General features: G+C 35.9%; 6 protein-coding genes and 1 pseudogene across 6 annotated transcripts in view; 2 read left to right on the top strand and 5 right to left on the bottom strand.

The window, feature by feature from the left end:
• Positions 1 to 1306: 1306 nt before the first annotated feature.
• Positions 1307 to 4736, top strand: LOC140962392 (coniferyl alcohol acyltransferase-like). Its single transcript, XM_073421258.1, has 2 exons — positions 1307 to 1785; positions 3772 to 4736. Exons 1-2 carry the CDS (start codon positions 1363 to 1365, stop codon positions 4732 to 4734), a joined length of 1386 nt encoding a protein of 461 aa, XP_073277359.1. The 5' UTR covers positions 1307 to 1362; the 3' UTR covers positions 4735 to 4736.
• A 10318-nt stretch (positions 4737 to 15054) lies between these two features.
• Positions 15055 to 15534, bottom strand: LOC140962641 (uncharacterized). Its single transcript, XM_073421590.1, has one exon. The coding sequence runs from the start codon at positions 15532 to 15534 to the stop codon at positions 15055 to 15057; it is 480 nt and encodes a 159-aa protein (XP_073277691.1).
• A 9064-nt stretch (positions 15535 to 24598) lies between these two features.
• LOC140963618 (probable CCR4-associated factor 1 homolog 9) lies at positions 24599 to 25740 on the bottom strand. Its single transcript, XM_073423009.1, has one exon. The coding sequence runs from the start codon at positions 25652 to 25654 to the stop codon at positions 24725 to 24727; it is 930 nt and encodes a 309-aa protein (XP_073279110.1). The 5' UTR covers positions 25655 to 25740; the 3' UTR covers positions 24599 to 24724.
• Positions 25741 to 45281: 19541 nt separating this feature from the next.
• Positions 45282 to 47375, bottom strand: LOC140962642 (large ribosomal subunit protein uL4z-like; annotated as a pseudogene).
• Positions 47376 to 48135: 760 nt separating this feature from the next.
• On the top strand, positions 48136 to 48960 carry LOC140962643 (uncharacterized). Its single transcript, XM_073421591.1, has one exon. The coding sequence runs from the start codon at positions 48136 to 48138 to the stop codon at positions 48958 to 48960; it is 825 nt and encodes a 274-aa protein (XP_073277692.1).
• Positions 48961 to 49919: 959 nt separating this feature from the next.
• Positions 49920 to 59933, bottom strand: LOC140962299 (zinc finger CCCH domain-containing protein 11-like). Its single transcript, XM_073421156.1, has 8 exons — positions 59529 to 59933; positions 59314 to 59398; positions 58962 to 59102; positions 58747 to 58847; positions 51121 to 51309; positions 50841 to 50971; positions 50648 to 50747; positions 49920 to 50428 (listed from the first exon to the last, which is right to left on the bottom strand). The coding sequence occupies exons 1-8, from the start codon at positions 59697 to 59699 to the stop codon at positions 50219 to 50221; spliced, it is 1128 nt and encodes a 375-aa protein (XP_073277257.1). The 5' UTR covers positions 59700 to 59933; the 3' UTR covers positions 49920 to 50218.
• Positions 59934 to 70185: 10252 nt separating this feature from the next.
• LOC140962644 (uncharacterized) overlaps positions 70186 to 72089 on the bottom strand; it is a 2312-nt gene continuing 408 nt past the window's right edge. Inside the window, exons 2-4 of the mRNA XM_073421592.1 lie at positions 71646 to 71784; positions 71217 to 71354; positions 70186 to 70410 (exon numbers count right to left, since the gene is read on the bottom strand). Coding sequence (XP_073277693.1) covers positions 70186 to 70410; positions 71217 to 71354; positions 71646 to 71784 — 502 coding nt within the window. The remainder of the gene's footprint in view (positions 70411 to 71216; positions 71355 to 71645; positions 71785 to 72089) is intronic.

The raw sequence follows: 72089 nt of genomic DNA on the forward strand, positions 1-72089 counted from the left end.
TAAAATCAAAATCAAAATCCGAAAAAACAAACATATCGTAATAAAAAAAATGCAGTTTTCCATTATAGAACACATAAAACTTTTTCTACCAACTATATTGTGGGTTCACTTAATAGAAAACATAACATTTATTTTGTTAAATTTCAATTTATAAAAACCGACGGCGCCTTAGAGGTGGTTCCATCACAAATGGATGAGAAATAATATTAATTTGAGCCTTTTTGAGATTTTATTTTAAAATATATACAAAATTTCACAAAATTATATTTTTAAAAAGTTTCGGTTTTATCTAAATATGTATTTATTTTTTGTCTTTTTTTTTAATTTCATAATTATATTGGACCTTGATTAAACAAACAATCTTGATATATTAGCAAAAACTTGTGTGAGACGGTTTCTCGGGTTGTATTTTATGAGACGGATCTCTTATTTGGGTCATCCATGAAAAAATATTACTTTTTATGCTAAGAGTATTATTTTTTATTGTAAATATCGGTAGGATTACCGTCTCACATATAAAGATTCGTGAGACAATCTCACAAAAGACCTACTCTGGGATATTTTGTGTGCTTATTATAAGGTCCTATATAGTATTTTTTGCTTCATACAAATTAACATATAAATATTTTTAGAATTAAGAACATTTGGGAACAATTTTTTCAAACGATTGTTTCTAATTAGGTAAAATAATATTCTGAGTGGGGAGGGCTATTTTGACCGTTTTAGGGTCTAATTATTTTGTGCATGATTGTTAATCATAACAATTAATATAAGACAAAAATTTGTGTGAGACGGTCTCACGAGTCGTATTTTGTGAGACGAATCTTTTATTTGAGTTATCCATAAAAAAATATTACTTTTTATACTAATAGTATTACTTTTTATTAATATAAATATCGGTATAGTTGACTCGTCTCAGAAGAGACATACTCTTATAGTAGGAGCATGATGTTTATTTTTACATTATTTTAAATTTTTGTTATTTTAATATGTAATTATTTTATGGTTTATTCCTAAGTAAAACAATTATTTTCAAAAAAATTAATTATTTTACAACACTCATTATTTATATAATAACAATAATAATAATGATCAACAAATTTAATATATATATATTCTCGATATGTTGCACTAAGTATCGATGATGTGACATAATTTCGATATGTTGTACACTTACCGTACACACTTATATAAGTATCAATGATGCGACACTTACTTATTGGATATGATAAACATAAAAAATTGGATATCCAATAGATGTGTATCAACTCATTATCCGTGTTTACATAAGTTTACATANCGCTCCAAAAACATGTCACAATTTTCTCGTTTCTAATTAACCTGCAAAAACATCCACTGTTTATGGATTCTGGCGCATTTCCCTTGACCGTGAAGCGGCACGAGGTGGTGACTGCCGCCGCGTTGCCGATGCAAGAGCATTGGCTGCCAATGTCGAACCTGGATTTGCTCCTCCCGCCACTCGACTTCGGAATCTTCCTCTGCTACAAGAGAAACCAAGTTAACCAAAACTTGATATCTTCCAACAACATGGTGAGCGTGATGAAGGCGGCCTTATCCAAAACCCTGGTATCCTTCTACCCGTTAGCCGGAGTCGTCGTGCAGAATCGCCACGACGAGCCGGAGATCCTGTGCAACAATCACGGCGTCGATTTCGTGCACGCTTGTGCGGATGTAGGGTTAATGGATCTGGACCTTCACCACCCGGACGTGTCAGTTCATGGGAGACTTGTTCCTCTCAAGACGCATGGCGTGCTAGCCGTTCAGGTACACTCGCTCAATTTTGATAATATTCAGAAATTAAAAACCATCGTATTAACTCAAAATTTATTTTTGTGAAATAGATTTTTGACTCGACTAATTTATAAAAAAAAATTTATTTATATCAAATTTATTATTTTTGATGACAGATAGATTGACATGTCTCATGGATATAGATATGTAAGACCGTCTCAAAGATATCTATATTTTTAAAGAAAATTGCGAGTTCTAAAAAGTCATTGATTTTATATAAAAGATCATATGATTGTATAATACTTGCCCGAATTTTATCGAACAAAATAAAAAATAAAAAAATACAACACCTCTAATTTAGTTTTTAAATATATATGTTTATTATTCATATGTAGACAAAATCATAAATTAGTTAGATTGCCAAAATATACCAATTCCACCACGTCGAAATTAATGACGTTTAATTCTACCTTTCTTGCCAACTAATTTCTTAAACTACAAGTATGACTTCGTATAATTGCAAAAACATTATATATACTAGTGTACCGACGGACGCATTGAGTTTTTATATAATATTTTTTATAATTCATTTGGTTTATACTTAAACGAGGATCCACGTTTAATTATAACGAATAGTGAAAGACTCCACTGTAATTTTGATATATTAATTTAAAACTAAATAGAAAAAAAAGAAAGGAAAAAAGATCAAAGTAGAAATTTAACCTACAATTTAGAAAACAAAAACTCTATCCGCAAAGCTACTTGCGATTTGTATTAAATTTTTAACACTTTATTAATATATAATTATTAAAACAGACCATAANTTAAATATTTATGAAAATGAGCTAATTTCTTAAACTACTAAATAAGTATGACTTTGTGCCCCGACAACCGACGCCTAACCCACTCTAATTATTATTTACAATCTTTTTTATATATTGAATTAGTATATCATGACGTGCAAATTATCTTATTAAAAAAAGAATGCGCAAGAATATATTTATATATATAACTAATACCCTAAATCTCATAATTTTTTCATTAAAATTATTTTAATTAATAATAAATTCTTTTATCGGAAAAATTATAAAAATAAATTTATAGGCAAGAGTAGTTCTCTTGTGAGACGGTCTCACGAATCTTTATCTGTGAGACGGGTCAATCCTACTGATATTCACAATAAAAAGTAATATTCTTAGCATAAAAAGTAATACTTTTTAATAGATGACTCAAATAAAAGATTCGTCTCATAAAATATGTTCAGTGAGACCGTCTCACATAAGTTTTAGCATATAGGCAAAACATCATATAATTTTGTACTTGATGGTATTTTTGGAACCACACACCATCCACATCATAATCATAAATAAAATATATATATATGATTAAGAATAGTTAAAGCAACACATATTTTATAACTAAAAAATAAAATTATATTGAAGTATTTTTAGAAAATAGTCTGCTAAAATGTCATATCTATTTCATATATAGTGATTTTTTAATTAGAAAAAAATGTAAAACCCGTCTGGTGAGAGTTACTACCTCCGAATATATAGATTACATTTTATTTTTCATTTGTCACAAATATATATATAAAATGTCTATATTTAATAATATTATTTCTATTTTTTTTTTACCAATATACATGTTTCATTAATGAATGAGTTATTTTTAACAAATTTTAATATTTTTAAAGAACACATTAAATAAAGATAAATAAAAAATTTATTTGTGTAATTGATTTATTTGATGATATTCTTAATATGACTATATATATTGTTTACATATCCTATACTATTTTATTATATTAAAAAAATAATCAAATTAAAAATAAAATTAAATTTTGATCAATTTAAATTTTTTAAACACATTTGATAAAATTTTCTTATTTTTAAAATTTTAATAATATTATGTATAGGTCGGATTAAAGCGGACACAACGAGAATAAATATTTATATTTATTTTATATTATGTAGTAACATAGTATGGAGGAACAGATGTTGACTTGAGTTTTTATAGGTGACAGATCTGAAATGCGGTGGTCTAGTGATCGGCTGCACCTTCGACCACCGTGTCGCCGATGCCCACTCCGCCAACATGTTCCTCACGGCATGGGCGGAGGTCGCTCGATCCAAGAAAATCACCCTCCTTCCAACGTTCCGCCGCTCGTTTCTCAATCCGCGCCGCCCTCCGCAACCGCATGAATCGCTCGACCAATTTTATGTGCCGCTATCATCTCTGCCGCTGCCTACGTGCGATGACAATCCTCTCAATCACCTCACCAGCCGAATCTACTACGTGAAATCCGAAGAAATTGATCGGATCCAGTACGAAGCGAGCTGCAGCGACGGATCAAAGAGAAGCAGGATCGAGTCCTTTAGCGCATTTCTCTGGAAATCAATCGCCGACACCAGCGCCGCTCATCGATCGAGAAACGTGAAACTAGGGATTGTAATCGACGGTAGATCAAGACTGATCACCGGCGGGAAAGGCGAATCGAGGCCGTTGGACAGATATTTCGGGAACGTTCTCTCCATCCCGTACGTACAGGCGTCAGTGTCCGATCTCCAAGTGGCGTCTCTTGAGAGTGTCGCTGAGACGGTGCACGGACTCGTGGCGGCGGCGGCCACGGCGGAGCATTTCTCAGCGCTCATCGATTGGGTGGAGCTGCGGAGGCCGAAGCCTGCGGTCGTGAAAGTGTACTGTAAAGATGAAAACGACGACGCAGCCATCGTCGTGTCGTCGGGTCAGAGGTTCCCGGTTTTGGATCTTGATTTCGGGTGGGGTGGGCCTGTATTCGGGTCGTACCATTTTCCGTGGGGTGGAGAGACCGGGTACGTGATGCCGATGCCCAGCGCTGATGGGAATGGGGCTTGGATCGTGTACATGCACCTCATGGGGAGGCATCTGGACCTGCTTGAGGCACGTGCGCCTCACGTGTTCATACCCTTTGACCACACATTCTTAAGTTTTGAAGCATAAAATGTATTTTATTTCTAAAAAAATTATCCGGTTTGTGTTTATATAATATGTATATTGGTAGTGTGTGAAAATACTTAAAAAATTATTATGAAACTTCTTGTTTTACAAATTTTTACAGACTTGTAAAAAAAAAATTCATAATCTTTTTTTAAACATTTGAAAAAACTACCATAATATAATATAATGTGTATATCTTGAAACAAAATTAATAATTCTAAGATTATATATTTTTAAATCTTTCTTGTAAAAATATGTTATGAATTTATTGCATTTCAAGATTTCTACACCTGAATGATAAATATTATCCTAACACATCAATTTTTCTTCAAATCATAAATATTGGTGTTCGCACATAAAATTTGAGAGCGTACAAGCATAGAAGCGTGCCAAAGTTGCGAAATAACATGATTTCAATTATCAAACGACGTGGATCTCGATTAGTTTGTTAGTTTTAATTCTTTCGATAAGTCACAAAGCTAAGAACTTAAATAAAGAATCTTATGAAAATTATAGAAGGAATCTAAGAACAACAAAAATTATGCATTTACGAACTTGAACAATAGTTTTACAAGAAAATCGGATGAACATGTTGAAAAGAAATAAAACTATTAGAAATTGAAATAAGCGAACAAAACATTGAAAGAATTTTCAGAACTTTGTTATAACATTTTGCTGACGAGTTTGTCAGAGGTTTTCTGATAATTTATGTTTGTTTTTTATTCAATTCCTCCGAGTAGTTCCAACCACATTCAACAATCATCCATCGTGAGTCAGTTGACCAACTCCTCTAATCGTGTTTCCTGTTTGTACGGATGTAATTTCCAAATATTTGTTTTTGGAAATACAGTCAATTTTTATATAAAATATAAGAAATTATGTTGAAATTTTTTGTAACTATTTTGTGGTACTAATATTTTAATTAGTTTCTTTATTTCTTGGATAATATGAAATTTCTTCTCCCACCCCCCCACACCCCACCCCACCCACCAAAACAAAAATAAATAATGGTGTAATTATATCAAGCATCTCTATAATTTATATGGATAATATGTGAATTTCTATACAAATAATTTAGCAATTATATTAAATATAACTGGAATTTGTTTGGTCGGATATATGTAGTATCATGATTTAAAAGTTAATTTGTCGTGCTAATATATGGATAATATCAATGTTTTCATAACCCAACCGATATCGAACCGGTTTACCTTAAAATAATGGTTCAATCACTCTGTCAGATCGGAACACTGTTATATTATATAAAATATTAATAAAATATAGTATATATATATATATATATATCAAACTCGACGTTGGTTATATTACGTGTCGACGTGATCAAATACATGCAGGTACGTAACGTCGACACTGATCTTATTACGCGTCAACATGAAATGCTACTAACAGCTACGTTGCACCAACTTCACTCGCATGCACGTACACCTTGTGTCTTGTCATAACGAGCAATTTCGACCACCTAAGTCATGCATGTATGTCGTAAAAGACTACGCCTTCGTCTTTCCTCTGCGCCTATTTAAACGAGTTCGCCAGTTCAATAAAATCCCAGCAAGATTCCATGGAAGAAGATCTCAAGAAAAATCAAAACTATCCCAAGGTGTTAATGGTACTTGAAATCCCATTGTGTAAGGTGGAGGTGAAATATTATTATGGCAAGTGGATCATATTGTTCTCTTCAAGAAATGTCCCTTGAAGGTAATAATCTACGACTTTTTTGAACCATTTTAAGCATCATTGAAGAAATTAATTTTGAACCAACGAAACAAGCTCATATTCATACTTTTAGTCGAGCCAAACTCAGGCACAAATTGAGCCGAGTAACTCAAGCTCGAATAACGAAACCGACAAGTATTCGGCTTAATTTTTTGATAGTTATACTAATGTGATTTCATCTGATGCAGTTGCTCAATCTGTTATTGCAGCGTCATCTGAACAACAATCTACATAATTCCTGGAAGTCCATATATCAACCTCAAAAGAAGTTAAGCAAAGGTGGAGATGTCACTTAAAAATAATAAAATTTGAGTTTTAATATGTAATATTTTTTAAAAAATTAAACCAAGTTTATTTTTCTCGTTCAGAATATTCCTGAGTCCAACTAAGAGCAAGAGGTGTATGTGCTGCATGTATGCATCAATATGTATGTATTTGTCTTCTAGAAGTACTTGTATCAATTACTATTGTTGTAACAAACCAACCTAAATCATGAATATGTTATTGCAGAAATATGTTAAAGTTAGCTTTCTAAAAATTTTAGAATGCGTTTCTGATAATTCTTACTTCGATCTTGGTGCCTGTCCTGCTCCTTCTAAAAATGAAAGGAAATGTCAAAGAGAGGAAGAGAAGGGCTCGTTTGCAACCAGTTGTACCAGTAATTGGCAACGTGTTTGACATATTTAATTAGCTGAGGATCCCTTCTTCTTTACCCGGCAAGTCTTCGTGAAGAAATAACTCTGATTAGAAGAAAAAAGACGGTGTTAAGAGATCCTCTGACCCAACTCTAGACACTCTAAGATCTTTTTTCAAACATGCTCTCATTTCGAGTCAATGAATAGATAAATAAATCGGGAGCGTTTGTAGTGACCGAGAGGGTCGAAAACCAAGAAACATTGTTCTTACGGTTAGATCTAATCTCCTAGTTCCGCAGAATACAGGTAAGTAAGGTCGAAGACCAACCTTTTCTCTAAGCCTGGTAGTTAGAAGGCTGCAAAGAAAAAACAAAGATTGAATAGTTTGGCCTATTCCCTTGAGTGTTGGTTCTTGTACTACTGAATAGTTTGAGTGTTCTAATTCATAATTGTATTATAAATTAACTATTCACTAGTGGATCAATGGTACTTGAGGTTTGAGATACAAATGGAGGGGTAAAACGGTAATTTACCCATATCTAAATCATGAACGGAGTCTTGATCAAAATGCAATGCTTATGTCGATGAACTATTCAAATGGTCCTCTGATTAAGTACTAATGCATGCATACTGAAACTTAATTAAACATAATTCAAAAATCATACATTAAAATTTAATCATTATAAAACTTCATCGAAATGATAATAGTAAATAACTCAATTATTTTACAACTATGTTAAATAACGTAATATAAAATCCAAGAAAAATTCTAAAATAACTAACAAACCTTGTCTTCTCTCAAAGTCTGATCTTGCATGCATAGCCCCTACTCTGTCCATCTGACTCGTCCAACCTGAGACATGCACCATGCAATGGGGTGCTCAAGATAAAAGTAAAGACGTGAGTAACCTAATAGCTCAATACATAAATACGAGCATACAAACATATATGAAAAACACATGAACATGTATTGTGATCAAGAATTAATACTGGAATCTAAAGCTCATTCTAGAGGGGGCTTGAGTGTATAGTATTTGATATGTCATAAGTAGGTGGTCATGACTCTCACACTCATCAGGATCTTGAACTTGAAATGTCATGGGTCACCATAGCATCAGCTGGTTATCCTTGTTACCCGATCGTCCAAGAAAAAAAAGTTGTGTGTATTAAATCAAAGTTATCTCAAAGAATAACATGTTCAACATGATATGCAGTGCTACATCACTACAAGAAAATACACATTCAACAACAAATCAAAGACAACAGTTTTTATTAAAACTATTGTGTTTTTTCATTTAACAACGGTTTCAACAAAAACCGTTGTCGTATCTTATAAAAACACGCTTAATGACAACGGTTTTTAAAAAACCGTTGTCTTTGATGTGTCTACGACAACGATTTTTAAAAACAGTTGTCTATTAGCGTGTTTTTTTTTGCTACGACAACAGTTTTTTAAAAACCGTTGTCTATTAGCGTGTTTTTTTGGGCTACAACAACGGTTTTTAAAAACCGTTGTCTAAGAGCGTTTTTTTTTTGCTACAACAACTGTTTTTAAAAACCGTTGTCTATGAGCGTTTTTTTTTTTGCTACAACAACGGTTTTTAAAAACCGTTGTCTAAAAGTATTTTTTTGGGCTACAACAACGGTTTTAACAACCGTTGTCAATGAGCGTTCGACAACGGTTTTTAAAAACTGTTGTCTATGAATATGTTTTTTTGAGCTACAACAACGGTTTTTAAAAACCGTTGTTTATATGTGTTTCTGTCAAGGGTCAAAGACAACAGTTTGTGTAAACTGTCGTCTTTCATGTGGTTTTTGTAGAACTACGACAACAGTTTTGTAAAACGTTGTCGTTTTTTAATGTTTTTTTTTTAAAAAAACCATTGTGATTGTTCTAATTTTTTTTTAAAATCTGTATTTAGCGACGGTTTTTATTTTAAATTAGCGACAGACGGTTATTACCGTCGCTAAATATTGCGACAGTATGATAAAACCGTCACTAATTCAAATTAGCGACGGTTCTATCAAACTGTCGCTATCGTTTCAATAAATACCGTCGCAAATAAAAATTCACGACGGTATAAAACGTCGCTAACGTAAAAACGGCGACGGTTCTAAACAACCGTCGCTAGTAGCGATTGTTTGATAAAACCGTCGCAAATAGCGACAGTTTAACAAAAACTGTCGCTACTAGCGACAGTTTATGCTAATACTGTCGCAAATGGCGACTGTATAAACACAAACAGTCGCGAATTGTCTATAAATATCGGTGTACTTGTTCATTTTTTTATCACACGGAATTTTTCTTGCTTCCCTCCATTCGAAATTTCTCTCCCTCCACGAAATTTTTCTCTCTTCCCTGCATCGAAATTTTATCTCTTCCACAAAATTTTTCTCTCTTCCACAAATTAATTTCGGAGTTAATATTATAAATATTATTATTATATGACAAAGATTTAAATTTTATATTATTATAATTATTAAATTATAAATTTTTTTTTATTTTCCGTAAAACATTAGCGACGGAATTTATATGCCAAAACCGTCGCTAAGCAGCGACGGAAATTATACCACCGTCGCTAATTAGCGACGGTTTAGAAAACACCTTCGCTAATTAGCGACGATGGTTATGATATAAAAACCGTCGCAACATTTAGTTTAACAACGATTTTTCAATGCTACGACAACGGTTTTTCACCGTCGTCTTTAGACATGTACGACAAGGGTTTTTCACCGTTGTCTTTGAGCGTACCCTTTAACCACATGTCTTTTAACAACGGTTTTACAAGACCTACGACAACGATTTTTCACCGTCGTCTTTAGACGTCTACGACAACGGTTAAAAACCGTTGTCTTTGTCCACACCCTTTAACCACAGGGCCTTTAACAACAGTTTTATTTGACCTATGACAATGGTTAAAAACCGTTGTCTTTTCCCTTTTTTTTGTAGTGCATATCTATCATGATAGAAGGCATAGACATACGAAAATTAAATATGCAACACATAAGAATTTTTACTCAGACAATACTTACATACCTCTAAACTGGTCGGTAACGCCTACTCGCCTGAACCTAGACATTAAAACCAGACCAGATATACCTTTCCAGATATGTAAATATTATTCTAGCCAGCATGCGCATATTTTTAAACATGCTTTACAATTCTAATATCCTATCGCCAAATCACTAAAGGCTTTCGGTCATTCGTCGTTATCTTTTTAGGGACGCTCACTTTGCCGACCCATCTTCGAGTCATCGCTTCTTCCGGAAGTGCTTAGTAACTTTTTTGGCTTATAGAAATGGACTAAAAATGCTTAAGATACCACGAAAATCGAGAAAGAAACATGAAATTGGTGCAAGAGAAATGAATCTTGGATGGTCTATATTATAGGCTGAGTTCGGAAATTCTGAACTTCGGTTCGAAAGTTCCAAACCCGGTCTGTAGCCATGTGTCAATCTTGTGTCGAAACCTCATCGGACGAGTAAGATTGGTGGCTCAATTCTAGGTTCAAAAGCTCCGAACTGCTACGTGTCGATCCTCATTAGATGCATATATTTGTCACTGTCCTGGTGGGTTCGAAAGGTCCGAATTGACCTTCGGATGTTTTGAACTTGTGGATTCACAATGACTCGAATTTGATTATTTAATGACATTTTAGTCATGATAAAACAATACTTTAATCATAATCAAAACTCGGTCACTGCATGTTACATAGTTCTCAAGAGTATAGTTTGGGTTTTTTGTGGAGTAACCTTGGAATTAATTAATTAGATAATCACTTAAAGAGCATCAACTAGTTTTACCTAAATTTATTGGAGCTTGAGAATATGGTACCATGGTCCCCAAATAATCTTCAAGAAATTATGATGGATAGTCTTTCTGGCAACACAAAAACTTATGTGAGACTGTCTTTGAAACGTCCACCACACGTTTTCCTCAAAAAGTACTAGAATTTTTTTAAATATATTCTCGGCCCTATATATATAAATATCCATTTTGCAACTTTTTTTAAAAAAATAAATTGTAACGCCCAGACATTCGTATGCATATGATGTAAGGTAATGATTATGATTAAGCATGTTCATTATTGCTTTTATGGTTTATTATGATGATTGTTTGGGATATGTGACGGAAAGGATGGGACATTTACGGTCAATGTCCAGCGACTGAAGCACTACATGGGTGGCACAATTGAGCCACAACTTGGAATCACCCAGTTTCAAGACAATTCAAACTGAGACTGCCCGACAGTCAAGCTCTCGACTATAAATTGAGAATTACCTTTCTTTCCCTTATCTTGCATTTAATTTGATTTTGGTTATGTTCGTTATGTTTTTATTTATTTTTATTGTTTTGTTTTAATGTTAAAAAAAAAGAACAAAGTTCCAGAGAACTCGGCGCTCAGGCGGTAATTTTCTACCGCTCGAGCACGCACACTGATTTCGGATACAACTTCCAGCGCTTGCCATAAAAAAACGTGAACCCCCTTTCCCCTTTCTCATTATGAAATCCCTCCAATCCCTAACAATCTCTCTCGCCTCTTTTCGGTTTTCTTGTGCAGAAATTTCGATCCCCTATCAGATTTCCGGCAACGGGGCATACTCTTCATTGGGAATCAAGGCTCATCTATCTCCGGTCATCCACCATCCAGCACCCATCACCATGGCTCCCAAGAAACAAAAAGGTAATCCCGGCTCTTCCTCTTCATCTTCGTCATTTGATAGACATCGTTTTGTGAGTGAGGCTGCTAGGGGTCGATTTGATCACGCTAAGATTCATAGAAACCCCATTGCCGAGAGGGGATTCCGTAGGTAGTTTGAAGATAGATATTTAGATCCTCTTGTGGAGTTGGAGAGGCGTGGATGGGAACAATTTGGAAATCAACCTAAGACGGCAGTGGTCTCAGTGGTTCGGGAATTCTACGCCAATGCGGCGGAAGGGAAGGATGGTAAGGTTTTTGTGAGAGGTCGACTTGTGCCGTGTGACTCTGTTAAAATTAACGCACTTTTAGTGACGGCTGAAGTTGATGACTCTCGATTTGGGGCATTGGTAACCGACCCCAACTATGATATGATACTCGCAACGCTGTGCCATCCGGGCGCGATGTGGAAACCGTTGGGCGGACCGCCAAGCAGTTTTGACGAGAAGTATTTGAAAGTGGGAATTGCCCTTTGGTATCTATTTGTGACCCCACTACAAGAAAAAAGGCCTACGACAACGGTTTTTCCCCGTTGTTGTAGGCCTTTTAAAACCGTTTTTAGAAGCACTGTGGGTAAAGGGTGTGCTCAAAGACAACGGTGAAAAACCGTTGTCGTAGACGTCTAAAGATGACGGTGAAAAACCGTTGTCGTAGGTATACAAAACCGTTGTTAAAGGTCATGTGGTTAAAGAATTCGCTAAAAGACAACGGTTCTAGAGTGTTGTTGTAGTTACAATTTGCTACGGTTTTTAAACAACAGTCGCAAATTAATTTGCGACGGAAATCATCGTTACCCGTCGCTAAAATTAGCGACGGTCGTAATTAAAATAGTCGCTAAAGAGCGACGGTTTTATTCACCGTCGCTAAACTTAGCGACGTTATTTATTAAATTTCGTCGCAAATATTAGCGACGGTGTTTTATGCTTTCCGTCGCTATTTTTGTCAGTAAAATAAAAAAAAATTTCAGTCGAAAATATTATATTCTTGATTTTAAAAATTTATTAAACTTTAAAAAAAAANAGACAGTTTGCGACAGTTTTGATTAAATCGTCGCAATTAGCGATAGTTATTTTTTCAACTGTCGCCGATTTAAAATTAGCGACGCTTTTATAAGAACTGTCGCTTTATTTTATAGATCGGCGACGGTTTACCAAAACGGTCGCTAAATGTAGCGACGGTTATACAAAATCGTCGCTAAATTTAGCGACCGTTTTTGGAAAACCATCACTATATCTACATCGGCGACAGTTTTACTTAAAACTGTCGCAAATTTTAGCGACGGGTATACTTAAACCATCGCAATATTTAAATTAGCGACGGAATAGTATAACCATCGCTAATTTTAGCGACAGATTTTACTTCGGCCGTCGCAAAATCTAATATTGACAACAAAATTTATAGAAAAACCAGTTCAATGACAACAGTTTTTTACAAACCGTTTACGTAGCTTGAAGAAAAACGCTAATACGACAACAGTTTAAAAACCGTTGTCGTAGTCCAAAAAAAAACGCTCATAGACAACGGATGTTAAAAAACGTTGTCGTAGGCAAAAAAAAAACGCTCATAGACAACGGTTTTTAAAAACCGTTGTCGTAGATATATCAAAGAGAACGGTTTTAAAGAAACTGTTGTCTTTGAGCGGATTTTTTTAGGCTACGACAACGGTTTTTGTTAAAACCGTTGTTAAAAGTAAAAAGACAACGGTTTTTGTTAAAACCGTTGTCTTTGATGTGTTGTTAAATAGGATTTTTGTTGTAGTGCCCGACGGATGATGCCAGTATCGCATAAGAGCGAAGTGCAAAAAGAGCGGGCGGTGCTACTGTTTGCTTTGACCGAGAGATACGACATCAACGTGGGCAAACTTATAAATTCTCAGATCATATTGAGTGCTCACAATAGTCATGTCTGCCTCTTCTTTCCCACTATCATTTCAGAGCTGTGTGCGAGGGCTGGAGGAGTATTCCGTGATGATGAGGAGTGGTTACAGCCGATGAAGGCTATTTGTGTGGACGACCTCCAACGGAAACGTGCTAAGCGAAGTAGTGATTTCCCCACTCACGAGGGAGATATAGGTGGATCGAGCACAGCCGCCCCACATCGTCTACCGCAACAACCACGCAGGCGAGCCCAAAATGAAAAAAATGGATGAAACGCTTGCCTTCATGGCTCACCAGGAGCAGGTCAACACCAACTTCATGGCACATTTTGCCCATCTCGACTCCATGATGCGCACTATGCTCATCCACGGGGGCGTGGACCCTGGGACCATACCACCACCTCTGCCATTCATTCCCCCTACCAGTTTCAGTATGATTATCTTCAGCAAGAGGATGCGTCAAGAGTGCCACCACTAGAGCACGACGAGGAGGAGCCTTGATCAAGGGAGTTCACTGTTTCCCCTTCTTTACATTTTTATTTTCCACTGCTTTATGTTTTATTTCTCCCTGTTGTTTCAGCATGGCATGTATCTTGCATTATTTTTCTGTGTCTGTATTCGTGTTTGCATTTATGTGTTTTAGTCTTTTGTGCAATGGGGACATTGCACACCCTTAGTATGAGAGGGTCGTTTCGTTGGATCTTGCATGTGTGTCACTTGATAGTGAAACAGGTAAATTGGTAGCCAATGATGAATTTGGGCTAAATGAACTGCATGTTGCTTAGTCTTATCACTCGTTATGAATCCCCCGGTAAATTGAAATTTCTTATATGCACATATAGTGGATTTTGATAGTGGTGTGAATGATAGTTAAGTTCAAAATAATCTGTGAGGGAAACTGGAAAAACGTGAGATGCGAGTGGAACTTAAATGAATTTCTGTTGAAATAAGTGACTGACCAGTAGCATGAACTCGATTAGAAAATCAAAAGTATACATTCAATACCCTTTATCCCAATTGTGCACAGGATCTAAAAAATTTTCTCTAGACCAGATAAAAAAAACATACCTTTTATTCCAATCCTAGGGAGTACGCACGAGAAACTATGCGAAAAAAAAAAAAAAGAAAAAGGATGAAATAAAAAGAGGATGTAAGGTGTGAGGGAGCCAAAAAGGGATGAAATCCTATCCCAAGGCTAAAAAGATGGAGATGTAAGGCGTTGAGGAATGTCAGATAAAGCAGTTGTGGCTGCTAGTGTAGAAGGTTTCCTTTCTCTGGTTTGTAGTTCAAACTCATAGTCCTTTAGATCAGCAAACAAGTCATGAAACTCAACCTTGTTCAGGTCCTTTGACTCCCTCATTGCCATGGTCTTGACATCTCATTCTTTGGGAAGACCTCTGACAAGTTTCATTGCTACTTCTTTATTGGAATACACTTTTCCAAGTGAATTTAGCTCATTGATAATGCCATTGCTTTCATCATATTCATGCATGGATTCACCAACCTTCATTTTGATGTTGTCGAATTTCTGAACAGCAACTGACAGCTTGTTTTCTTTGGTTCGCTCATTTCCTTCCCAAAGCTGGATCAGTTTTTCCCAAATTTCCTTAGCAGTTTTACACATTTTGATTTTGCTGAAGGTGACTTTATCCAGCGTTTTGTATAAGATATCCTTCGCCACATTGTCTAGATTAGCTTTCTTTTTATCTTCAGCTGTCCATTCTTCTCTTGGTTTCTCTACACGATGTAGTGCCCCATCAGATATGGCTACAGCTGTGTTGGCTTTTAAGATCTTCATGGGTCCATCAGTAATGACGTACCACATATCATCGTCCTGTACAGCTAGATGAACCTGCATTCTGATTTTCCCGTCGTCAAAATCTTCTCTGGAAAACATTGGGATTTTATTGAATGAAGCCATGGTTATCGGTTTTGTGGATAAAGTATTCTGAGACAAGATTTAATCGCTCTAATACCACTTGATAGGATCAAGTACTTGGATAAGGAGTGTTTAGAAGGGGGGTTGAATAAACACTCACAACTTTTAAATCTTTTTCGAAAGATGAGTTCAATTTAGTGATAAATTGATACTAGAAATCTTGTCAGTCAATATCAATCAGTTAACAATAAAGTGCGGAATAAAACTAATTGATAGATTGAATAAAAACTGAAATAAGAACACGAGATTTTAAGGATGTTCGGAGATTTCAAACACTTCTACGTCACCTCTTCTATCACGAGGATAGGATATTTACTAAAAGACTTTGATCGATGCAACAGTTTGTAAAGGCATACTTCAGTTTGAACTTAACACTGCCAAAACTGAAACTCTTAGTTTACAAAATGCTTCACAGTATGCAACTGAATTTAGCACAACTGATCTCTTACAAGATCGATTTTCACAAGTATGACACTGTGCTATAAAGCTCGAATGATTAGCCTTGATTGCTACGAATATATGAAATAAGCGTGAGCTTTTATTTCAGCAGAGTAACATCGTATTTTTCAGAGATTTGACGAGTCTAGATATTCAGAACTTTAATATGTTATCATGTCTCAGCTGCTCTTCTTTTCTATTTATAGGCTTCTCTTCAACAGTAACATTTGATAGATTTTGAATCTTTTTATCCGATGTTTTGTCATGTCAACATTTTTCTGACATTCGTACACTGCAGCTGAATTGCGGCGTTCCCACTATCTGTTGCAGTCTACTTTTGTACTATTGTCGGTTGAACGTTCTTTTCTTGATGTGTACAGATGAAGGATCAGCTGATAAGCAATAGGCTCATAACTGAATATAGCAACTGATCAGTCAGTTGCCCACGTTAGTTCAGTTTAGCTGGTTTCAGTTTCCTTTGAAAATTTGCGCTTTAAACTTTAGTTATAGACGATCAGTTGAGTTTCAAGCACTTAGTTTGTCAAACAACCGAAATTTAGTTTCCAACACATGGACTCCTATATGTTTCGACAAAACACTCAACCTCTCCACCTGATGACCCAATATGAGTCGGTAAACAAGTCAAAGTGCAATGCTAGCATATAGAGTCACAATGTTGTCCCCAGTCATAAGGACTAATGGTATATAACCATAAACTAGGACGTTTCCACTCGATAAGTGAGAACCACATGGAAAGTCTTTTATGGAGGGTTGTTCAGTGCACTCTACAAGGAGCACTTATCTGCATGCTCGGACATCACAATGTCCCCTACCAATGAAACATGCTACTCACATCGCAGATACTAGTCTCAAACTCGAGCGGCCTTTATTCTTTTAATGGCGGCTGAATCGACTAGGAACTGTTTAGAATATACAGTATTCCAAATATGAGTTTCATGATACTCATCATATGAGCATCTCATATTATTTCTATTATTTGTATATTCAAGGATTTTATCTATGCAACATATATGAATATACAGATAAAGATGTGCCAAAACAATAATTTCAAATATTATTTAAATAAATAGTGTTTATACATAGAGTTTCAATGTGAACCCTCGGCCAACACTTGGCTCGATGGGCACCTAATTTAACACAAGGTCTCATTAGCGATCCAAACATGTACTGAGGAAGTTCTACATCATCCGGAAGATGGTGGAAAGAGGAGATATATCAGTTGAAAGTGTCCCCTCTGCAGATAATGTAGCTGATTCGCTTACAAAGCCCTTGCCAAGACCATTGTTTGATAAGCATCGCGAAGCAATGACATTAAAGTTTATTGGTAGTTGGCTCTAGGGCAAGTGGGATATTGTTAAAGTAGATGCCCTGTAGGCCAACTGTTGGCTAATGAATTTATTGACTCAGTTGTAATAAACAATCTTTATTTTAATATAATTCATTATTTCATGGTTTATTATTTCTTTATTTGTATACCAATGTGATCAATATAGATAAAAACCTTGATTATATTTTAATACAAATGAATCATAATTCGATGTTGAAACTCATTTGTAGACACTGTATAATCTAAATTCGTTCCTAGTCGATTCATCCGTCTAAAACATGGATAAAGGTCGCTTGAACTCGAGACTAGCATCTGTGATGTTGTGTATCGCGTTTCTTGATAAGGGCATAGAGATGTCTAAACAAACAGATGGGTAGTCATATGATGATTATACCGAACTGTCCTCCCTAGGACTTTCCAAATGGTTATCATTCATCGAGAGGATAAGTCCGTGGTTATGATTGTACACCATTAGTCCTTACGACCCGGGACAACACTGAGGCTCTATATGCTAGAACTGTGCTTTGACTCGTTTACCGACTCCAGGAAGGTCATCAGGTGGCGATATTGGGTACAATTGCGACACATGTAGGAGCCAATGCATTGTAGTCGGGAATTCACCGCTCACCTACGGGTGTGGATATCCTGTGTGATCTGATGAAATATCTGGACAGAGTATGAGACGTACATTAGAGAACAGGTTCTCCAATTGTACATGTGATGCCACTATTTATCCTCAAATATGTGTCACATAGTTATCGAATTCTTATGCAACCCTCGATGAACCAATTGTGGTAGATTCGATCGGGATATATGATATGAAAGGACCGTACTGTACGTATTACATAATCGACTGATTCTTGCTGGCACTATCAGTGATACCTAGGAAATCTTGGGACGATGTTACTTGAAACTCTTACCATGATTCGATTGGTTTAATCAGAAATATGATTTCTGATATTCTCATGAACAATTGTTGATACATAGAATGGGCAAATTAGGGTAAGCCCGAATAAAGGATCATGTCCTGAATCACAAAGAGTTGTGAACTCACGGCTAGCTGTATCCATGAACCATTGAGGGTCACATAAGTACTGGATTATTTTGTCCCCGTTGAGATAATAAATTCAAGGAGTTGAATATATATAATACATTGAGATAATAAATTCAAGGAGTTGAATTTATAGAAAATATTGAGAAATAAATTCAAGAAATTGAATTTATGACCATTAAATTTTGGAGGTGACTAATCTAATTCAAGTAGACTTGTCAAATTGGGTTAGGCCCGCCGGCCGGCCGGCCATAAAAATTGAACGGGTTGGGTTGATAAAATAGCAGCCCGTTTGGAGGCGGGCCAAATGGGCTGAGCCCGTTTGGGCTGCGGGCCAAGACGGGTCGAACCCAAACGGAGCGAGTTGGCCCGCCAAATTAGGATAAAATTTTATATTTTTAAGTTTTAAGTTTTATATAAAAATTGGAAGAAGTTTCATGCGCCTCCATGTCTTAGAACAAATATATTGATAATTTACTCTTAGAACAAATTTATTGATAATTTACTATTACAACAAATATACATAAAGAAAATAAAAAAAGAGAAATTTACATATATACATAAAGAAAACAAAAGGGAAGAAATTCCTGTAAATTTTATTCATGAATCTTAAAATAATTTTTAAGCATAGCAGTTGTTTGTGAACCCAAGAGTGGTTTCGTTTGAAGTCCGACGAGTTGCATTGAAATTTTGTGGACCCGACGGAGGTTTGCTAATATTGTGTATTGTTGAAGACATAATATTTTTTTTAAAATTTACAACCGTCTCTTACTCGACTTTATGTTCTCTTCCATGTCTCAATCTTCATGTTTGATTTAAACACTTTACTTTTTATAAATTATGTTGTATGTTTTCTTAATTTCTTATTTCAAAGTTTTTAATTATTTTATGAAACTATTTGACTGAAATATGTTGAGTATTTTTTTCTTAAAAAAAATAAACGGGTCGGGCTGGGTTGACCATTTAGAGGCCCGCCATCTGGCCCGCCCCGCCTAATGGCGTGTTGCGGCGGGTGGCGGGTGGCGGGCTGGCCCGGCCCGCCAACCCATTTTGACATGTCTAAATTCAAGGAGTTGAATTTATAATTTAAATATTAAATTTAAATGTTAAATTTATAAAAGATTTAAATTAAATGTAATTGGTGTATGTATAATGGGCTTGTAGGAGTACAAGACCAACATACATATTATTAAAGTTTTTAATTGGACTTTAAAAGATTAATTAATTAATTAAACTAGTTGGATTAGAATAATTAATTTATTAAGTCCGTTAAGTATTTAATTTAATTAATGGACCCTAAATTTATTTATATGGGTATTAGGTTTAGGGTTAAAAATAATTTTTGACTCAAAAAAAATTTAACAAACCCTAGCCTCCACCACTTGAGTTTTTCGAAAATCCTCCTCCAAAAGTCCTCTCAATTTCGGCCACCTTGAATAATTTTCATGGTCTTGAGCCGCCTCTCAATTTCTTATCCAACATTAAAATCCTTCTATACTTTCTAGTGTAAGTTGGAAAAGGAACTAGTAATCCAATCGTGGACCGGATTCGAAGATTGAAGAAAGGAGATTTGAAGAACGTACGTAAGATTTACAACAAGAGCTACGTTCGCTTATACCGACGTAGTGACGTAGTTTGAGCCAAGTGAAAATTCACTAAAGTAAAAGTTTTAAGCATCTTATGTATGTTTATTCGTTTAAAACCATATGAGTGCTTAAACAATGTCTTGAATGTCAAGATCTAAAATTTTTTAAAACTTCCGCTGCGTTTAGGCATAAAAAAACACGATTCACAACAAATTATTCCAATCTTCTGTTGGATAAGAGAGCTCATCTTGTCTAACAAAAGTTTAAGAAACGCCTCAGCCATTTTGGAAATGGGATGAATGAATTGTGCTTAGATGGCGGTGAGCGTACTGGAGACCTTCTTCGTCTCCTTGTCCACACCCATAATTAATCCAATCTCCTGTTGGAAAAGAGAGCTCATGTCGTCTAACAAAAGTTTAAGAAACGCCTCGACCATTTTGGAAATTAGATGAATGAATTGGCCGAGGGGGATGGGTTTTTTTTTTTTTTTGGTTAGATTTAAACGGCAACACGACGGGAGAGATGAATTTGAGAAACATTACAAAACATATGGGGACCAATTTGGCCGGTTTATTTCATCCTACCCATGTGGACATTGTTCCCATAATAGGATGGATGGCCAAGATTTGTCAATGCATATATATAACCCACTTTTTTTTTTGGAAATTGTATGTGTGGCAAGATCTTATCCGTTGAAATGAAGTAGGGGTAGTGTCCACGTAGGTAGGATCTCATCTACCAATTTGGACGCTAGAAAAGAACAGAGACCATTTTGGGAAAAGTGCAAACAAGGACAAGAATAGTTGCTATCCCAGGTTTTCCGAATAAGTAAATTCTATGAGCTTAAGTTTATCGGGCTTCAAATAAATGATTGATCTTGGGTTTATCTATATGTATGTAACATAACCCCTTCAATTACCGATAAAAATAAGAGATCGCTGCCAATTTCATGAGGCGACAAAAAGGGCAACGCAATAGCGAGCTCGCCTTTTGCAAGGGGTGCTAGCCTTTTATAACTATGGGGCAAGGTATAGGTATTTTCCGGATAATGAGACAAAGTTGATTATAAAAGTTTGTTAAACATGTAGCTGCTATCCTTTTGGAGTGGCGAACGTAAATACAATAGGCAAAACAAGAAAAAAAAAACATTCGGATCAAATCAGAATAAATCAATCAGCTTGAAAATTTTTGCAGTAGCCTTAAATTTATGAAGAAAAATGGGTAATCGAATGTTGCCTGAATATGTTTTAACAGTTGGTAACAATCCATAAACAATATAAATAATTGAAAGAAACTAAATAATTAACAATGAAAATTCCTTGGTCCATCACACAGTCCCTCCAGTCTATTTAACAACCGAATTGTCTTTCTTAGTATCTTCTTCGCACAGCTAGAAGAAACTATCGCAGAACGTCCACGTCCCTTAGCATGCATGTTCTATGATATGTCTCTTTAACCTATATTCTATTCTTCAATTCCAAATCAGTGCTAGAATCTTGTATTTAGGTTCGGACCATAGATGAGATCCTACCTATGTGGGCACTACCCTCACTTCATTTCAACAGGAAGATCTTGTCACACATATAATTTCAAAAAAAAAAAATGAGGCAAATCTTGGTCATCCATCCTATCATGGGGGCAATGCCCACATGGGTAGGATGAAAAAAACCGGTTCGGACAAACATGCCTGCAACATGTATCAAAGTAAATCCTTGCAGGTCTTCACATTCAGTATGGAAATAACAAATCATCTAATTGTAGCATAGAGTCCCCCGCTCATGTGCACAATTAACACCACCCATGCCATTCAAACTTAGATGTTTCATATTCCTTTACATTCACAAATATCATCTCATTTCCTAATTGTAAACTTATTTTCCAAAGTACGTTGTACTTGAAATCAAATTTGAACCACAAGCTCACGTCAGTCAACATATATGTAAAATCATAAGCTTACCCTGATGGAAATTCACACCTAAAACTTGGTCTCAATTCAAATGACATGCAATAAAAATATATAAGTGCATCCAAACATGGCATTAATAAAGCATTTAATCCAAGGACCAAGCAACACACCACAATCTCTTGTTTTGAAGTCATCTGTGAGTTTTAGCCATTTATGATACTAATATAAGGACCATACTCATGTTTCCCTAATGCGGATAGAACCACCTACCACACAAGAGACTTGATGCATGACAGAAACGAAGTACAAACATATTGTCATTTGTCAAGCAAAACCTATCCGCCGAATAAACAAAATACATAAAGAATGACAAAAAACAAGTAGCCTGATTGCCATCCACACCAAAAGTAACTCACAAAATCCAAGCCATATTTACACTGTGCATTTAATCTAACAACCACCGAGAAAACTGCTATCGCTAACATCCTTTTGAGCATTACAAATATATGTTTAATTACCTCCCCGTAACATAATAAGCACAAAAGCTTTACCCAATTAACATTAACTCCCCAATAACAATATCCCTCAGATCATATTAACAAAGCAATGTGTTTTACTGCCTGCAGCGCAGAATGATTTCCTCAAACCTCAATCATTCAGTTACAATTCATACCAGATAACATGTGAACAGTAGCATGCCATACATAACAACAGCAAACATTAAGAATATAAATAAGACGAAAAGGATAAAGACTAATCAGAACTGGAGCTTGGCTTTTACTCTTATGTGAAAGGATTTTACAAATGAACTGGGAACAAAGCCAATAAAAACCAAATATTCTTAAGAACAGCTTCAACACATCTTGAGGTGCAAAGCAAAGTAAGGATCAACGATTTCTAACCCATACAGAATGCCAGCATACTTGCCTGGCACACCCTCCTTCTCAGGGTTGCCGAAAAAGACAGCCCTGAGCTTCTCAAACGCATGCCAAGTCAGTAGGCTATCAGACCCAGCCTGGTGGCACTTCCCCAACAGCACGCATCACTCCGAGCAACTGTGCCACCGGCCACCTTATCCAGTCCTCCATGCAATCCTTGACGGAATTTCATCTAGTGTTTCACATCATAAACGTGGTTCCCAAAAAGGACCTTTAGCAAATTCAGAAACTCCAGAAGGGTACCCGGCAGGCCTTTCCCAGTTATGGCCTTGACCAGGTAGCCAAAGTCGTACGTCCCTTAGCATGCATGTTCTATGATATGTCTCTTTAACCTATATTCTACTCTTCAATTCCAAATCTGTACTAGAAGCTCGTATTTAGGTTCCGACAAATATGCCTGCAACATGTATCAAAGTAAATCCTTGCAGGTCTTCACATTCAGTATGGAAATAACATATCATCTAATTGTAGCAGAGAGTCCCCGCTCATGTGCACAATTAACACCACCCGTGCCATTCGAACTTAGATTTTTCATATTCCTTTACATTCAAAAATATCATACCATTTCCTAATTGAAAACTTATTTTTCAAAGTACGTTGTACTTGAAATCAAATTTGAACCACAAGCTCACGTCAGTCAACATATATGTAAAATCATAAGCTCACCCTGAAGGAAACTCACATCTAAACACTCACCTAAAACTTGGTCTCAATTCAAATGACATGCAATAAAAAAATATAAGTGCATCCAAACATAGCATTAATAAAGCATTTAGTGCAAGGACCAGGCAACACACCACAATCTCTTGTTTTGAAGTCATATGGGAGTTTTAGCCATTTATGACACTAAAATAAGGACCATACTCATGGTTCCCTAATGCGGATAGAACCACCTACCACACAAGAGACTTGATGCATGACAGAAACGAAGTACAAACATATTGTCATTTGTCAAGCAAAACCTATCCGCCGAATAAACAAAATACATAAAGAATGACAAAAAACAAGTAGCCTGATTGCCATCCACATTCCACACCAAAAGCAACTCACAAAATCCAAGCCATATTTACACTGTGCACTACCCAACAAGCATTAGCTCTCCCTGAAAAGGAGGGCACTGGGCAGGCGTCAGCCCCCATACATGGTCTTAGATATATGTCTGCCACATTGGAATTCACAACCCTGAACTGATCTTACCTGGGATCGCAAATCCCAAGTTCTTTTTTTGTTTTTTATGAGTTTATCCAATTTCTCGTGATTCCAAAAAACAACAAAAAATTGAAGTCTTAGTAATTTCGACTTCATCTCTTCCCGGATATCAACAATTTGCTTGTGTAGGTGGGGATCCGGTATTTTATGAATCCTTATGTAAGGATTTAATCTAACAACCACCGCGAAAACTTCTATCGCTAACATCCTTTTGAGCATTACAAATATATGTTTAATTCTCTCCCCGTAACATGATAAGCACAAAAGCTTTACCCAATTAACATTTAACTCCACAATAACAATATCCTCACATCATATTAACATTCTCGCAGAACATTCAATGTCTCAATTCTTAAGCAATGTGTTTTACTGCCTGCAGCGCAGAATGATTTCCTCAAACCTCAATCATTCAGTTACAATTCATACCAGATAACATGTGAACAGTAGCATGCCATACATGACAACAGCAAGCATTAAGAATAAAAATAAGACGAAAAGGATAAAGACTAATCAGAACTGGAGCTTGGCTTTTACTCTTATGTGAAAGGATTTTACAAATGAACTGGGAACAAAGCCAATAAAAACCAAATATTCTTAAGAACAGCTCCAACACATCTTGAGGTGCAAAGAAAACTAAGGATCAAGGATTTCTAACCCATACAGAATGCCAGCATACTTGCCTGGCACACCCTCCTTCTCAGGGTTGCCGAAAAAGACAGCCCTGAGCTTCTCAAACGCATGCCAAGTCAGTAGGCTATCAGACCCAGCCTGGTGGCACTTCCCAACAGCACGCACCACTCCGAGCGACTGTGCCACCCTATCCAGTCCTCCATGCAATCCTTGACAGAATTTCATCAAGTGTTTCACATCATAAACGCGGTTCCCAAAAAGGACCTTTAGCAAATTCAGAAACTCCAGAAGGGTACCCGGCAGGGCTTTCCCAGTGATGGCCTTGACCAGGTAGCCAAAGTCGTATCCGCCGTGAAAGGTGATGTAAGTGACATTTTCATTACTCACGAGCCCAGAAGACATCATGAGCTCAGCAAAGCGTGAGGCAGAAACTCCAAACTGGCGAGTAGACTCAAAGTTGATACCCTGGTGGCGGAGAAGGTCGATTGAGTTAGGCGCATAATCATCACGCGAGATGTCGAAATCACGGAAATTGAACTCCCAGATGAAGCGGCGGTCAGAATATCCGAGGCTAGGAAGGTTCCCACGCGAGTCAGAGAGCGTGATCCCCACCTGAATAAGCTTGAGCACATCGACATTAGATTTCAGCGTCTGGTAGTGATCGAGCGGGTCTGAGTAGTGGTGGTGGAGGCGGAAAACAACACCAGGGAACTCGGTATCCATCGAAACAAAGGAGTACCGATCGATAAGGTCTCTGATGAGGGAGAACTCATACTCCAGATTGTCCGACCAGACTGAGCGGATCAAGATTGGCCTTTTAAAGCTGCCTAGCTCCACTTCTGCCGGCCAAGGCGGAAGCAGAGGGGAACGATTCGGCGAATACTGGGGCAGGGGTGGGGACGGCGGAAGCGGGTCGTCGTCGTCGGCGGCCATGGTGGGGGATCCAGACTGAAATGAATGTTTGATGGCGATAGGGGAAATTAGGGCTAAAAAGGGCAAAATGAATTATTAATACACAAAAATAAATGAAAAATAACAACGGCCTGGTGTGTGACGTGTGTCTTAATTGTTTTGGCATTGTGAAACCGAAAGGACTTATTCTTTCTTAGAAAGTATAAACAAATATACTAATGGTTGAGAAAAATTAAAAATTTACGATAAAAAGTAAAAATTTTAAACTCTCAAATTTATCACACTACACACTTTATAATATTTTTTTCTCAACTCAATTGTGATTTTCTTCACAAATGAGAGATCTATTTATAGAAAATCTTTACAAATAATCCAAAAATAAATTACATCATTACCTTCATCATCACACACAAATTTCAATATTCAACACCTAATTTTACCTAATTTTCAACATTCAACATTATAATTTTCAACACAAATCTTTCACATTTTCAACACTCCTCCTTGTGATGATGATCATAATACAACGATTGTCTTCATTACGTGTTTTTATACTGCCTCGTTAAAAACCTTACTAGAAAAAACCCATTGGGATAAAAACCATAGTAAGGGAAAAAGAGTGCAGTCACGTAAACTCCCCTCATTATGACATGAACAATTCTTCACAAATTTCATAGATTGCGCATTCCAATATTATATATGTGCTTTCTGAATATTGTCGTAGGAAGTGCTTTTGTGAAGAGATCTGATTAATTTTTACTTGATTGAATGTGAAGAACATCAATATATTTATTCTTCTCAAGCTCCTTGGTGAATGCGAAGAACTTAGGAGGAATATGTTTAGTTCTGTCGCTTTTTATGTATCCTTCTTTCATTTGAGCAACACATGCAGCATTATCTTCATATAGTATTACAGGCTTCTCGTCGAATGATAATCCGCATGAGATTTGGATATGTTGGGTCCTTGATGTTAACCACACACATTCACGGCTTGCTTCATGTAGTGCGATAATCTCGGCATGATTTGATGAAGTTGTTACAAGCGTTTGTTTCTGTGAACGCCAAGAAATTGCAGTGCCTCCACGAGTAAATACATATCCAGTTTGAGAACGTGCTTTGTGTGGATCAGATAAGTATCCAGCATCGGCATAACCAATTATACTTGGATTAGCATCTTTTGAATACAAAAGTCCCAAGTCTGTCGTTCCTCGTAGATAACGGAATATATGTTTAATTCCGTTCCAGTGTCTCTTTGTTGGATATGTGCTAAATCTTGCCAATAAATTTACGGCAAAAGATATATCAGGCCTTGTACAATTTGTAAGATACATAAGGGCACCGATAGCACTTAAATATGGTACTTCTGGACCAAGAATATCTTCATTATCTTCACATGGACGGAATGGATCCTTTTCTATGTTTAATGATCTAACAACCATTGGAGTACTTAAAAGATTTGATTTATCTATATTAAAACGTTTAAGGATCTTTTCTTTATAATTTGTCCGGTGAACAAATATTCCGCATTCTTTTTGTTCAATTTGTAAACCCAGACAATACTTTGTTTTTCCAAGATCCTTCATTTCAAATTCTTTCTTCAAGTATGACACAACTTTTTGAATTTCTTTATTTGTTCCAATGATGTTTAAATCATCAACATATACAGCAATAATTACGCATCCGGATGTTGTTTTCTTAATGAAAACACAAGGGCAAATTGCATTATTTACATATATCTTTTTCATCAAGTGATTACTTAGTCGATTATACCACATTCGGTCGGATTGATTTAACTCCATATAATGATCTTTGTAATTTCACAGAATAAATTCTTTGGGTTTTGAACTTTGTGCTTCAGACATCTTAAATCCTTCAGGGATTTTCATATATATATTACTATCAAGTGATCCATATAAGTAGGCTGTAACAACATCCATAAGACGCATTTCTAAATTTTCAGATACTGCCAAGCTAATCAAATACCGAAACGTAATTGCATCCATCACGGGAGAATACGTTTCTTCATAATCAATTCCAGGCCTTTGAGAAAAACCTTGTGCAACAAGTCGAGCTTTATATCTTACTATTTCATTTTTCTCATTTCGCTTTCGAATAAAAACCCATTTGTATCCAACAGGTTTTACACCTTCAGGTGTAAGGACTATAAGTCCAAAAAAATTACGTTTATTTAGTGAATCCAATTCAACATGGATGGCATCTTTCCAGTTTATCCAATTCTGTCGATTTTTACATTCACCAAAAGATTTTGGTTCATGATCTTCATTATCATTTATGATGTCTATTGCCACATTATAAGAAAATATATCATCAATTTCTTCTATATCTTTTCGGTTCCATATTTTTCCAGTATTAATATAATTGATAGAGATTTCACGATTCTCGTCAGTTTGTGGTTCAGACAGAACAATTTCATCATCGTGTGTTTCTTCAGGAACATCATTCTTTATTTTGTGATCATCGTGTTTCTCTATGAATTTTCTTTTTCAAGTAATTTTATCCTTGGAACCTACTGGCCTTCCACGCTTCAGGCTTTTAGTGACAATATGAGTATCTTCAATTTGTTTTTTCGGAATTTCAATTCGAGCAGGATCATTTGCAGCATGTATATATGATTTAGTTACCCCTTTTGTGTCTGCAAATGCATCTAGTATTTGATTTGCTATTCTTTGCAAGCGCACAATGTGCTGTACATCTTTTTCACATTGTTTTGTTCTTGGATCCAGATGTAACAATGATGATACATACCATGTAATTTTTTTTCGGTATGTTTCTGTTCTCCCCCTAACATTAGGAAGATTTCCTCATTAAAATGACAATCAGTAAAACGTTCTGTGAACACGTCGCCTGTCTGAGGTTCAAGATATCAAATTATTGATGGACTATCAAAACCGATATAAATTCCAATCTTTCTTTGAGATCCCATTTTCTTTCGTTGCGGTGGTGCAATAGGCACATATACCATACATCCAAAAATTCTCATATGAGAAATGTCTGGTTCTTTACCAAATACAAGCTGTAATGGGGAGTATTTATGATATGCACTTGGTTTGATGCGAATTAATGCAGCAGCATGTAAAATTGCATGTCCCCATATAGAAATATGGAGCTTTGTTTTCATAATCATTGGTCTTGCAATCATTTGAAGACATTTAGTCAATGATTCAGCCAATCCATTCTGTGTATGTACATGAGAACCAGGATGCTCAACAATGATTCCCATAGACATACAATAATTATTGAAAGTCTGGGAAGTAAATTCACCAGCATCATCAAGTGTAATTTTCTTGATTGTATAATCGAGAAATTGATTCCTCAATTTTATTATTTAAGCAAGTAATCTTGTAAATGCAACATTTCGAGTTGACAATAAACATACATATGACCATCTGCTGGAGACATCAATCAATACCATAAAGTATCTGAATACGTTCAAGAAACATTGGTGATTCAGTTTAGATTTTGGCTGGTGATGGTCTTATAATAAGTTTTCCAAGAGAACATGCTTTACATTGAAACTTATTATTCTGAAAGATCTTCTGGTCTTTCAGCGGATGACCATGTGTATTTTCTATAATTCTTCGCATCATTGTTGAACCAGGATGTCCTAATCGATAATGCCAATTGGTTAATATTGAAGAATTATCAACTACCATGTTTGATTCAATGGGACTTATATGTGTATAATGCAATCCAGTAGGGAGCATTGGTAGTTTTTCTATTACATATTTCTTTCCTGATTTATATGTGGTAAGACACATATATTTCTCATTCCCTTCATTCATTGTTTGAGTATCATACCCATGGGAATATATATNATTCAGCTTTGTTCATAAGATTTTCCATATTTGAACTTCAAAAAAAAATATGCAATGAAATAAAATTACTAACAATATTTTTATAAAAATAAAATAAAATACAATACATATGTAAAAATATAGCAAATGATAAAACATTATCATATGAGTACATGAAAAAATAAAATATTTTACATATCTATTCCACCAGCAAATTGATCATTGTCCGAGAAATCAATCAGAAAATCTCCAGCATCAAAATGAGTTGAACCACTCAAAGGTTCACTGTGTTCAGTAAAATTGGTCTCCTTTTCTTTCTCTTTTATTGATTCTTTATAAAGTTTACAAAGATGCTCAAGGGCTCGACAAACACGGGACCAATATCCTGGAGTACCACATCTGAAACAAGAACTTTCAAATCTTTTTGAGTGATTTTTATTAACACTCATATTCTCATGATGCCTTTTCAGTGGATGGTTTGGGACGCTCTTTTGAGATGAGTTATATGAGTAACTATCTCCATTATTTTCGAAACCAAAGCCGCGTCCACGACCACGACTACTTCCACGTCCACGACCTCGATTTTGTCCTCGACCAAAATCTTGTCTATAACTTTGATTTTGGTTTCCAGGTTTAAATTCATTTTTGCTTACGACATTTACTTCAGGAAATGCCGTTGAACCAGTGGGTCGTGCCTGATGATTTCTCATTAAAATCTCATTATTCTTTTCCGCCACAAGGAGACAGGCGATTAGTTCAGAGTATCTCGAAAATCCACGCACTCTATATTGTTGTTGTAGAGTTATATTCGATGCGTGAAAAATGGAAAATGTTTTTTCAAGCATTTCCAATTCAGTAATCTCGTGCCCACAAAATTGCAGTTGCGAGATTATTCGATACATCGCCGAGTTGTAACCACTGACTTTCTTAAAATTTTGGAATCTCAACGTATTCCATTCATCCCGGGCGGTCGGAAGTATAACTTCCCTTATATGTTCGAATCTTTCTTTTAATCCCTTCCACAAAGCCATGTGATCTTTTTCAATCAGATATTCACATTTTAATCCCTCGTCGAGATGTCGACGCAAAAATATCATGACTCTTGTCTTTTCTTGTGATGTGCATATGCCATTTTCTTAAACCTAATGACTCAAGATGCATTTTTACATCGAGAATCCATGGCATATAATTTTTCCCCGTAATATCAAGAGCAATGAATTCGAGCTTTGCCAAGTTATACATGGTGGTAATAAAAAATATTACGATGCATTTTATTAGTTAATGAATATTACAATATAAAGTAATTGATAAACAACAAGTACAAGCATTCGTAAAAATAAAGAAAACACGCGAGGAGGATATACTCCGATAAATACAAGACTCGTGAGTATGATAACCAAAATAATTAAAAATAACCTTGAGAAAGTCATCTTTTTTTTCGAAAATTTGATAAAGAATAATTTTTAGAGAAGAAGAGAAAGTTGGAGTGATTAAATGTGTTTGTGAGATCATATTTATAGGGAAAAAACTAGCCGTTTTGTTACCGTTTATGACCGTTGGTGTACAAAAAAATAAATGTATGTATTTGTATAATTTTATGGTAATAATATGGTGTATATAATATTAGTCATGCTTAAATAATTATGTATATCATATTACATTATTATAATGAGGTGTCATATTTTGTTTAAAAATCTTATATGCTTTTATACTTGTCGTATCCCTTACCGGGAGTGTGGGATGTCGTCTTAACATCCTCCCAGGATTTATAACAAGTTTTTTTGAAAAAATTATTTTTATTATTTATAATAACATTATATTATATATTAAATATATACACAATAAAAAATGAACAATAAAATAAATATTATTACTTTTGTTATCTTTTTCTTCTGTTTTGGAGTGTGGAAAAATATGGAGAACTTTTAGAGCTTCGTGCTGATAACATGTTGTGAAAAAATAAAAATTTACGGTAAAAAGTAAAAATCTCAAACTCTCAAAATTATCACACTACACACTTTATAATATTTTTCTCTCAACTCAATTGTGATTTTCTTCACAAATGAGAGATCTATTTATAGAAAATCTTTACAAATAATCCAAAAATAAATTACATCATTACATTTATCATCACACACAAATTTCAATATTCAATACCTAATTTTACCTAATTTTCAACATTCAACATTATCATTTTCAACACAAATATTTCATATTTTCAACACTAATGTCTTTTTCTTTTTTTCTTTTTTCTTTTTTTTTGAAAGGAAATATACTAATGCCCCTTGGTATCATTACGTGTAATTTTTTTAATTTATTTAGAAAAATTTAGCTTTTTTTTTAATTTCTTTGCTCGATATAAGCAAGTTTCGTATCAACGCTCAATTTCCATAAGTAGAATATAATAAACAGTTATATTATATCTTTGTAATTTGGAATAATATCATACTTGTACTCAAAAAAAATTTGTTGGAATTGCAATAATTAAATATTTTTACTTTTATAATAAATTTTACAGTATTATTTGTATTATCCTTCTAAATAATATTTTAAAATATCTTTGTAGTTTATTTGGATTTCTAATTATATTTTTTCCCTTAACAATGTGATAAAAATGTCTCTATACTTTTGAATTATAACTCATGTTGTCCTTAATACCCAATATATGTTTAACTTATTCCTAAAATATCTCTCCTCTTTTAAATAACAATTTGGGCCAATAAAAATATTAAATATATCATAAAATAAAATAAGAATAATCATTAAAGCAATAAAGATAAGTGCTATTAAAATTATCCCTTGATGAAGATTGGTAAATATTTAAAAGGCGAGATATTTCCAATATTGCTATTTTATAAATAAGTAAAGAAGAATAAATGAATAAAAAATAAAAAAATATTTAATTGTAATGCCTTGGGTATTAATTAGTAATTCAATTAGACCCGGTAAAACTGGAGAAGATATCAAATTTTCGGCCAATTTATTAGGGCAAAAATTTGTGTGAGACTGTCTCACGGGTCGTATTTTATGAGACGAATATCTTATTTGGATCATCCATAAAAAAATATTACTTTTTATGCTAATAGTATTACTTTTTATTGTGAATATCAGTAAAGTTAACCCGTCTCACAGATAAAGATTCGTGAGACCGTCTCACAAGAGATATACTCATTTATTAGACACAAGGATTGGTTAAATCTGAATTATAAAACTTTGTAGGTTTTAGATTTTCATAAAAAAATTAAAAATAAAAATAAAACAATTTCAATATGAAAAAGAATATCTTGAATTTTGGCACGAGTATTGATTATAGGAATCAAGATTCGAGACAAGTACGAGAGATGTAATACCAGGATTCTTAGCATGCATAGAATATAATAAAGTCGCGATGATAAATTTGGGGATCCTAGAAATTGTACTAAGTAATCCGAGAATTTCAAAAGGTTTTTCACAAGAAATATATTTCTCACTTAGATGTAGCAATTGAGATCGTCAATAACTTATGTTAGATGATATTTTGGTTGGGCAAAAACTTGTGTGAGACAGTTTCACGAGTCGTATTTGTGAGACAGATCTCTTATTTGGGTCATCCATGAAAAAGTATTACTTTTTATGCTAAGAGTATTAATTTTTATTGTGAATATGGGTAGGATTGACCCGTCTCACAGATTAAGATCCGTGAGACGGTCTCACATGAGACCCACTCGGTTGGTTGACATATTTTTGTAATTATTTTGTCAAGAAAATTAACAAATATTAATTTATGATTTTGAAGATATGAAGATAATTGAATAAAATATTTGTTTGAAAATCTGTTGTAAGATATTTTGTTTGAAGATATTAATTAGCGACGCTCACTTTATCGACAGTTTTATTGTCCGTCGCTAAGACCGATTTTTTTTTTGTAGAGTTTAGGTATCGAAAGATATGGAAATAAATGGATTTGGGAAGATTTATTCTATATTGAAAAATATGATGCTAACATTCGTAAAAAAAAAAGTATCTTGGATGTGATGAAATTCTCTGTATCTTGGACTAATCATTGATTTGAAAGATTTCCGAGCATGACCATGTATTTTGAAAGTGGCAACATGTGGTTGAGAGAGATCAATTAGTTTTTATTTTTAAATTTTCAATACTGAGTTTGTAGCTTTTATGGACTGAATCACTCTAGAAATTCTTTGAAGAAGATGGAAAAAATTTAAAGAAGATGGAAGTTCAGAGGAGATCTGATGAAGATACCTGCGAGATAACGCATATATTAAGTAAACCTAAGAAATTCGAACTACGTAACCTGAATGTATGCAATTTAGGGTTACTATTTAAATTATGTGTTTAATTATATTGATGTATTTAATGCATGTTTATTGCATGATATGTGGGTTACTGCATGTTTATTTAACGTTTCATGCATCAGGGTTTTAAGCTGCATTTCGCACTCGAACGAGGAACAGAGATGAGAGTTATTTAGGAAAATTGTTTTTATTAAATAATTATTTTTAATTATTTAATATATTACACAATTAAGGGTGATTTTCGAAAATGGACCTTGGTTGGGTATTTTTATTCGTTAGGTCATATTTTTAACTAGTACGCAAATTTTAACGAGTCATTATGGGTACCATTGAGGGTCACACAAGTGCTATCTTTCTAGATCCCGTTGAGAAGAAAAATGGTTCAATGTGTTGAACGACTTATAAAGGAGTTTATAAGCGCAAAGAAAAATAGAAGTTTATGAGGAATGTAATTTTAAATTTGTGGAAGTGTTCCTAAATTAAAAGTTGGCCCAAATAAATAATATACTTGGAAATTGTGATTTTCATAAACATTGTTATCGATTTAATTAAATTAATTCAAGAGTTGAATTAATTAAACACTAGTGGACTTAGTAGAGTCCAAATAATTAAATTAATACAAGTATTGAATTAATTAAATAACATTGTATCTTGTAGAGCCAAAATAAAAATAATTATTTAACTAGTGGGATTGAATAAATTCAAGTAAGATTTAATTGATCTCAAATGTGTTTGAGATATTAAAATATTAGTCCATGGGTCTTGTGCATGTTTTTTTACCTTAACACATGCATGAGTACATGGATAAATAGGTGAAGAGTTGAGAGACAACTTTTTCAATAAACAATGCATGTCTCTCACATGCACTTTAACCTTTTCAAGCACCAAGAAAAACTATCCCTCTCTCCTCCAAGCATGATGGCTGAAATTTTTGCTCCATTTTTTTCAAAATTTTGCTTATTCATTTTGATGATGATAGCATAAACTTCTCAAAGCAAAATACTCTACTTTTTCTGGTGCAAGTGTTGAGTGGATCTTTGAAGCTAGTGGTGGACTTAATTTGAAGGAAAAAATCCATTTGAGTAAGGTGTGCTCTTGGAAACTTGTAGATTGGGTCAACCTTCAAGAGTTAAGTTGTTTACAACTTAGTTGGAGCCAATAATCAATCATTGTGATTGATATGTAAAACCCTAAACGCACTATGTATGATTTAGTGTTTGTATTTGCTACACACCTAGTGGGGTGCTCGATTTTTGTACTTGAAAATATGATTTTTGAAACTTTCGTTGCACATCGGGGCACTCGTAACCGATCTCCTTTCAAGTGGTATCAGAGCTTAGGTCACTTTTTGTGTAGCAAAAACATGATATTATATTGAGAACCTATTTCTAACCGCATGAGAAATCGACACAACGAATCGAGGGCCAGGTTGGGGGGGGGGGCGCTGTTCGGCACATGGTTGCTGCCCATTTCGGGTAGCCCTATCTGCCCGAGGGGCTGCCCGAAACGCTCCAACATTTTTAATATATAAAAAAAAATTGTGTTGGTCGGAATCTGGCGACGGAGCTCCGGCAACGACGATGATGGCTAGGGTTTCGAAAAGTGTTTTGAGATATCAAAGTATCATGAGCCCTAAGTTTTTTGAACCATTATGATGGTTGTTATTTTGTGAAATTTAAATGGACCAAAAAATTTTTTGTGAAAAATGTTTATTGGGGCCCTTAAGTTTAAATCTACAAAATGTGTATATTTTCTCATAAAATAAATAATTGAAATTAAACTTTAATTATTTTTAATAAATTGTGATTTACAAGAAATTAGGTTATAAATAAATTAATTAGAAAGTAGAAAAAAGAGTTTGTTTACTTTGTTGATTTAATTTATAATCATAGCGGTTAGTGATTGGATCAAGATATATAATATTGGATCAATTGATTATTGTGATAATTAATTGATGGCATATGATGTGTGATATTATGCATGAAGGATGATCAAAAGATCAAGCTCAATTTGCTAGGTGTATGCTAGAATATTTTATGTTGAATTGTCGTAATAATTATTAATTTATAAGTGAGTTTGATTTATAGCCCGTTCCTACCACATGAGATGTATCCCTATTTGTCATGGATATTTAATTATAAATATTAGTATAGTGAAAGATCAAGATTGGAATATGGTGGGCCTTGATGATTAAGAAGACCGAAGACATCTAAATATTGAAAGTTTATGTAATTATGTATTTGCATCCCATGCATTTCCTAGGATTGGACCTAGGCCCGTGCTTGGCTCACACGGGCCATTAGTATTGGGACGATTGATCATCCTTGTTAGCTTACTATTTTTAATATATGCATGATATATTATAAATAATGAGTATGTGCGTTATTATTATTATTATAATAATTAAATTGCATGAATCCGGCAAACATACGATCAAACATGACGATCTTTTAAATAAAATTAATGATGAGACCTTTTCAAAATTACATAACCCTCATTTTGATTAAGATTCAAAATTAATATCAAGCCCGAAAAGAGGAATTATAAAGGCGTTTATAATTTCCATATCTTCCATCGACAATGGATGCATGATGAACGCTACCCGTGCTCAGTGCTCGGCTCATATTATTGGGGGAGCCCTGGACGCCGGAAATCTATGACATCCATTGACATGGTTATGTGAACTACATGGAACTCTCATGATTTTGGCTCATATTATTGAGGGAACTCATGACGACTGTCCATTAAGGTTCAACATCGATGGGTAAGGCTTGACACGTAAAGATGAACGACGTCATATTATTTGGTCCTATTCAAATGTGAGACAAAAGTTTACGTAGAGGGTTGCATGGAGATAAAATTGGAAACTACCTTTTAGGAATTATGATTGGCTGATATTATTTGGGATCATAATTTGCTAATTGGATCTTACGTACCTACTGAGGAAAAGAGTTTCCCGTTTTTACTAGAGAGTAGTGAAAAATTTCAAAACAGTGGGAGTGAAAATTTATAAAGTAAAAGTCCATACTTTATATCTTACTAAATATTTTAAAATAGTCATTAACATTTATCTGTTCTTTTTCAGTACATATTTGACAATGTCTTCGATACGCAACTCGTTATCTGCTATACTCAACAAATATATTTTAACTGAACCTAATTACCTCAATTGGCTAAGAAACCTAAAAATCATCTTGAATTCGGAAAGGATAGCATATACACTCACTGAGTCGCCCCCTGTTGAGGCTCCGACTAGCTGCACTCCTGAGGAATTGCAGCCTTACAATGATTGGTGTGACCATGACTTGCGAGCCAAGTGTTATATGCAGGCTTCTATGAATGATGAGCTGCAGAGGCGTTTTGAGGATGCAAAGAATGCTACTGACATTCATATACATCTCAAAGAGCTCTTTGGTGAGTAAACACGACCTCTTAAGCATGCGACCGTCAAGGAGCAAATCACTTTACTCATGCGAGATGGGGGCTTCGGTCCATGAGCGTGGCCTAAAGATGATTGGGATTGTGGACAAGCTCATTGGCATGGATCTTGTGTTGCCATCGGAGTTGACCACTGACGTGTTGCTCTTGTCACTGCCTAGCTCATTTGATCCATTTGTTGTGAATTTCAACATGAACAAGCTAGAGCCGACCCTTGAGGAGTTGGTAAATATGCTTGTTACGTTTGAGTCCACCATCAAGAAAGACATGTCGGTTCTTTATGTGGGTTCTTCATCTGGTACGAAGATTGGACCACATGGGAAGGGAAAGAAGCATTCTTTCCAACGTCCCAAGAAGAACGTGCTTTGAAGAGGCAAACTCCGAGTCCCGCTGTGGCAACCATACCAGTTAAGGCTGACAAGACTGTTGATGTCTATCATCACTGCAAAAAGCTTGGACATTGGAGGCGTAACTGCAGAGAATATCTTGCCAAGAAAGGTTCTAGAAATGTTATGTTCTGCATTGAAGTAAATATTTCAATTAACTCTACTTCTTGGGTATTAGATACCGGCTGTGGCTCACATCGCTATAATGATTTACAGGTGATGGGAAGAAGTAGAAAACTTAGGGAAGGTGAGACCTTCTTGAGGATGCGCAATGGAAAAAGAGTTGCTGCCAAAGCCGTAGGAGATGTTTACTTATCGTTGAACAATGATTTAAGTTAATTTTAAGAGATGTTTTGTTTGTACTTGATTTGGTGAAAAACATTGTTTCCATTTCCATTGTAACATCTCGAAAATTTAAAGGTTCACTTAAACCAATTGCATGCAAGTTATTAAAATTATTTTGTACTTTATTAAATTATTTTAATGCATTAAATGCATGTTTATTTCATAAATTTGTGTTTTAATTCATGATTTATTTAATGTTCATGCATAATGGCTTTTAAGTTGCATTTCGTGTTCGAACGGGTAACGGAGACCAGGAGTAATCCGGAAAAATATATTTATTGAATAATTAATTTTAATTATTTAATATGGGGTGTTTTAAGTATGATTTTTGATAATGGGCCTTGGTTGGATATTTTTAATCGCCGGGTTATATTTTTAACATGTACATAATGTTTAACGATTCAGATGACTTTTTGAGGACTCGGACAATATTTTCAAAAACGTACCTAAAAGAAATATTTTTCGGGTTTTTTTGGGCTTGATGGGTTTATTTTAATGACTAATGGGCTCAAAACCCTTTTAATCCATTTAAATCTTTGTTTAAGGCACATTAGTAACTTAATTACCACCTAAACTAAATCCTAAACCTATTTTATAATCATTGGCCGCCCACCTCATCCTCCAGCAACCTCTTTCACGTGAATTACAGTAGCCTCCTCTAATTTTCAGCAGCAAGTCTCAAATTCTCCTTAGGTTTTCAAGAAAGTTCGTTCCCTGATTCTCCGGTGCACGTTCTACGCGAGTATCTTCAAGTTTTCGAGCGTAAAAACCCAAAGGCTCGCCCAAAATCTCGTTTTTCTCATCATTCACATCATAATATGCTAGTTTGTATGTTTATGTATAAGAAACCTTTTGATCTATTATATGGTATTGTTTTTGCATAGTTTTGACATGAAATACACCTACACTTTGATGCAATTCATGTTTTCTTGACTTATTGTGTAAAAGGCTACCTGTTTAAGGTGTTAGCGGCTGTATACGTTGGGAGTTAAGGTGTCAAGGGGCCGGAGTCACGAGTTAGGCATGTTTTGGTGAGGTCCGATCGGTTTTAAACTAGGGAGATATGATTTTTATCGTAAAACCGCACAAGCTGTGAAATTCATATGATTTGCAGAACTCTGTGTTATCTTCGTTCGATAGCAAATTCGTAATTTTTTATTAAGAAACAAGGGAGATATGATTTTTATCGTAAAACAGCACAAGCTGTGAAATTTCTGTGTCACAAAACCCGTCACCCTCTGTTATTTCGAATTTTGCGACTTATAGGTAGCTTTTCTGGAAATGTGTTCAACATACGATTTATATCACTCTGTGTTATCTTCGATTTGATAGCAAATTCGTAATTTTCTAATAAGAAACGAGGGAGATATGATTTTTACCGTAAAATCGCACAAGTTGTGAAATTTTTGTGTCACAAAACCCATCACCCTATGTTATTTCTATTTCTGCGACTTATAGGTTGCTTTTCTTGAAATGTGTTCAACATATTATTTATATCACTCTGTGTTTTCTTCGTTTCGATAGCAAATTCGTAATTTTTTGATAAGAAACGAGGGAGATATGATTTTTTTCGTAAAACAGCACCAGCTGTGAAATATCTGTGTCACAAAACCCGCCACCTTCTGTTATTTCGAATTATACGACTTATAGGTCAGTTTTCTGGAAATGTGTTCAACATATAATTTGTATCACTCTGTGTTATTTTTGATTCGATAGCAAATTCGTAATTTTTTGATAAGAAACGAGGGAGATATGATTTTTATCGTAAACTCGCTCAAGCTATGAGAATTTGTGCATGTTTTTCACGTTTTATCAAGTTGCGAGGTTAGGCTCGGTGAAAGAGGGCTGAACCAGGCCATGGTGTGGTATAGGAGGGTCCAGAGGTGGGCTAGGAAGAGTTGGTTCAGGTCTGATCCCCGTTGGGTTGGTCTAGGGTCGAGAATTCGAGGGTTTAGTGCACTAGGGTTCGGCTTGCTTTGGTGCAGAAAAATCAAGTAAATTTCAGGTGATGTTCGAAGGTCTTAAGTGGGCTGGTCTAGGTGATTTAAGGGCTGGTAGGGTATGGTTGAGGCATGGTTTAAATTTGGAAAGATTTGGTTAAGTTTCGGGTTGATTCGGATTAAAACCGGAACCCCGGTCCAAGTTATAAAAATAATCATTTAAGTTTTGAAACGGGCTCGAGTTTACACCTAAGAAATACTTTTAAATAAGTTTTGGGATGTTTTAAGGAGTTTGGTAAGTTTCGGGTCGAAATTTTGAGGTCTAGGGGTAAGATGGTCGTTTTGGGTTTGCAGGGGCAAAATGGTCATTTTGCACCCGGGGTGAGATTTAGTCTTGACAGCGCCATGAGCACATATTTTTCACATTTTTAAAAGTTTATGCATCATGTCCATGATTTTTATGAATTTATGAAAAATACGTTTCATGCTTGATTTTAAGAAAAATTTACGTATGTGCACGATTTTGATAAGTGATGAAAATGATGATGTTTTGGAGGATGAGAATCTGTTGTGACTAACGATGTATATGTAAATGTTAATGATGAGGCCTAGGCACAATGGATGGGTAATACTGTCGCTGATGTCCGACAGCCGCCGGATACCACAATTTTATGTAGATGGATCCATCGTATAATGATGAAACGATAAAGTTGATATGAAGGTCACAACTAATGAACTGAATTCAATTAAAGTTAAAGTTTAAGAATATGATGATATGCTGAGCTGTTTTGACACGCATGTTTTTACGATATGTTTACATTTACATTTAAGATCATGAAACGTATTTTATTAAAGTACCTTTCACTGTTGCTTGCTACGTATATGTATTTGCTATTATCGGTTCCGGTGTGTTGAGTCTTTAGACTCATTAGGTGTGAATGATGCAGGTGAGCATGTCGTTGAGGAGACGGGAGGTGCCGAATTCTGAGTAGGCAGGACTGGATGTGCGTGCATGACCTGAGGACCACACTTTTCCGCACATTATGATTTTATGAGTTTAGAGAGGACATGAACATTTTTATACGATGGTTTTAATACGCTGATGATTACTATGATATTTACTCGTTTATGTTTACGCATTTTTTGTTGGACGAGTTTGGCCATTTTAAACTACTATATTTTTAATTGTCAAATATTTACGATTATTTTTAGAACATTATATTTTACAGTAGGGTTGCATGCATGCAAAATATGTAAATGTTATTTTGGAAAATGTGAGCAAAAAAAAAATTCAGCATTTTAAATTCATAGACGTTTCATCTATGCTTGATAAAGATGAATATTCTTGTTTATTTAACAAAGGTGTTTGCAATATTTAAAAGAATGAATGTTTGGTTGGTACAGGTGAACTTAAAATCAATCTCTATAACTTAAAGTTGAAAGATATTTAACAAAACAATGTCCAAGCAATAACAACAACAAACAAGAAAAAAACATGATACTCTAAATTCGGCACAATTATGGCATGCTCGGTTAGGACATATTTCCATAAGAAAAATGAACAAGCTAGTGAGAGTAGGCAATGTTTGATATGCCTGATATTAATTCTCTCACAACTTGTGAATCCTGTCTAAAACGAAAGATGAACAAAATTCCCTTTAAGGGCCACGTGGAACGAGCCGAAGGATTATTTGATTTTATCCATACCGATATGTGTGGTCCACTTAGCATCACCACTAAGCATGGACATGCTTACTTCATCACCTTTACCGATGATTTTTTGAGGTATGGGTATGTGTATATGATGAAATACAAATCTGAAGCCTTTGAAAGATTCAAAGAATTCATAAATGAAGTAGAGAAACAGTTAGGACGAAGCATCAAGTAACTTCGATCGGATCGAGGTAGTAAGTACTTGAGTGCCGAGTTCCAAGAATATCTTAGGAAGAATGAGATTCTCTCGCTGTGGACTCCGCCTGCTACACCGCAGTTGAATGGTGTTTCAGAGCGTCGTAACCGGACATCGATAGACATGGTTCGGTCTATAATGGGGTTCACGGAATTGTCGCCATCCTTTTGAGGATATGCGCTTGAGACAGCGGCACTGTTATTGAACAATATCCATTCAAAAGCAGTTGATAAGACACCGTATGAGATATGGATGGGTAAGCCTCCCAAATATTCTTATCTTAGAATATGGGGATGCCCTGCTTATGTGAAGCAGGTAGTAGGAGATAAATTGGATAGTCGATCCATTTTATGTTACTTTATGAGATATCCAAGGAATTCAGTTGGATATTATTTATATCAACCCGAAGAAACAAATGTGTTTGTTTCTAAGAATGCAACTTTTTTGGAAAATGAATTTCTATTGGATAGAAAAAGAGAGATGATAGAACTCGAAGAGGTTCGAGAGACACTCACGATTGTAGAACCCACACCCGAAGAGCTAATAAAAGAGATACAAGCTCCTAGAAGATCCAAGAGAGTCTCGAGACTACCTATGAGGTATGGTTTGCTTCTTGAAGAGGGCCATGATAAACCTAACCATGGATGTGATCCAATGACCTTCAAGGAAGCGTTATCTGATGCGGATTCAACAAAGTGGCTTGAAGCTTTGGAATCTGAGATGAATTTCATGCATTCGAACCAATTGTGGAATCTTGTGGATCCACCTGAGGAAACTGTTCCCATAGGATGTAAATGGATTTACAAGAGGAAGCTTGGGACAGATGGGAAGGTATTGACCTTCAGGGCGCGATTGGTAGCAAAAAGCTATACTCAGAGATAAGGAGTTGACTATGAGGAAACCTTTTCTCCAGTTGCAATGTTCAAGTCTATAAAGATATTGCTAGCCATAGCTGCATGGTATGACTATGAGATATGACAGATGGATGTAAAGACAACATTTCTTAATGAGGATATTAAGGAAGAGATTTATATGTCTCAACCTGAATGGTTTACATATATCAGAAGTGAGCATATGGTATGCAAAATGCAAACTTCAGAGATATATTTATGGTCTAAAGCAGGAATCTAGGAGTTAGAACCTCATATTCGATGGTACAATCAAAGAGTTTGGTTTTACTAAGAATCCTGAGGAACCCTGTGTGTATAAGAAGGTTAGTGGGAGTGCTGTGACATTCCTGGTACTTAATATTTATGACATTCTACTCATTGAAAATGATGTAGGGATGTTGCAATCAACTAAAATATGGTTAACAAGTAAGTGCTCGATGCAGAACTTGGGTGAAGCATATTTTTTTATTAGGAATACAGATTTATAGAGATAGATCATGAAGATTGCTTCGTCTCACCCAGTCCACATACATTGATACCATCTGTAACGCCCCGAAAATTTAAAAGTCCACGCGAACCACATGCTCGAGTTATTAAATTCCTTTGTCTTTTAATTAAATGTTTTATCTGCATAAATTAATTATGTTGTGCATTTTGACATGTATAAAATATATTTTTCTACATGGTTGCATTAAAATGTATTTTTATAGATTATTCGAGTTGCAATCGAGGAATGGGGACCTAGGGCTGAAAAATAGAAAATTTTTATTAAATAATTTTTTTAATTATTTAAATTAAGGGTGATGCTTTTTCTTATTTTTGAAAATATGGGGTTTTGAGGTGAGTTTATACGCCTGGACGTAAATTTTATCGGTGTTGGTTTTTCAACAAAAATACAAACGTTTTGGCAACCCGACTAATAAATTCACAAACTTATTTAAACAAAATAATTTTTAATATTTTAATTAAACACTAATGGGTTTAATGGGCCTAATTAACTTGTTAATGGGCCTAAGTTAGTAGTTAGTGTTTTAATTAACTATTTAAAACCAAAAATCCTACCCCATAACCCACAATATCACACTCCCACCTCGTTTACACAAATCAAAACTCTCCCTTGCACTCAAACATACGACACACACAAGAGAAAATTCAAGGGAAAAGCTTTGTAAGTCCAAGGGAAATTCGGCCAAGGTGTACGTCGCCGTTCTTCGCATCGCCTCTTCGTTTTCGTGTGTTTAATACGCAAAGCACGCCATTAGAAAGGTTAATTAGGCTCATTAGTGCTTAATTAAATTTTAAAAATAATTTTGTTTAATAAAGTTTGTGAATTTATTAGCCGGGTTGCCAAAATATTCGTATTTTTGTTTAAAAATCAACACCGATAAAATTTACGTCCCGCGTATAAAATCACTTCAAAACCCCTTTTTTTCAAAAATATGAAAAAGCATCAACCCTATTTTAAATAATTAAAAACAATTATTTAATAAAAATATTTTATTTTTCACCCATCGGTCTCCGTTCCTCGATCGCCACTCGATTAATTCTTAGAAGTACAGTTTTATGCATAATGACAATAAGATCCTATTTAACATATAATCATGCATGTCACATATAATCTTGTTGTCAAAGTCAATCAGTTAACTAATGAAAGTACAGAAATAAACTGAATGACATATAGAATAAAACTGAGAATAAAGGACACAAGATTTGTGGATGTCCGGAGACTTCAACCGCTCCTACGTCACCCCTTCTATCTTGAAGATAGGATATTTAATAAAAAGCTTTTATCTGTACAATACTTTGTACAAACCCACTTCAGTTGAGACTTAACACGGCCAAAACTGAAACTCTTAATATCACTATAATTTTATCAGTACTCAGCTGATGTAATTTTTTAGCACAACTGATCTCTAAAAGATTGAATATTACAACAATGAATGTTTGTGCTTAAGATCAAAATATAGCCTGAAAGCTATGAATAAATCTAATAAGCGACAGCTTCTTGTAACTGATAATAGTTTTTTGTGTGTTCTCTGATAGCTTGTGGATAACTCGGTAACTGGGTGACTCTTTCTCAGCTGATCTTCACCGTCGTGCCGCCGTCGCTGCACCGTCTCCGGATTTTGGAAATTCAGAGACCATACTCTCAACGTACAAATCGCTTGCAAATTCTAGTGCAATCCAAGTGAGGAGGACAACTTCTGATTGTGGATTTAATTAGACGATCAAGTTTGAAGAGCCGTTTGTAGGGATATACAAGAAAGGCTATATCCGCTTAAAATCCGGTATAGTTTGGAGCCCAGCGTTCTATACGCAAGGTATGATTCTAAACGTCCTATGAAGGGTTAGTTAAACACGCGACGCCCAAGCAACGTCTTGAATGTCGAGATGCAAAAATTTTAAACTTCCGCTCCGTCGTGAGTGCTAGAACTCAATGTCCCAACATGACAAACATCACAATGCAAAAAGTTGTTGCTGAACGAACGAATAACTTCAGTTGTATATTTATAAAATTTAAGAAGTATGCAAATGTATGTATTGGTTAATTACCTAATTTATATTATAATTTTATATAAAGTACGTGTAAATTCTTTAGTAAAGACAACAAGACTTACCACAAAAATTTACTAAGATCCGAATAGATACGGTTTGACAGAAATCACAATCTGCAATATCATCAATAACCAAATAGAAGTAGATACAGGTTACCATTGCAATCGGCTTCATCTTTTTATCAAGCTTTTCAGGCTTGGTCTTTACTCTCTGCCAAGAGCACAATCCTTTTGGCAGCCAATGCGTACGGGTTGAGCTTCAACATCACGTTCAAATTCTTTAATGGGTTTTTCTTCAGTGGAGCCCTCTTGACATCCTTCTTGCTCGGCTTCACCACAGATTTCACCTCATCAGAATTGATGATTCTTCCCAGATCAACATTCACCATCTTGGCCCTCGGCAACACGTAACCATTCTTCTTCTCCGAAGGCTTGTCAAAAGTTCCATAAATCTAGTCCAACTTCTCAAACGCATATTTAGTCCAGATAATAAACCTTCCAAGATGACCTCCAAGAGCGAGCTTCGGTAGATTAATACGCGTAACATGGGCCAATTTAACGCCAGTGATGTTTCGAAAAGCCTTAATCAGCTTCGCCCCCTCAGAACCATACACGATGAGAGGTCCTTTCCGAGAAATGTAGCAACGGTTGCGCATCTTCCCTTTTCCTGGCCGGATAGTCGCTTCTCATTATCAGGCAATGCTCCTACTTGAGTACCTTTAGGGCAAGGCTTGTTTTCTCAACAGCTTCCGTAGTATCAGACACAACGAGAGGCATTTCAGGAACTTCCTCAAGGCTCAATCCTATGTTCAAGAGCCAACACAAGAAATGGAACCGCAGATGCTGCGATCACCGAAACTATAGCATGCCTCTTCTGAGTAAGATTCATTTCCCGAGGTATGTCTTAGTCGATGCGAACATCCTTTACCCACGGCACATGTTCCCAAAGGCATCTTGTCCGGCCCGATGAGTACCACAGCCAAGGACACGAGGAATACGCGACACCGCACGACCGGTACCCCAGGACTCGGCGGAGGTCTGGTGTCCCGCGCGTTTAGACACAGCCAGGGGCGGAGCTACATATGGGGCTGGGTTGGGCTCCAGCCCCACCTAATTTTTTTTTAAAAAAATAAGTATGTTTTATTTTAAAAATTTTGTTGATTAGCCCCAATCTATTTTTTTTCTTTCCTTCATTTGTCTGCTTCATCTCTATTCTTCTCCTTCAAACTATCACCATTTTCATTACTTGACATGGTCCTAATTTCATCTTCGCTCGCCAGTTTTCAAAATCGATTGTAGATTCGGAAAGACCACGGCATAAGTTTTCTTTTAATACCAAAATTTTGAAGTTTCTTTGTGTCTTGAAATCAGCCGTCGCCCACCGATCATCGTTTTCACCGAAAATCAAGAGAAAATCTTAGTGTTAGACTTTCTACAGCTCGTTCTTGTTGTTCTAAGTTAGATTTCGAATTTTAAAGGTAATTTCAGATTTTAGTGTTTCGAAATTTGGGTATTTTGGTTTTTTTGAATTTCAATAATTGATATATATTAAATTTTTGATTATAAGTATTATATTTGAGCCCATTGGTGGTATTGATAATTTTTTGGAATTTATTTGAGCATTATTTTGAATTTCCAGATTTTATATTGGGGGTTGTCAATTTTTAGTGTTGATTATTTATTATTTGGATGTTTAGATGTTATAGAAAATATAAATGCTAATTTATGGAATTTTGTAGGAATTTTCGAAAAATAAAGAATTATGTAAATGAGAACTTATAAGGCTGTAAAAATTTTAAATTTAAATGTATTATGCCTTAAGATTATCGAATGTTAACTTCGGAATTGTTTTGGAATAATTATAATTGTTCGAGGTTTATTGGATTAAAATAACAATTATTTAGTGTTGGTAATGTTGATTTGATTCAGTTAGTCATAATAATTTAAACTAAAGTGATATTTTATGATGTAGACGGCACCAAGGAGAAAAGAAACTCAAAATGAAGAAAAAGAAAACCATCGACTCATTTTTTAAACAAAAAGAGCAGACATCGGCAAATCAGGACCATTCTCCATCCAATATTGATGTCTCAAATCCCAGTGATCAATAGCTTAACAAATCTCCTAGAATTGATGTTGATGTGAGGTCTCTTGAACCTGACCCGGCATTACGTACTCCGATAAGAAAATATCATGTTAATCAAATGGATGAAATTAGACGAGCTTATATCAAGATATGGTCATATCAACCAATTAAAAAAGAGTATCCACGGACCAAATTTGGAAGTCAAAATCGATGATTCCAAAGTCACTAGTTTAAAAACTTTACTTGGTTAGAGTACTCTCCTTTGAAAGATGCTGCATTTTGTTTTCCGTGCTTCTTGTTTGAACATAAGCATCCTCGTAATCCTGCATTTTCAATTGATGGATTCAAATATTGGAAGCAAGTTAATGATGGCAATAGATGCGCATTTTTTATGTATATAGGATGCAATACTTCACCACATAACAATGCTATGGAATATCTTGATAATTTGATGAATATACCTAGTCATATTGACAAAGAGATAAATGCACAATCTTCAGAAGAAAAACAGAAGAGCAGATTGCAGCTTATAGCAACTATTGAAAGCATTTGATGGCTCACTTTGCAAGCATGTGCATTTAGAGGGCATGGTGAATCTTCATCTTCTAATAATCGTGGAAATTTTATCGAGATGATAAATATTATAGGAAAAATGAGTAAGAGTATTGGGGACATCGTCTTAGAGAAAGCTCCTAAGATTGCAAAGTATAATTCACCAGATATTCAGAAAAATGTCTTGAATATCATTTCCAATCAAGTGAGAGCCAAGATTCGTAAAGAAATTGGGATGCAAAATTCTGCATTTTAGTTGATGAAGCGAGAAATGCACCTAACAAGAAGCAGATGGCTGTTGTATTAAGATTTGTGGATACTGAAGGCTTTTTACGAGAGCGGTTCTTTGCCATTGTACACGTGACAGATACAATTGCTGCAACACTTAAGAAAGAAATATCTGATGTAATTGGTCGTTATGACTTGCATATCAACAACATGCGTGGACATGGATATGATGGTGCTACCAATATGCGCGGTTCTTGGAATGGATTGCAGACTCTTTTCTTGAAAGATTGCTCATGTGCATATTATGTACATTGTTCTGCTCATCGGCTTCAACTAGCATTAATTCCAGCTGCTGAAAAAGAGGTATCTATTTGGTTATTCTTTTTAAAATTGAATTCCATTTGTAATCTCATCAATGCATCTCCTAAATGGCACGGTGAGTTACATTCTGTTCAAAGAATTGAAGTTGCGGATATGGTAGCTACTGGTGAACGTGATACAGGTAGAGGATGTAATCAAATTGAAAATTTATTACGACCAGGAAAGACTCGTTGGAGTTCTAATTTCGACTCACTTTGTAGCATGATTGATATGTATAGCTCTGTGATTACCGTGTTAGAAAATATGGTGAATGATGGAGCTTCAAATTCCATTTGGAGTGAAGCTAGTGGTGCGTTGATTATGATGAAGTCATTTGATTTCATATTCATATTACACTTGATGCATAAGATAATGGGGATAACAAATCTGCTTTGTCGAGTATTGCAAGAAAAATCTCTAGATATTTTAAGTGCAATAGATTATGTTTCAACGTCTAAAACTTTGCTTCTTAGTTTGAGAGAAGGACTTGATCTCCTACTTAGTCATGTGAAAGAAGTTAACATGTAAGTTCATTATAAATCTGGTACAAGCCATTCTTGTCAACATAATGATTCAATCACAGTTGAGCACCACCATCGATTTGATGTATTTACAGCTACAATCAGGATGGATCGATGCCTTCATCACATCAGGAAGTGGAACGGAGTTGGCGGCGCCTCCATCTGTAGTCAAATCATTCTCTAGAGATTGCACGGTGACTAGAGGGAGGGCTGCAGCGGCAGTCATTGGAGACTTAGGGGTGGGGGAAAGCGGACATATTGGTTAAATAAGTTCGATCAAATATTTTTTTAAGAAAATAACCTCTTAAAAAACAAAAACAAAAACAAAAACTAAAAAAGTTATATCGAAATTAAAAAAATAAAATTCCTCGCGAAAAGCAGTGGCTTCATGCAAATGAAATGGGCTTAGGGTTTTCGACAGGAAGAGCGACCAAACGCCGGAATAGGGGGTGGTGGTCCTTATTCCTTACTTTTGGTAGGAGATGGCATGCCGGGTTGAAGAAAGAGGCTCCATACGGAAGAACAGTGAATGCCAACTAATAATTTATATACAAATCACAAGCTGCAGCATAATTACTAGAATGCTATTGGACATTATCTTGGTAAGGCTTGAGCCCGGCCCATTAAGGTAACATTGACCACAACGGGTGGGCTCATTTTAAAATTTCGTAATTTATTTCAACCAAGTGAGAATTTTAAGGAAAAAAAATATTTGAAAGTCTTTTTGGCATGTTGCTTGGAGATTAATCTTCAAAATTCACTTTATATATAAAGAGATATAGTTTAGTAATTATATACAAAAAAATAAAAAACAATATTAAGAGGTTTAAAATAATTTTTTTTACTTGAAAATTATCTCCACGACCATCGTTAGATACTTCGCTTTGTGTCTATAACCCCTCTATGAGGACACTGGTAGTACTTGTGCTTTAGTTGGAACTTATCACGCGGGGAATGCAATTAGCCTGAAAGCCAAGGATAGGAATCATAAATTGAACAGCAAAAGGAAAGAGAAAACAATCGAATTCACAATCAGAAAGAGTTTGTAACAAGGAACTCAGCTCAAACCAGGACCAAAACGAGACTACTCACAGTTGGCAAGATAATCGACCTGGCAAAACTTGCTATCGACGCCCCGGTGAAAACAAGACCTCAGTTCTTTAACAGAAGGACCTGAATTCAGCTGCTAGCCGTGATTGAGCACTATTTAGGACTCGAGTCGAGTGAAAAATGTGATTTTAGATGGTGTTCTGCTGAGTTCAGGATCAAGCATTGTCAAATGGTTCCCTGATTTGTAATGATGTTCTCGAAAGACTGGCTTCCAGTTCCATTAGTTCATCCATGTCAAGATCATCATCATCTTCGTCGTTGTTGTCATTATTACCATTATCATTGTCATGTTCAGGATTATCTTTTGAGTCACGTGTAGTTGAAGTAGAAGAACCAGGCCCATCCATGGTTTGATCATTGTTGACCTGAACAATTTGAGTCTGTTGATCAAATTTGTAGGAAAAAGCAGAGATGACCTCATTTATTTACAAATGGTATTCGTCATTCAAGCTTGGATGTTAGTCAATGGTCACAAAAATGACTACATTTATTTAAATAAAAAATCCATGAATTGCAAAAATAAAATCAGGAAATTTGGCCACACTCAAACAAAACGAAACGAGAACAAAGCATAGGAAAGATACGTTTTGCTCCGGATCTGGTTCTGCTTCTCGCTGGTATTTGTCGTAAGCCTCAGCATCATCAACAAACAAGCTAGAATCAGAGAGAAAAAGCTCGCGACCACTGTGACACAAGGCAGAAAATATTGATTAAATACTACACCTACGGGAAAATAAAAGGATCCAAGCATTCAATCAAGAAGACTTCTTGACTTACCTCATGCGGTCATTCTTAGCTCTCTCTGCCCTCTGTGCAGCCAGACCAGCTTCTCTCTCCTCCATCTTTTTCTGCTTCCATTGCATGAATAACTCTGGGGTCATAGGTGTTGTAGTAGACACCTTCGCTCGCTGCCAACCGAGTATCATACCATATAGCATAGAGTTAAACCGAATAGTTTGAGTGAGTGAGGAAGCAAGGAACTGACGGAAGTACAAAATATGTATATAACATAAAATTGCTGATGAAAACAAAACTTGTTACTGCGTTGATAGATTACCTGGTTTTCTATCTCCTCCTCTATTGTTAGTTTATCAGCTTCCTCTTCTAAAAGAGCTTTCATCTGAGACTTTAAAACATATCCAGGAGGAAGTGCATGTCTGTAATGGCATTCTTTACCTCCATTTGGGCAAACCCAAAACCAACCATACTGCTTTTTCTCCACTGCTTCCAAAAAGTGTTTACATACCTACAAGGAATGAGAAGAAAAGGCATGATAGAATTTGTTATTTAAAGTTGTAAACAGAGAAACAAATGAACAAAGCATGGCAAAAAAAGAAAACGAAAACAGATTTCAGAATGAAGCATGTTGTATACTAAACCAAGTACGCATTAGCCTTCTTTCACCAAACTAGTAAACATTTTTTAATTACATTCATGTAATAAAATAAATTGAACAAATCATGAACCCAGACCATTTTTCATAACCAAACATGTCCATTCACAGGATGAGTCGAAAAAATCCACTCTGTTTTCTGCATCTTCAACACAGCCTTCGTTATTTAACTAATTTCTTTATCAGGATGATATTCATCCCAATATACTGCAGTACAATTAGTGTAATGACCCGAATCCTTATTTTCAATGAAGTATTAATTAAGAGATGATTAAAGGGTTGTTAATTAAGTATTATTGAAAAATTGATAATTCGAGATCAAGCTGTTGGTATCCACCGAATTTTAAATGGATAACCCGATCTGCTTCAGATTTCTTTATCCCGAGAAATCCAACTAGACAAATGGGATTCTGACACGTGGCACATAAGATTGATTCGAATTTTCTGAAATAGTCCGAATGCAGCCTATAAATGGAAGTTGATTTCTTTTGTTTCCTACACTGCATCCTTCAGAGAGAGTTTTAGCCATATACCTTAGGTTTTTTAGCCAGTTTCTAGGGCACTTTGGTGTCGGGAAGTTTCGGAGCTAATGTCGACTCGAGGGGAGTCGATGAACTGGGATCGAGACATCATCAGCGGGCTGACGACGGACGCATAAATAATTCTAAAAGCTTTTAGAAAGAACTTTGAAGCATGTTTGGTAATTCAGGATCTGGTTTGATAGTGATTTCATTATATTGTTGATATATTGTCTAGGTTCAGAGCTTTCTGTCAGATTATTTTAGTAAGGTACGTGATGTACTGACTGAGATATCCAAGCGTAGTATACACACTTATATGCTGCATATTTATATGTTGCATTATACATGTTTTACTGCTTTGGCATATTATGCATCACATATCATGTTGAGCCTGATATCTTTTGATATATACCTCGTTTGCTGTGGCCGCTCAGCCCTATTCTGTATTGTGGACGATGGAGCATCAAGAGCTACAGTGTCCGACAGGACACGCGGGCTCTGATGACCTGGACATTATAGGTCCACATCTTGATGATGAGTGTGGGAGCCAAAACATGCCTAGGGCAGATCAGAGATTACACTCTGATTAGTAATTCTGTTTTGATGATTTAGAGGTTGATTTTGGTTTCTTTTCAGATGTCAGGAGATGGAAGCAGTCACAGAAGTGTGGGGCATGGCCGTTATAGCGACGATGAGGCTGGTCGAGAACATCATAGTAGAGATCGTGACGGAAGGCGTCACCGAGATCATGATGAAAGGAGACGTAGGAACCGTGTCAACATTATGGATTTCATGAAGATTGGACCTCCACCGTTAACCGGAGATGAGAATGCTGATGTTGCTGAGGCTTGGGTCGTTATCATGGAGCAGCGTTTTCGAGTGCTGCACTATGACGAGGATGAGAAGCTGGAGGTAGCAGATTTCATGATCCAAGGAAAAGCTCGGAAATGGTGGAAACCTGCATCTGCCATTCTAGTTCAGCAGCATGGGTGGATTCGTTGGGAACATTTCCGCCAGGTTTTCATCAATCATCACTTTCCGCCAGCTCTTCGTCAGACGGAGGAGATGTTACTGTTGTCCATTAAGCAAGGAGATTCGAGCATTGAGGATTACCAAAAGCGTTTTACGGATCTGTTGCCGTACGCTCCTCACATCAGTGAGAATTCTGCAGCAAAATATTCTCACTTTTTGAATGGTTTGAACAAGGAGATTTTTGATCGGGTTTCTGTTTGTGACGCTCCTACTTCGTACGAAGGATTAGTGAATTGTTGTCGTCAAGCTGAGATCGGTATTGCTAGGAGGAAGGCCATGCAAGCTAGCAAAAGTTCTAGTTCGTTGGGACCGAGGGGTCAGTCATTCAAGAAGTTTGTATCTTCTTCTTCTTCCGGTTTTGGAGGATGCACAGCTTTGGTAGGAAAAAGCTGCAATGTGGCTACTGCGGAGGCAATCACCAGACGGAGAACTGTCGAAGAGTGACAGGTGCATATTTCAACTGTGGTGGTTTTGGTCACTTGAAGAGGGATTGCCCTAATTTGGAGAATCAGAGTGTAGGCGGAGGTTCTATGGCAGGGTCTTACAGTGGAAAACAGTCTGAGACCACTGTGCAAGAGAAAGGTTTTCCTGCTCAAGGTTCTCGTCGTGGTGGAATATCACAAGGATCTCAGCAACGTCCACGAGTTCAGGGGCAAGTGTTTGCTAAACCAAGAACAAGCTGAGGAGCAAAATGAGAGAGTGATTGCAGGTAATTTTCTTTTATGTGGTATTCATGCATATGTATTAATTGACACTGGAGCATCTCATCCATTCATAGCATCAACGTTTGTTAAGAACCATAAACTACCATACGTGTCATTAGATGTTTTGATGTCGGTGTCTACACCGATGGGACAAGAGGTTTTAGCTAAGCGACTTGTAGTAGACTGTTTGTTAGAATTTGAGGGAAAATACTTGTCTGCCAATTTGATGATATTGGTTATGGAATATTTCGATTGTATTATGGGAATCTACCTATTGACTAAGTATAGAGCGACGGTAGATTGTTATCATCTTCTCGTTCAGTTTCGTCCAGAAGGAGACGAGAATTGGTTTTTCTTCGGTGAGGGAGCTCGACCTCCAATACCAATAGTGTTTGCAGTAAAGGCACAACGGGCTTTTGCGAAAGGAGGAGAAGGATACCTCATTTATGCTGTTGACGTATCGAAGGTCGTAATCGACATGAATAACATTCCAGTTGTCGATGAATTTCCTGATGTTTTCCCCGATGAAATTCCTAGATTTCTTCCCGAGAAGGAAGTGGAAGCGGAGATAGAATTGGCACCAGGAACCGCACTATCTCCAGAGCGCCTTATAGATTGGCACCAACGGAGATGAAAGAGTTTAAACAACAGTTACAAGATCTTCTTGACAAGGGGTACATTAGACCTAGTGTGTCTCCTTGGGGAGCACCAGTGTTGTTCGTTAAAAAAAATGGGTCTATGCAACTTTGCATAGACTATCGACAGAGTAACAGTCAAGAATAAATATCCGTTACCGCGGATCGATGATTTGTTTGATCAACTGCAAGAGACTTCAGTGTACTCGAAAATCGATTTACGATCTGCGTATCATCAACTTCGAGTTCATCAACGTGATATCCCTAAGATTGCATTTCGAACAAGGTATGGGCATTAAGAGTTTCTAGTGATGCCGTTTGGTTTGACGAATGCTCCAACAGTATTTATGGATTTGATGAACTGAGTATTCCAAGAGTATCTTGACAAGTTTGTCATTGTCTTTATTGATGACATACTTGTATACTCTCGTAGCTTTAAAGAGCATGCACAACATTTAAGGACTGTGTTGCTAACCTTAAGGAATCACCAACTGTATACTAAGTTGAACAAATGCGAGTTTTGGCTCGACAGAGTTGTCATCTTGGGACATGTTATATCCAAAGATGGGATATCAGTGGATCCTAGCAAAATCAAAGAAGTGTTTAGTTGGACACGACCGGAATCAGGTCAACAAATAAGAAATTTTCTAGGTTTGGCAAGGTTATTACCGGAGATTCATCTCAAGATTTTCTGAGATTGCCAAACCATTGACACAACTGACGTGTAAGAATGTGCACTTCGAATGGACACATGATTGTGAAAATAGTTTCAATGAACTGAGTCAACGTTTGACCACTGCACCAGTTTTAGCTCTGCCATCTGGATCAGGAGGGTACATTGTGTACACTGATGCATCACTTCAAGGTCTTGGGTGTTTTTTAACTCAGAATGGTCATGTGATTGCATATGCATCCAGACAGTTGAAGAAGCATGAAGAGATTTATCTAGTTCATGATCTGGAATTGGCAGCGATTGTGTTTGCTTTGAAGATCTGACGACATTATCTCTACGGAGAGAGATTTGAGATTTTTACAGATCACAAGAGTTTGAAGAATATCTTCACTCAAGCAGAGTTGAATATGCGCCAAAGAAGATGGATGGATTTGTTAAAGGATTATGATTGCGAATTCAAGTATCATCCAGGATCAGCGAATCTTACAGCAGATGCTCTTAGTCACAAGGTGAGATTATCTGCACTTCAGACAAGCTTCATATCAAGTGTAATCCAAGATTGTTGTTCTCTGGGATTTCACTTCTGTCATAAGAAAGGAATGGAAAACATTCCAGTAACGAGCATTTTATCTGAACCGACGTTGCATGCCAAAATCAGAGAAGCTCAGTTTTATGACCCGAAAGGGAAAAAGTTAGCAAGGTTAGCTAACGGAGACAATACATCTGACTTTGAGTTCCAAACAGATGGAACCTTATGTCTGTCAGGGAAAACCGTAGTTCCAGAAGATTCTAAATTAAGAGACGAGATTTTATCTCAAGCTCATAGGAGTAAGTTGAGTATCCACCCTAGAATCATGAAAATGTATAAGGATTTAAAGACCAAGTTTTGGTGAAAAGGTATGAAGAAAAGTGTTTTCCAATTTGTAGCCAAATGTTTGGTTTGTCAGCAAGTGAAAGCTGAACATCGACGACCAGGAGGATTACTTACTTCAGAATCTTCTTAGCCCTGAGTGGAAGTGGGAGTATGTGACGATGGATTTTGTCACCCACTTGCCGTAGTCATCTAAGAATTGTGATGCCGTTTGGGTTGTTGTGGACCGACTGACTAAGTCAGCGCATTTCATTCCGTATAGTTGGGAATAAAGTTTCGATCGCATGGCAAGACTATACATCCAAGAGATTCTTAAATATCATGGTGTTCCAACAAGTATAGTCAGTGACAGAGATCCACGCTTTACCTCAAGGTTCTAGGGAAGTTTTCAAAAAGCGTTGGGGACGACATTGAGTCTGAGTACTGCCTATCATCAGAGACCGATGGTCAATCTGAGAGGACTATTCAGACACTCGAGGACATGTTGCATGCTTGTGCTTTGGATTTTGGACCAGCATGGCATGATCATCTGCCGCTTGTGGAGTTTGCATATAACAATAGCTACCACAGCAGCATTGATATGGCTCCGTTCGAATCATTATTTGGTAGACGTTGTCGTACTCCTTTGTTTTGGGACGAAGTAGAAGAACGACAAGTACAATGACCTGAATTAGTGCAACAAGCGATTGACCAAGTGGAATTGATCAAGAAGAGAATTAAAACTGCACAAGATCGTCAAGCGAGTTACGCGAATACCAAGCGTAGACCTCTACAGTTTCAGTCAGGGAAAAAAGTTTTCCTTAAAGTTTCACCATTCCACAGGGTGATGAGATTTGGACTCAAGGGAAAATTAGCCCCAAGATTCATTGGACCTTTTGAGATCTTGGAATGTGTTGGAAATTTGGCATATCGATTGGCTTTGCCGCCGTATCTATCCAGCATTCATAATGTCTTTCATGTATCGTTGCTACGAAGGTATGTGGCAGATGAATCGCACGTTCTTGGTTCGACAGATGTTCAACTTGAAGAAGACTTGACTTATGTCGAGCAGCCGCTTTTAATCCTGGGAAGAAAAGAGAAAAAGCTTAGGAACAAGACCATTCCACTTGTTCAAGTGCAATGGCAACGCCGAGGTACTGCAGAGGCGACTTGGGAATTAGAGAGTCGTATGCGCTCAAAGCATCCACATTTGTTTTGAGTTGTATCTTTGTAATCATGAGTTGTATTTTACTCAGTTGTATTGTACTTCAGTTCTGATTTCGAGGACGAAATTTTTGTAAAGAGGGGAGGATGTAATGACCCGAATCCTTATTTTGAATGAAGTATTAATTAAGAGATGATTAAAGAGTTGTTAATTAAGTATTATTAAGGAATTGATAATTCGGGATCAAACTGTTGGGATCCACCGAATTTTAAATGGATAACCCGATCTACTTTAGATTTCTTTATCCCGAGAAATCCAACTAGACAAATGAGATTCTGACACGTGGCAGATAAGATTGATTCGGATTTTCTGAAATAGTCCGGATGCAGCCTATAAATGGAAGCTGATTTCTTTTGTTTCCTACACCGCATTCTTCAGAGAGAGTTTTAGCCATATACCTTAGGTTTTTTAGCCAGTTTCTAGGGCACTTTGGTGTCGGGAAGTTTCGGAGCTAGTGTCGACTCAAGGAGGGGTCGGTGAACTGGGATCGAGACATCATCAGCGGGCTGACGACGGACGCATGTATAATCCTAAAAGCTTTTAGGAAGAATTTTGAAGCATGTTTGGTAATTCAAGATCTGGTTTGATAGTGATTTCATTATATTGTTGGTATTGTCTAGGTTCAGAGCTTTATGTCAGATTGTTTTAGTGAGGTACATGATGTACTGACTGAGATATTCAAGCGTAGTATACACACTTTTGAGATATACCTCGTTTGCTGGGGCCGCTCAGCCCTATTATGTATTGTGGATGATGGGGCATCGAGAGCTACAGTGTCCGACGGGACCCGCGGGTTTTGATGACCTGGACATTGTAGGTCCACATCTTGATGATGAGTGTGGGAGCCAAAACATGCCTAGGGCAGATCAGAGACTACACACTCAAGCGCCTGTAGACTGAGCATGAGATTCTTAACTTGATCCTTGATATCGGAGCATATTGCATTTTCGCATGCATCATATCAGTTTGTATACTTGTACATTCTCGTATGGGCGATTTTCGCTCACTTCTTTGTTTTCATCTTGGGCACCCATTCCACGGGCCATGTCTTAAGTTGGACGGTTCGGACGACCAGGGCAGTGACTAGAGCATTGAGTTTTCGATGGTGATCCAGTGGAGGTTTTATGTGGTTTATCGTTTTCTCGTTTAGAACTATGTTTTCGATATGGTTGTATTAATGTTTAAGACTGCTGTTATTTGTTCCGTTTTCATTTGGGTTGTAAGATGATTAATTATTTGGTTTCCGCTGTTTAATTGTTGTTATTAAGTTTGATGTTGCATGCTTATTAGTCTATTGAGTAGTGGCTCGGGTAAGGACGCTACAATTAGAATTTTAAAGATTGAGCACTCTAATCTTCATGCAACTCTTATGTTCTCATCCCATATATTTTATATGAAAGACCAAATGATACATGCTTGTCATGACAGTTCATAAAAAAATAGAGAAATGTCTTATCTAGCCATCACTTGAATATTCACAAGCTCATCCTAACAAATCATAGACTCATGTAAATAATGTCCATAACTAACCCACAGTATGGCATTGATAATAAATTATAATGCATGAATCAAAACATCAACCAAAGGGAAATGTAAAAATAGTTCCATGCAAAAATTCATAAAAAGGAAACCAACCAAACAAACACTTACAATGTCGGTAGGCTTATTTTTGTTGTACTCATTGCTCTTGGACTCGACAACCTTTTCCAACGTCTCTTGATCCCAGTCCTCCATTGTTTCCTTTTCATTTTCTTTGTAAAAAAGAAAAAGAAATTGATTAAAAAAGATTGAAAATTCAGGTGAGGAACTATTAGAAAATAACTGGACATAATTGAATGCTACAATTAAGACATCAAGACCAAAACCTTGATCGCGCTTATCACTATAAATATCGATCTTCTCGCCTTTCCTCTGCACATTCAAATCATGGGAGAACTTGCATTTGAAACCTTTTGCGCATTGTCCTAACTTAAAATGCTCACAAAGTATTGACTTCGGATCCACACCTAAATGCAACACAAGAAATATAAGCCACCCAGGTATCCACACCACCACAACAAAAGGAAGTACACAGACACACTCTCATGCACACCATCACCATAGCAAAATTCTTCATATCCTTACAAGTGAATAGATCAAACTAAATTATATCGATACCAAATAAGACAACAGATACGAATAGTGGCAAACAAAAGCAAGTAAAAGAAAGAAAATTACCAACAGGAACTTTAGGTTGTCTGATAGCAACTTTAAGCAACTCGTTAAGCTCTTTCTCCCTCGCCAGCTCCTCCTCTTTCTTCTTCTGTTAATTTTCCAATAAAAAATACACATATATAAATCAATCACCGTCCAAAGAAATAATCCATCAAACATTCAACAATACAATATATCCAGATACAAACACAAGTAAAAATTATACATCCTTGCTCGACCTGGGCATTGATCTTGGTAGCATCTGCTTTAGGCTGAACCGATTGTTTGAGAGACTGCACATATTTCTGCACAGACTTCGACTTGTTCTTGTTCTTAAGCCCGAAAGTCTTGTCTTCGACTACCTTCTGCTTCTTTGCCAAATCCGCTTTCGATTGCTGCTTCGGAGGCATTCTTCTCCCTAATTTGGCTCCTTAATTATGATTTCTACCACGATATTTAAGAAATCGGATTCTTAGATTGAGTGTAAATGGTTGAACGATAAATAATCCGGCGCCGGAGAAAATGGTGCGGCAGATATGGAGGTGGAGGTGGAGGTGGAGGTGGAGGCGGCGGCGGAGGAGGCGTGGCGTGTGTTTTCTGAGGCGAGGGTTCCGTGCGGCGAGCTGAAATTATTTGGTGGTGATTGCAACTGAGGGGGAAATTTTGTATAAGAAAATAATTTTTAAAAAAATATATTTAAATAAATATTTGACTAAAGCTAAAAAATTAATAAATAATAGATTTACCATTGATTTTTAAAAATATAAATAAAATATTTAATTCATTTCTTCATATGTCATTTGATTAAGAAATTACATTATTATTTAAAAAGTCATTATCTGAATTTCTTAAAACTCTATCACATGATTAATCGAATGGATGGGCTACAAAGGGTTGATAAAATATATTTTCCAAATATTCCCAACAATTTTACATACTATGATTATACTATTTTATATAATGTATATATTAATAAATAAATTAGTATTTTAATATCGTGTGTCAATAATTTATATAATTTCAATCAATTACTTTAACATCGCGTGTCAATAAATTATATAATTTCAATCAATTCAAGTAATCGTGTGTCAATAATTTATATAATTTCAATCAATTACTTTAACATCGTGTGTCAATAATTTATATAATTTCAATCAATTACTTTAACATCGTGTGTCAATAATTTATATAATTTCAATCAATTCAAGTAATCGCGTGTCAATAATTTATATAATTTCAATCAATTCAAGTAATTAAATTTAATTTTATATAAAAGATAATAAAATAAATTTAATTTTTATAATTATTTATTTTGAATGATAACTATATAAAATAATTATTTAATCGAAATAATTATTTTTTTAGTCACAAAATAATTATTTAAGTTTAATAATCAGCATTTTGAACAATATTTAATATAAATAAATAGTTTTAAAAATAAAAAAAGCATTTAGCATCATATTACATAGTTCTGCATCAGGCTCAACATAATATTGCCATGCCAACCCAGCGCCAAAAATGCCCCCTAAATGGTGTTGGCCTTAGCTCGACCCGTCGAGAGTTATGTTAGAGTACTATTTTCTCGTACTAATCTGGAAGTGTAAAATACTCAAAGAAATTTTGCTTTGACAATAAAAAAAATTTTTGGCGTCATATGATATAAATTCATACATAGGATGTTTAGAGTTATTTAAATTTATGTTATAACCGTTGAATTCGAAACTATTCCATATTTTAAGTGGAGATAATTCTTTTGGTTTATCCCTATATAAATTCATGCATAGGGTGTTTAGAGTTATTTAACTTCGCGTTCTAATCGTTGAACACGCAACTATTCCGTATTTTAAGTGGAGATAATTCTTCTTGTTAATCCCTATGAATAACCAAATGGATCGTACGTGATGTGTCATTTTCATGTGTTTTGTGAGTCGTTTTGAGTCTGATTCATGCATATTTTTGTTACATCGATTTTAGTTTAGTCTGCTTCCAGGCCTCTTATACTTCATTTTTAAATCTTATACGTTTTGGTTTGATTTGTAGATAATTTGATCCAAAAATGATGAATTTGAGGCTAAAATGCGAGCCAGACACGCTAGGACAAGTGAATTTGTCCGCCCCAGCGCACAACTAAATAAATTAAAATTAAAAAAAATCTGTAAGGTCCAAAATGCGATAACGTAATCCAACTGCATGTAAATCTAGAAAAAATAGAAAATGACTAATTGAAGTGTTTTAATTGCATTAATTTAAATGCGGTAGACATGTTTACATGTTTAAAATATGGTTTTATATTAAAAAACATAAAACTGTGTTTTAAGGGTTATTCGAGACGCGATCGAGGAACGGAGACCGGAGACCACAAAGGAAAAATATTTTTATTAAATGATTATTTTAAATTATTTAATATATGGCATATTTTATATGTTATTTTCGAAAGTGGTGCTTTTTGAGGTGTTTTTATACTTCGAATCGTATTTTAAACCGGTAATCGATTTTTGAAGAAAACATGGCCTTTTTGGAGGCTCAGTTAATATTTTCGAAAACTTTCCTAAACGAAATATTTTACCTACACTATAATGGGCCTATTATACTAAGTTTATTAGATCTAAACTCCTACACAATTATTTATATAAAATTGAGGAGTTTCTAAACTACAAAACACTTCATATCACACAAAAAACCTAGGTTTTCTCTCCCCACCCCTCCTTCATCAGCACACCCACACACACACGCTTTTTAAAGGACCATTCACGTGAATTTGAAGGGAAACTTCAGCAAGGTCTTCTCCTCCGTCTCTCCGCCAATGTCCCTCGCGTCAAGAATTGTTTTTCGTGCGTGAAATACGCAAGGGCACACTTTAATCCTCCTTCACTCATCGTTTATACCATATTATGTGTATTTAACATAAAATAATGAAAAACATGATCTCCTCTTATATATTTTCGTTTTAATGGCTTGTACATGTTAAAACATTGAATTTCATGCTTTTAAATTCATGGTATTGATGCACAAAAGGGCTGCCAAGGAATGACTATTAGAAGGGATCAATTTAAGAGGGTTTAGCAGCCTAGATAAGGCTACGTAAGGGCTGGACGTGAGTGAATAGAGGCAGAACAAAAATTGGGTTCACAAGGCTAGGGAACGATTTTTGGGATGGAAATAGAATAGCGGCTGTTCAGGCGAAGGGCTGGGCTCGTGAGGGTCCTAGCCACGAGCCACGAGCCATGGTTGTCCAAGACGGCTGGAGTGTTGAGGATGGGTACGAGCACGGCTAAGGGCTCAATCTAGCCTCATGCGGGTGTGCTTGAATCGCACCATGTATGAAACGCCTAATGCTAAAATTCTACTGATTTTTTTTTAATCGCCAAAACCATAACTAAGTACAAGCATGGAAATTTCGAAACTCACACTGAGTAAAAATCCCCCAACGATAGCATGAAGTAACTGCAATTCGCAAATCTTATACATGCCATAAATCTCAAAGTCTACTGTTTTAAAAAAAAAAAAAAAAAACTCAACATGCTACCAAAATCCATCAAAGCCCCAGCGTGTTAAAATTCATAAACACAAAAAATATTGTTTTAACCCATGACACGAAAATCATAATATCATAAATGTGGAAGAAACACGAGGTCCTCGGGTTAACGTGCTCAACCAGCTCAGCCAGATCAGTCCTCAGCACCTCTAGTCTCCTCAAAATCATGCTCACCTGCATCAATCACACCTAGTGAGTTTAAAGACTCAACACACATGTACCGTTATAAAAAATACATATAAATATCATGCAACCGTGAAAAGTACTGTAATTAAAATAAGTTTCATGATCCTTAAAAATGTAAACATGAATGTAACCATGTCGAGTCATATCAAATCGTGTTATATCATATCATCATATACATGTTCATTTTTCCTTATTGAATTCAGATAATTAGTTGTGACTTTCGTACTAGCTCTGGGTCGATGGATCCATCGACGTATAACCTCGGTACCTAACGACGAAGACATCAGCGACAATTTTACCCTTCCAATGAGCCTTGACCTTACATGTTCGTGTTCGTATTAGTCACAACCAACCCACCTCCTTCAAAAACATGTCATCGTATTCATCAATTGTAAAAATCATGCATATACATTCATTTTCTTAAAACCAAGCATGCAATGTATTTTCCAACATTTTCATAAAAATTCATATTCATAATTAATATAGACATTTTAAACATGCATTTTTAGTTATCAGGGCACTGCCAGGACTGTTAATTCGACCGGGAGCAAAATGACCATTTTGTTCCTGAAAACCCGAATTAACCATTTTACCCATGGACCTTAAAATTTCGACCCGAAGTCAACCAAACTTATTAAAACACCTCAAAACATACTTATAACTATTTCCTAAACGTAAACTCGAGCCTATGCATTAAATTTTATAATTCGTTTTGAAACTTGGACCGGAGTCCCAGTTTTAACCCAAATAAATCTGAAACTTAACCAAATTCTCCAAAATTAAATCCATATAGTATTCACACCCTACCAGACCTTAAAAAACATAATTCCAGCCATTTAGGACCCTCTAAACTTTGTTGAACCTTGCTTAACTTTTCTGAACAAACCTCGAACTCTAGTTGCATTACCGAACCATACACTCGACCTTAAGCCTAACCAGCTTGGACCAGCCTCGAACCAACCCTTCCTAGCCCACTTTTGGACCCTCTTGGACAGACCTAGCCATGGACCCTAGCCCCATACTCGCGGTTGAGCACGTTTCACCTGAACACCTAAATTTCGAGCCCTAGCCGTGCATAGCTCCCTCGATCTACTCCTAGCCAGCAACCAGTTGTGCTCGAGCCATCCTATGCCACATCTCAGACCCACCAAGGTTTGATCCATAGCTTTGAACAGCCCTTGCACCTCTGCACACAACCTACCACTCGATCTAGCCAAGAGGTGCCCTATACAAGCAAACCGATCTGCCATCCTACCTCGACACGTTCCATATCTGAAACCTCCACTTGAACCTTCTCTAAACCTCCTTTAGATCGTCCCCTATACCTCTAAAATCCGACAGCCCTTCAATCATGGCACAAACGTGATATACAAGGTAAGAACACTATATTGTTCCATGTTAAAAACATGTAAAATCGATGCACAACAGTAGATCTATTACTTATCATACATAATCATTCAATATACATATCATGATATGATTGATGAGGGAAAAAGAGTGTAGGGCGTGCCTTAATGAAGTTTTGTACGCAAAAAGATGACCAAATTGAGAGAGGGACGAGAAAAACTTCTACTGAAATTTCTTGTAAGAAGTGAAGCAATGTTGCTGCTAGGTTTGAGAGGGGAGGGGCGGCCGAATGGTGGTGGGGAGGGATTAGGGTTTGGGTGGATTTTTTTTTTTTTTGTAGTAAAATGAGTTACTATTGGGCCTAAGTTTTAAAAATAATGAGGTGTAATTCTAACGTCCACTACTTTTAAATTTTATAATCCTACTAAATTTTTTTTTAAGCCATAAAATTCGAAACTCAAAATTAAAAATAACTTAACATTTCCACAATCCAAATATTAATGTAACATTTAAAATCCCAAGTGTATAAAAATTTCTAGCTCGTTAATTACCAAAAATACTACGCCGATCTTTAACAAGATCAACTAACATAAAAAAAAACATGCAAATCTCTAATTAAATCATTAAAAAAATTTTTAAAAATTTAACTATCAAACTAATGCGAAAAATAATGTCCCTCGAGAGTGTACTGCCGGACCCGATCCACTCAATCGTCATCGCCTCCCTCAAAATCATCATCGCCTACAATCAACTAAACCTAATGAATCTAATGACTCAGCACGTTCTAACCATCATAACAAATAATACATATACAGGCACATGCAGCTTTAAAATAAATCTTTTTAGTAAAACAAGCTGATGTAAAATCTTGTAATCATATATCATTAAATTATAAAGCTTTCCAACATCATATATCATTTTGGGTGAAATTTGATCCTTGAAAGTGACTAGCTGTATCCTCTGGTCGACTGATCAGTCTTAGCTCACTATTGCGCATGGATACAGGCACTAGACACCGACATAAAATGGAAATACGATCGTTGGGTTCCCTCTGGGGGCCTTCTCCCATAAACGGGCTCCTTAAATCATATATCATATCCTCTTTGTCACAATCCATTCACATCCTCCAAAATATTTTTTCCTTTTCTTTTTAATCATAAAATATCGTGTATTTTCCACATTCGAAAAATAGCATTTTAACAATAAAAATTTCACAGTTTTATCATAAATCATAAAATTCTATATTTTCATAATAAACATTTTAAAAGTATCATTTAACATGTATTATGATTCTTCGGGGCTCTGCCAAGCCTTTCGTACTACCCGGGAAGCAAAATGACCATTTTTACCTTTGGACCCTAAAATTCCCGATTTTTACTTTTTTTTAATTGTATTGACTTGATCCTATCCCAAATCATCATATAAGCTTAAATTTGTACTCTAATATTTTTCTTAGACGTAAACCCGAGCCTTTCGATTTAATATGTAACGTACCGTATTTTGAACTACTTGAAATTTGCGGAAAACTAAAAATTTTCTTCAATAAATAATAAACTTTCAAATTGTGATAAAAATAATATGCTCGTCTAAAATATTTGAAATAAAACAACCACAATCAAAGTTTGCAAAAGCACTTGTTTAAACATCGTAAAGTAATCCCGTGAAAATCAGAGTATTTGATACGTGCACAAAAATTTCTTAAAACGTAAGCGGTCCTCGGGTTTAGCCTCCACGTAGTCCGAGCCAACTCACTGATCCCCACATCTCGTCTCTTCGTACTCGTCCTAACCTGCATCGATCAAGTCTATTGAGTCTAAAAACTCAACATGTATAAACTATGAATAACAAGTAATACATAATAAAACCACATGCATTTTTAAAGTAGAATGTACATACTTGAAACTTGAACTTTTTAACATAAACAAAGACGTGTCATCATCATAAAACTTTTCGTAAACAAACTTGCATCATACATACTTGAACATACATAACTTCATCATTTTGTGTAGAGATATGTTTCAAAGCAAGTGACACGTAACATAATGCGCCTGATCAGACTAAACCACAATACTGTGCTGGCAGAGATGTCCACTACCACATACATAAGATCCCCGGTCATACTTTACCCGGTGGATTGGTCTCTGATCATACTTTACCGCTTTTCAATCCAGATCAAACCCGGTCATACTTCACCTGGGTGGAGAGGTCCTCGGCCATGTTCACCGACTTCCTAACCCGTTCATATTTGGTCACAGGATAATTAGCATACCTCAAAAACATAAAAATATTTTCTTTGCACGTCGAACATACTTAAAAACTTCGAGGGCTTCAAGAACATATCAAAAATGCATTTTCATAAAATTATAGTTTGAGCAGTCCCACAAAAACGATCATAACTCACTCGTTTCTTATCCAAAAATTACGAATTTACTGTCAAATAGAAGGTATCAAAAATCTCTACGTTTTACATGTTAAAGTTTTTTCCAGAAAATCGACCAAAAAGTCGCAGTATTTAAAATAACAGAAGGTGACGGATTTTATGACACAGAAATTTCACAGTTTGAGCAGTCTCACAAAAATGATCATAACTCACTCGTTTCTTGTCCAAAAATTACGAATTTACTGTCAAATCAAAGGTATCAAAAATTTCTACGTTTTATATATTGAAAGTTTTTCCAGAAAATCGACCAAAAATTCTCAGTATTCAAAAATACAGCAGACTCAGTTTTTGAGATCCAAAATTTTGATCCAAAATCATTTTAAACATTTTTGCTCAAACTTTTTCATAACATACACATGTTTTTCATACAATATACATCAAAATAAGTACTATGACAAGATCGCTGCGAAAACGAAACAATATACATGCTTTTGATCTTTAAAACTCACGATACGACGAATAACAAAGCGACGCGGTGCTGGAAACTATCCAGGCTACTTGAGGCACGATTTTTCTACTAAAATAAACATGTGGTTGCTAAAATTTTGAAGGAGAAAGGTGGAGATGGGGCTGCTGAAGAAAGAGCCTAAGAATCCTCCAAATTCTCTTCAAAAAGAAATGAAAGGGTGCAAGAGATGTGTGTGTGTGCAGAGGCCAAGTGTGTGTGTGTGTGTGTGTGTGTGTGTGTGTGTGAGTGTAACGTGTATCTGTGTGTGTGAGTTAGTGGGTTAGTGGGGATTAAAGGCTTTAATTAATAATTAACTTGCTAATTAAGACTACTAACTCACTATTAACTTTACTAAAAATCTCATAATTTAAAATAAAATATTCAAGTCATAAACTTTGAAACTTTAAAATCTTAAAAATCACCTAATAATTAAATTAAGTTTTAAAATGCTAAAAATTTAATAAATCATTTAAAATGATACTTTCTTGACTTGAAATAAAATACCACATTTTACAATCGCCCAAATCGTCGCCGGTCACTTTTCCCCGAACCCGCATCGAATAATCGCCAGAAACATGAAACTCCAGAAAACATTTTAACGTGCATCAAATAAACATATAATAATTTAAAATAATGCAAATCATTAATCGTGCATTGCTAAAAAAATCATTTTAAAATTAAATAGATAATTTAGCAATTTAAATAAATGCATCATTTTACGTATACTGATTTTGGGCTCTACAAAATAACTTAATGACTAAACCATGAAGCGTTTTTAACCTGAATAAATTCAAAACTTAATATTTTCTTCCCAAATTTTAAACATAAACTTTTCATATTTAAACTTAACATGACACCTTAAAATACACCCATAAACATTTCTTAGATGTAAAATTAAGCTGCTCAACTAATTTCTCAATTCGTTTTAAAATTTAATCGTACGTCCCGGTTTTAACCCGAATCGACTCAAAACTTAACCAAACTTTACCAAATTTGAACTATAGCTTAATAACACCTAACCATACCTTATGCATCCAAATCAAACCATTTAAGACCCTTGGAATAGCTTAGAACGCCTACTGAATTTTCTACATATTTGATCAAATCCTAGCCCAAGCCAACTTTCAATCCATCGATCCTAGCCCTTAACCATCATGTCCAGACCCTATGTACCCATCCTAGGACCTAGAGTGAAACCTTAGAACTCTACTGGACCAGGCTCTACAGCCTTAGCACTTGCAACCTTAAACCCGCGCCCCTACAAGCCTTAAGAGACCCAAAGCGACGTGCAACCTTTATCCTCCCTTTCCAGCCCTTTCACAGTCCATCTAGGACCATGAATAGACCCTATTAGGACCCATGAAAATGTCCCTACAACAGCTAACAACCTGCTTCTTCCTAGGACAAAAAATGCAAACCCTAGTTCCTAAAACAATTTTCGTTCAGCTCTTGCATCCATATTTTCCAGCCCTTAAACATGCATCTATGGACCCTTAAACATGTTGAAAATCGTCCTTTCCCATAGCCCTATCATGGTAGCCATTTGTGCATCATAAGCATGAGTTTCAATGCATGAAAATCAAAGTTAGTTCCAATGCATGAAAATCGAAGTTTTAAGATGTACAAGCCATAAAAACGAAAATAAAAGGAGATTTTCATATTTTTCATGCAAAAATGATTAAACACACATAATATGATTTGAATGATGCAAAAAAATAGGTGTAGAAACGTGCATTTGCGTTTAAAACGCTCGAAATACGAATACCGTAGCGGTGGAACGTCGGTGACGAACGGAGAACGATTTCTATTTTTTTCTACCCCTTTTTCTTATCAAAACCGCACCAAAAACCCACATTGGGATGCAAGGGAATCAGGTGATCGTTGTTGGAAGGAAGAACGAGAAAGAAGATCTAAGAACGAAGAAGGAAAAAAAAAATCAAAACTTCGTTGCAAGCTTCCCTAGATTTGGCCGATTCCTCTCTTCTCTCCTTCAATTTACATGAATTGTGTGTGTGTGTTTCGGTGTGTGTAGGTGTGTGTGTGTGTGTTTTTTTAGGTGTGTGTAGGACCTTTTTAAAAAAAATTTAAAAAGATTTCCTAAACACTTGTTAATGGGCTTAATTAAGCTTAGATTTTTAAATAATTAATTAGGCCCATTAAGATGAATAAAATCATTAGGCCTTAAAGTAAAAGATTTAAAAATATTTATTTACAAAAAAAAACCTTTATAAAATACATAAAATCCCTTGCTCCCACTAATTAATTTAAAATTGACCTTAAAAATGCAATAATTCTTAAAATATTTATTTTTTTAAGTAAAAATAAAAATTTAGATTTTAAAACTTTAACACCTTAATCGTCTCGCGTCCTCCGTCCCCGGCCAACCACCGATATTCGTCTGAAACTCTTTAAATTATGAAACCAATCAAAATTACATAATTAATCATTTAGTCACTCAAAATATATCATTCACGCATCCAAAATCATTTAATTAATATATTTTAGAGATTTAATAATTTTCATGCATGCGGCCTACGTTGACTGATTTTCGATCGTTACAGTAATGGACTTGGCTCAAGAACTAACCAAAACAAGCCTATTAGGCCCAATAACACGCACGTAAAATATTTCATTTTGGTACGTTTTCAAAAATATTACCCGAATCCTCAAAAAGTCTTCAGATTTGCTAAACATCGACTACCTGTTTAAAATATGGTTGGGCGTGTAAAAATACTACAAAGGGCCTATTTTTGAAATTTACATGTCAATTATATCATATATTAAATAATTAAAAATAATTATTTAATAAAAATATTTTTTCTCAACTGCCCACGGTGTGAAATACTGCTAGAAGCCCTCTAACAGGCAATCTTAATGATTAAATAAACATTTTAATAAAATCCTAGATTTGCATGATTAAGTCGTTCGAATTTCTAAACTTTACAAATCCTCCCCCTTAAATCGAATTTCTTTCTCAAAATTAAAACTACCAAATAGCTCTGGGTAGCGACTCCTCATCTCCGCCTTAGTCTCACAAGTAGCCTCCTCCTCGGAATAATTCAACCACTTGACTTTAACCATTTGGATCACCTTGTTCCGGAGAGTCCTCTCTTGTCTGTCCAAAATCTGGGTAGGTCTCTCCTCGAAACACAGGTTCGGCGTCAACTGCGGAGGTTCATAATTCAGTACATGCGAAGGTTCGACATGTACTTCCGTAGCATCGAGACAAGGAACACATTATGAACTCCCGCCAGATTCGGCGGCAATGCAACTCTTTAGGCTAGTATCCCAACTCTCTCGAGGATCTCAAAAGGTCCTATGAATCTAGGACTGAGTTTGCCCTTCTTGCCAAACCTCATCACAACTTTCATAGGTGCAACTTTCACAAAGACGTGGTCACCCACTACAAACTATGGATCTATGTGCTGCGTATCAGCATAACTCTTCTGTCTGCTCTGAGCAGTCTTCGTCCTATCATATATCTTGACTACTAGCTCTGCAGTATTTCTGACAATGTCTAGATCTAACCCTGCTCGTTCACCTACCTCATCCCAATAGATCAGTGATCTACACTTTCTCTCATAAAGTGCCTCGTATAGAGCCATACCAATGGATGATTGATAACTGTAGTTGTATGCAAACTCCGCAAGAGGTAGTTTCGGCTCCTAGCTGTCCTGGAAGCCGATCACGCAAGCTCTGAGTAGATCTTCTAAGATCTGAATCACTCTCTCAGACTGACCGTCGGTATGAGGACGAAAAGCTGTACTGAATAGCAACTTAGTACCCAATTCCTGATCCAGACTCTTCTAGAATGTAGATGTAAACCTCGGGTCTCTGTCTGAAACTATAGACACTGGAATCCCATGGAATCTGACTATCTCTCTGATGCACAGCTCTTCGTGCTGAGTCATAGTAAAAGTCTTCTTGATCGGTAGAAATTGGGCTGATTTGGTAAGCCGATCGACTATCACCCAAATGACATTATATCTTCCAATTGTCTTGGGTAACCCTGTCATGAAATCCATCGTGGAAATGTTCTCCCATTTCCACTCGAGAATAGGGAGTGGTCTAAGCTTTCCTACAGGTCTTTGATGCTCTGCCTTAACCTTCTGACACGTTAAACACTCAGACACAAAACGCAAAATATCTCGTTACATGCCCGACCACCAATACAAAGATTGCAGATCTTAATACTTCTTCGTACTCCCTGGGTCAATGGAGTACAAGGTGTTGTGGATCTCCTTCATAATGTCTTCTCTCAGTGAATCACCACTAGAAACCCATAGTCAATCGCGATATCGGACTATGCCATCCTCACCAGAATACAATTTCATACGCTTAGAATTATCCCTCTGTCTCCCATTCTATAACTGCTCATCAGAAGAATGACATGATAAAACCCTGTCTCTCAGCCTCGACTGCACAGTCAGGGTAGAAATACTAAGAGCTTCGCCCATAGCATAAACTGCAAGCTCAAATATTTTAATCTCTGTCTGCAAGGGTCTCTGTAAAGACAACTGTGAAATCCTTGCATTCTTCCTGCTCAAAGCATATGCGACTACATTAGCCTTTACCAGGTGGTAGCTAATCTCACAGTCGTAGTCCTTCACCAGCTCTAATCATCTCATCTGTCTCATATTCAGCTCTTTCTGTGTGAATAAGTATTTCAAACTCTTGTGATTTGTGAAAATCTTGCACTTCTCCCCATACAGATAGTGTCTCCAAATCTTCCAAGCGAATACTACTTTTGTTATCTTGAGGTCATGAGTCGGGTAATTTTTCTCATGAACCTTTAGGTGTCTAGACATATAGACTGCTTCGTATGGAGTCATACCAATCGATGC

Source organism: Primulina huaijiensis, chromosome 17 (genome assembly GCF_012295235.1).
Source record: "Primulina huaijiensis isolate GDHJ02 chromosome 17, ASM1229523v2, whole genome shotgun sequence".
Taxonomy (NCBI): domain Eukaryota; kingdom Viridiplantae; phylum Streptophyta; class Magnoliopsida; order Lamiales; family Gesneriaceae; genus Primulina; species Primulina huaijiensis.

Coding starts and splice junctions, on each gene's coding strand:
- LOC140963618 (XM_073423009.1), bottom strand. CDS start 25,654: ATGGCCGCCGACGACGACGACCCGCTTCCGCCGTCCCCACCCCTGCCC.
- LOC140962392 (XM_073421258.1), top strand. CDS start 1,363: ATGGATTCTGGCGCATTTCCCTTGACCGTGAAGCGGCACGAGGTGGTG. Junction 1,786..3,771: donor ATGGCGTGCTAGCCGTTCAG/GTACACTCGCTC, acceptor GAGTTTTTATAG/GTGACAGATCTGAAATGCGG.
- LOC140962641 (XM_073421590.1), bottom strand. CDS start 15,534: ATGCAGGTTCATCTAGCTGTACAGGACGATGATATGTGGTACGTCATT.
- LOC140962643 (XM_073421591.1), top strand. CDS start 48,136: ATGGCTGTTGTATTAAGATTTGTGGATACTGAAGGCTTTTTACGAGAG.
- LOC140962299 (XM_073421156.1), bottom strand. CDS start 59,699: ATGCCTCCGAAGCAGCAATCGAAAGCGGATTTGGCAAAGAAGCAGAAG. Junction 51,310..58,746: donor AAAATAAGCCTACCGACATT/GTAAGTGTTTGT, acceptor CATTCCTTGTAG/GTATGTAAACACTTTTTGGA. Junction 50,429..50,647: donor AACCAGATCCGGAGCAAAAC/GTATCTTTCCTA, acceptor CAAATTGTTCAG/GTCAACAATGATCAAACCAT.